At 41.1% G+C, this 72,089-nt stretch overlaps 2 protein-coding genes across 5 annotated transcripts; both read left to right on the top strand.

Moving 5' to 3' along the window:
- Positions 1 to 44,321: 44,321 nt before the first annotated feature.
- Positions 44,322 to 47,277, top strand: LOC148021723 (protein NDL1-like). Of its 4 annotated transcripts, none has more exons than XM_087697242.1 (12): positions 44,322 to 44,683; positions 44,862 to 44,944; positions 45,099 to 45,198; positions 45,308 to 45,405; positions 45,504 to 45,592; positions 45,690 to 45,750; positions 45,837 to 45,923; positions 46,012 to 46,089; positions 46,176 to 46,226; positions 46,350 to 46,405; positions 46,496 to 46,631; positions 46,776 to 47,277. In XM_087697242.1, exons 2-12 carry the CDS (start codon positions 44,885 to 44,887, stop codon positions 47,016 to 47,018), a joined length of 1,059 nt encoding a protein of 352 aa, XP_087553368.1. In that variant the 5' UTR covers positions 44,322 to 44,683; positions 44,862 to 44,884; the 3' UTR covers positions 47,019 to 47,277. The 4 variants fall into 4 exon arrangements, with proteins under 4 accessions (XP_087553368.1, XP_087553366.1, XP_087553367.1 ...); XM_087697240.1 differs by having other exon boundaries at positions 44,322 to 44,757; XM_087697241.1 differs by having other exon boundaries at positions 44,322 to 44,766.
- A 6,597-nt stretch (positions 47,278 to 53,874) lies between these two features.
- On the top strand, positions 53,875 to 69,331 carry LOC148021722 (uncharacterized). Its single transcript, XM_087696750.1, has 6 exons — positions 53,875 to 54,888; positions 55,056 to 58,873; positions 58,946 to 59,042; positions 59,806 to 59,866; positions 59,951 to 60,021; positions 69,128 to 69,331. Exons 1-6 carry the CDS (start codon positions 53,875 to 53,877, stop codon positions 69,329 to 69,331), a joined length of 5,265 nt encoding a protein of 1,754 aa, XP_087552876.1.
- The last annotated feature ends 2,758 nt before the right edge of the window (positions 69,332 to 72,089 follow it).

Genomic DNA, 72,089 nt, shown 5'->3' with positions numbered 1-72,089 from the left:
ATGCACCATTGATCCTATGAGTGTAGTGAGCTTACCTTGATGCCGATACGAGTTGCCTCCTCTCTCGCACACCCCGATAGCTCCACGATCCTAGATGCTAGCTCAAGCATCCTCAAGCCTCCTCCATCTCCAAGCTCCATCCTCCATAGTCGGAGTGCGAGAAAAGAGAAGAGAAGAGAAGAAGATAAGAGGAGATGGTGAAAAGCTTCACCCTCTTAATCCCTCACTCTCACACACTCACTCTCTCACACTCTCACACTCCCTCTCTCAAGAGCACACACAAGCAAGAAGATGAGGAGAAGAGAAGAAGAAGAGAGCTTTGTTAGCCACACACCAAAGAATGAGCTTCCATTCACTTTTTGAACTTTATATATACAAACCCTAAAAACCCCATGGGTGCCCATCCCTTTTTTACATGACCGGTCATTATGGCTAGGTCCTTTTTCCATTTCCCTCTTCTAGCCTTATGCCTCTAGCCTACACCCGTCTAATATTTTACAATTGGCACAGGAGGGAGCCTGGCGCTCTTTTACAAGAGTTTTCCAAGTTTTTTGAGGCGCCTTTCATTTAAAATTGTGCTTTTTTCCCCGGCTTAGCTTTGGAGGTCGCCTGCGTGTCTTTGCTCTTTTTCCATGTTTTTTTTTTGCTTTTTCCTTCCCTTTTCCGCCATCTCGACTTGGGGTTAACATTACCCCCCTCCTAGACGGGTGCCAGTCCCATGGCACTTCTGTGTTGTTATAGGTTGGCAAGCAATTGACCAAGTGGTGTAAAGGTGAGGGCCACTTGGAGACTCAGGTGCTTGTGGAAGCTGTGAAATGATTTTTTTCGGAGAAGCCAAATGGATATTGCGTGGTTAACAGGGGCCTCAAAAGTTAGTGGTTTGTTGCTTTTTGTGATGCCTGAAAGGAGAAGGTGCAGCGTTGTTCTTAAGGGGAGTGCCTACCTCATTGTGTTAGTGCATTATGCTCATGCTAGTGGAATGGGGAGGTGGGTCTAGCCGCAGGCAAGCTTGGGTGATGTCCCACACTTGAGGACCCCATTTGTGCCAAGGGAGGTGCGGTGCAAGTGGCTTAGGGTGACAGGTCTAACCAGTGTTACCTCCCTAGGTATGTCCTGCCCTTGATGTGCCCTAAGCGTGAAGTGGGGGAGCACAAGGGCTAGGGGGTTAAGAGTGGAGCCAGCCGACCGAAGCCACTAGGCACGCCTAACTTGAGAACCCCTAGGTGCAGTGATCGTGCTTTATGTGGTGGTAAGTGCTTTTGCAAGTGGGCTATGTTGTCCAGTCTCAGTGGAGAGTGTTTTTCATGCTTTTCCTTTCATGCTGTTCTTTTCTTCGCTTTTACTTTTCTTTTCTTTTTGAAGTTACATTAGTGGAATGATAGCCAGGGCCTAATTCTCTTCATCTGAATGAGGAGGGGAAGGGGGTCGGATGGATTTGCTCAAAAATTGGTAGCTTTGCATGTATCCTTTCATATTCATGCAGACGTGGAGAGAGGTGGTTGAGAGGAAAGGGTGATTGCATCTAGTAAACTGGCTGTCATTCATGTCTTCTAGGAGGGCTAGGCAAAAATAGGGGAGGAGACTAGTCCTCATCATTAGACGAGCCATGGCACAGCTGTCAATGGCGTTAGGGTCAAAGAAGAGGAGAGGCAGGCTGCGCTCTTGTGGAGTCGGGTCCTGCTTAAGTAATAGCTTAAGTAATCTAAGGTAGTTACATGTTGTTACAAAAGCTGGATCGGGGCATGAAGAGAAATCTCCAAGGAAGTGCGTCATAGAGTCATCTAGGCTTTCTCAGTTAAAGAGAAGGGCATGTTTGAAGGATACTACATTGGAGTTATAGATAATGGGAAAGTCGTAATGCCCGTGGAGGGTGGCATCAAAATCCACACCTACCCTTCGAGGGTATGCCATGTATGTGGGGTTGTTCCTCTCGAAGGGCAGCGTGTTACAAAACGCCATCCAGGCGAGCATACTACTGTCGCATACTCGCCTCCTCCACAGGGGTTGGCTTTTATAGCCCTGTACTGTATGTGGAACTTCAAAAACTTTATTTTGCCAATAGTCGACCTCTTCAGTTCCCCAAGAGGTGGGGGTCTTCTCTCTCTCTTCTAACCACTTTTTCCCTAGTCAGCCACCAATCGTGATCACCTCCTCCATCACCTTAAGCGGCAAGACCCTCCACAGGCTATTGGACAGGAGAAAGCTAAAGGTGAATGGATCCTTTTCTTTTTCTTGTCTCTCACAAACCACTAGCTCTACGTGGAATCCAAGTGGGATGTCATTAGGGCAAGGTGGGAGGGGTGTGGACGGCTGCACGGTTGGCTTGGCCCTTAACTACTTCCTGGCTTCTTCGACTAACTTCTTGCGTCTTTCTTTAAGTGCGGCTTGTCTCTCCGCAGATGGGTCCTCTTGTTGTTGCTCTTGAGACTGCGGCGAGGGGGGTTGTGGGATCACATCCTCTCTGAATCTACCCATGTCAAATTCAAGTTCTGCTTCCTCCCCCTGCCGGTCTCCTTGTTGTGCTCCCTCTTCAAATCCTATGGCATCTATTTCCGGAGGGGTTAGGCCGGCCAGCAGTAGGTATTTCCTTTGCTCTTCCAGGCTCTATCTAACCTCCGCAGGTTGGGGTGGCATCTGCAGTCCTGCACGCAGGGCTCTGCATGCAATGTTAAGCTTCTTTTGTGCCACCTCCAACAATTCTCCCTCCTCTGGGCAGGTGGTGTCCATGATTGTGTTGAGGAAGGCCTTTTGTAGGGCACCGAAGGCCACCTGGGCGGCTTCTGCCTTGTTCTCTGTGATGATCTTCTCTTTTTCCACCACAGCAAGGCATCGTGCCAATGTCTTCACCCTTCTTTCATTCTGTGTGGCCCACTCCTCTGCTCTCTTGTTCATCTCTTCTAGGCTCTCTCCTTGCCTTAGAGCCAGGGTCGTGAGCCTTTGTTCTTGGTCTTCCCATTCTCTAACCAATTTCTCATGTTCTTCCTTTTTGGAGTTCAGCTGATCGGTTAGGGACTCGATCAGGAGCTTGTGTTCTCTCTGCATTTTCACAAGTTCCTGTGTTTCATTGTCTAGTAGCTGCCTCCAATGCTCTTCCCTATCATCCTTAGCCTTCACTTCTTGCTTGAGATCCGAGATCTTCCTTTGCTGCATGGCTATCATTCTAGTTTTGTCGAGTTGGAAGGCAGCTACTACTGACTCCTTTTCAGCCACCAACTCAGCCACAACTATCTTTCGTTCCTCCTTAGCTTTCTCTAATTGGGAGAGTAGCTCGCCGACGTACTCATCGTAGTTAGCTGATGGCGTCATCGTTGTGTGGATTGGTGATGTCGAGGCTTCCACCCTCTGTCGTTTAGGGTCTTGCCTTGATTCTGCATCAGTGGTGGCTGGTCTCTTTTGCCCCGTGGCCGTAGTTTCAGTGCTTTGTCCCTGGGCCATTTCTTTCTTGATGAAGATTGCATCCATGCCACGAAATTCGAAACATTGGCGCTGGTTAGGATGCTGGGGGTGATGGTGGTTGGTTCGGTGGGAGGCGCCATGAGGGGAGGAATTGGGTAAATTGGGGCTTTGCCCTTGCCATCAATGACAGCGGGCGGCATGATTTTCGGCACCTGTGTGCTAGAACCAGGCCCTTCTTCTCTTTGCGGGCTTAGATTCCCCAATTCATCTGCCCTGTTTTGTTGTTCGATAGACCGGTGTGTAGCCTCAGCCAGGTCTTCTTCCTCCTTTCTTCTTAGTTCCTCTTCTTCCTTAATGGCTTTTCTTTGCCTTTCCGCTTCTGTTTTTTGGCGTTCTTTCTCCTTTTTGTCTTTTTCTTCCTTTTTCTTCTTTTTTCTCTCCTCAGCCTCCTGTTTTGACGCCTTCTTTGCCTTCTGTAATTCCTCCTTTTCCTTTTCTTCTTCATGTTTATTCTTCTTCCTCCTCTCCTTGGCCTCCTTAAGGGATTCTTTTTTGGCCCTTTCCAAGTCCTCTTTCTCCTTCTTGCGGCCTTCGTCATCCTTTTTCTTCATTTGGGTTGCTTTCTTCTTGGGTTTCTTGGTCGTCTTCTTGCTTTTCTGTTCTTCCCCTTCTTCCTCGGTCTCGATTCTGTCAGTGGACCCTTTTTTGTCCTGGTGAGGGGGCGACCTATCCGGCATTTCTCCTTCTCCTTCTTCTGCATTCTGTGTCTCCTTTACTGCCTCCTGGATGAGTGCAGTCAATATGCTTCCGTAGCCAATAAATGAGGTCTTGGACAAGGTCTTCTTTCTTTTTGTGGCCTTGGAAGCTAGAGACTCTCCACCTGTTGGCGTACTTCCCAAAGCCAGTGCTTTTGCTGCCTAGTCGATGGTTTTGCAGACATATCCATTCCAGTCGACTTCATCTAAGGTGTGGGTTGCTACATTCTCCAGCACAGGCATGCTGATTCAATGCATTAAGGCGTTGTAACGCTGTTGGATGGAGAAGAGCGCGTGCACTAGCTTTGCTTGTAGCCTGGCTTCAGCATCAGGGATGTCGTGGATGCTGATACCATCATTGGTTAGCACCTCCTCTCTTTCATTTTAGCATGGTGTAGACATCACTTTTCTGTTTTTTCTCTATCTTCGGTTCCAATCCCAACGCCTTCTCCACCAAGGCTGGGTTCAAGTACACCTATACATGTTTAGTGTTTTCTCCCCTTCCCACCGTCACGGTGCCGCACTCCTGGTCGGGGTCATATGTCCTGAGAAACTCCACACACTTCGTGTGGTCAGGCTCTTCCACAAATTTCTCCAGGTACTTGGTGAGGTTGCACTGTCGACGACTCTCTTAGCTACTTCCTCCTTCGACACTACTTTTTCGATGTTCCGGATGGTCCAAAATTTCATTTGATTGTAGATGCGGTTTTCTAGGGATATGCCATACTACGCTGTTTCCTCCTCCGTGAATGGGAGTCGGTGTGGGCACAGTCTTGTTGCGACATTTTATGTTCCTGTCATAAATCGTAATTTTCATTAGTGCTTTCCACATAGTAATTTGTTGATTGCTGAAAAAGAAAAACTCTATGCTTTTTGAATGAATTCATTAAGACCCAATGTAGATTTTCCTTTTCAGACTTTGACTTTTTGCCCTTTACTTCAAAGTTTCCATGCCCTTTTTCCTATCCCATCCATTTTTCATAATATATGTTTATGTGTTTTACTAATTTTGATTTGATTGGTTTGATTTGATTCACCTTACCCCCTCTCTTTCCAGCTTGAGAAGAATCCTTCCTAGGATTTAGGGTCAGAAGGGCAAGGGCGTTTGGCATGGTGGTGTAGGAGTTACTTGTGAAGGAGCCAATCATAGAACTGGGGGTTGTATTCTAAGTAAGCTTTGCGGTCCAGATCAAAGGGTCGAATCCCCACTTGCGTGATGTATGTGAGAACATCGGTTAGGAAGTCACTAGAGTTGACATGGCTAGCAATGTGTAACTCTTCCTCAGTCAACAAGTGATCGAGGTAGGGGTGTCCTTTGAGGTGTTCTTCCATGGGTTGGCCCCGAAGAGTGGTTAACACTCTATACGAGGTTGGCGCGACATATGTGGGGTCTTATTCTGATGTTTTGATAGCGCGGCACTGCTTAGCGTTGGTCATTATGCGGCACCCTTCAACTTCCCATTGCAGCCTAAGAGTGTACCAATTCCTCAAGAACGGGGAGTCAGTATCAGTGAGCTTTGATAACGCTATGATTTCTTGATCAGTGATAGCAGAAGTGGTTTGCTGATCGTATGACGTGATGAGGCGTTGTTTGATGGCTTGCTCCTTGGAGATCTCGCTGTTGAGCAATTCAGCAAAAGGAGCAAGAAGCTTTTGCAAATGCAAATTCAAAGGTCTCCCAAGAGCACAGCATCGTTTTAACTTCAGTTGCAAAGGGTTCCTCCAATAGTCCTAAGTCTAAGCGGTCGTAGCTTAGTGCTAGCGACATGAAGGTGGTATCTAGTCGTTTAATGCATTCCACCACATCATCCCCAGTGTCCTCAACAAGGTCGGTGGCCAGCGCTAAAAAGAATTTGCATTCATAGGAGGGCGTAAGGCCGATGGCCAGGTGGTCGAGGTTTGCTAGAACTACAGCCTGTGACAACGAAGAGTTGCAGTTGGGAGTGTTCTTGAGTCTACGGTTGGGTTGCTTGGATTATGGGTGGATTAGGAGCAGCCACGACGGACAGACTGCTACATTCAGGTTGGATTTGGGGAGTCAGATTGACTTGGTCGGGTAATGACTCTTGTTGACAGAGTCTGTTGTTTAGGCCGATAGGCTTGTGTGACTCTCTTGGGTTTAGGCGTGGATGAGTCGAATGGCTATGGTTTTGGAGAGCACTACAGCTTATAGTTTGGAGGGTTTATGGGACTTGGGTTGATCAAGCTTGAGGGCAGTAGGCCTTAGGGATCCACAGCCAGGTGTTGCCCACGTAGTAGCCTTATGCATGCAAAGAGGGCTTTAGGGACCCATCTTTGCTTGATCATGCGGCGCTTTCTGTGACTGCATCTTGGCCTCCTAGGTTTAGAGTTTTTGGTTTTATGAGGATAGGAGTGTCGACTCCTAGGCGGCAGTTGCGGTTGCTTAGCTTGCCATTGAAATCTAGGTTGTTGGGCCTTAGGTTTTTCTATTGTGGGCTGTGATTCATGAAATCTGGGAGGTGGCGGCCGCGCACTACCCCCCTCCTTGGACTTGGTTACGGATATTTCTACCGGTGGCGTTGCGGACAGTGATGAGGTCGCGCAGCCCTTGCTGCAAGCTGTGACAATGTGAACGTTGCCTATTGCGAGGTGGATGCGTCGGGACTCATAATCAACATTGCAGTGAGTCTGCTTTTTGAAAGTTCAGCGACTCCATGCTTACGTTTTTAGCATTTGGCAACACATAAAGAATCATTGGGACAGTCTCAGACTCAATAGAAACAGCGGCTCTGCACTTGCCGGGAAATGCGTAGGAATGGCCCCATATGGGCTTAATTTTGCATTAGTGGATTGAAGTGGTGGTGTACCAAGTTGAGTCCAATGATCGTGAGTTAAGACATTGAAGTCTGCTCCCTCGTCGATCAAAGCGTTGAAAGCACATGTTTGTTTTGCAGTGACTGTGATATGGAGGTATACGAGCTCTACGGCTTCCTCATCCTCATCATTAATCTCAGTGATTGTGGCCACTCGTATCTTGATAGGTGGTTCTAACATCGGGGGCTCGTGCAAAGGATGGGTGGGAGGGTAGTACTTCTTGACACGACTACCCTTGAAGAAGCATATGCCCTCACTGTCTAAGGTCTTGAGCTCAACATTGCATGTGCGGCTCATCGCACGAACTTTGAAATGTCCAAGGCCTCTAAATTTCATTTTCTGCTTATGTCCCTTAACTGAGTAGAGAAGCACTAAGTCACCCTATTCAAAGTCGCACTGCTTCACATGCTTGTCAAACCAACTCTTTCGTCGAGCCTTCTCACATATAAGCGCATGGGTGGCTAGAAGGCGAGTCTCTGAAGGTGTTCGAGTTCGACCAGGCGTTGCGTCCATGCCTCCTTCCCTTCCCATCGTTCTTGAAGTGCTACTCTCAGGCTAGGAATGAAGAATTCTAATGGTAGAACCGCTTCAGTTCCATAGGTCAGCCTGAAGGGGGTTTGACCAACAGCCGTTTTATAAGCTATGCGGTAAGCCCTCAAAGCTACCACCATCAGCTTGTTGTCCCAGTCTACGTGAGGCTGAGACCACCTTGGTCAGGACATTGACAAGAATCTTATTCGTGGATTCTTCCTGACCGTTTCCCTGAGGGTAGTATGGTGAGGATTTGCAATGGATGATGAGAAAGGTAGATAGGAGATACGCTATCACTTCATTGATGAAGTGCGTGTCTTGGTCACTGACCAGTTCGATGGGGCAGTCGAATCGTGAGATCACTTGCTCCCATAAGAACTTGGCAATCATCCTAGCATCGTTTTTTTGTGTCGCTCTTGCCTCTGCCCATTTCGTGAGGTAGTCCGTGGCCACAATGATGTACTTGGCCCATGAATACTGTACCACAGGACTGATGGATCCTATGAAGTCAATTCCCCATTTTTCGAAAGGTTGTCGTGCAATAACTGGGGTCAACTCCATTTGATCCTTGTGAATCGGGACTTTTGTCCATTGGTACTCATCACAATGCTTGACAAATCGCGCTGCATCGCGGAAAAGCGTGGGCCACCACAGTTGAGATTGCAAGACCTTTCGTGCTGTCGTATCTTCGCTAAAGTGCCCTCCAGCAATGTTGTTGTGCGCCTCTGAGAGCACATCGTGCATCTCATGTTCACATACACATCTGCACAGCAATCCGTCTTGCCCCAGCCTATAGAGTTGGCTTGCGATCAGCTGATAGGGCTGGATCTTAAGGATTAATCGCCTAAGTCGGGCTTTTTCTATCGATCTATCAGGCAATCTGTGTTCAAGCACTTGGACTATGTCATCCACCCAATATGGCGTTAGATCAGCCTTGAATAAATCTCTCTCGCTAGTGCACAGGTTAAATAGATGGGCATCGGGTAATTCGTCAACAATGCCTTGTCCAATGGCTTCTCCCGTGGGAATGCGTGACATATGGTCAGCCATGTAGTGATGTTTTCCTTTTCATACAACCACAGAGAAGTCGAAGGAGCCATCGAGCTATGCATCCTGTAGCGCAAGGTTTGTTTACTAGACAGAGCAGGGCTTGATGGTCCACAAAAATTGTAAAAGGTGTGGCCAATAGATAGTGCCGAAATTTCTTCACAGCAAAAACCATGGCTAATCCTTCTCTTTCTATCGTCGAGTAGTTCATTTCCATCTCAGTGAGTTGTCTGCTAGCAAAGCTCACTGGATAGTCTAAGTTGTGCTCACCAGGTTGGCACAACACTGCCCCCACAGCAAACTTAGAAGCATCGATATGCACGTGGAAAGTAATGGTCCAATCTGGGGTTCGTAGAATTGGTGATGTGGTTAGAGCCTTTTTCAACTCTTCATATACTCGTTGGCATGCCTCGGTCCATATCAGCAGCTTGTACAAAGGTCTGGCGATCAATGCATAGTTCAGTACAAACCGCCGATAGTACCCCGTATGGCCTAGGAAGCATTGAACTCCCTTGTAGTTGATTGGGGGTGGAAGGTCAACAACAACCCTGACTTTCGAGAAGTCAATGGCAATGTCATTCTTCAACACCACGTGCCCTAAGATGCATCCATGCTTTACCCAAAACTGGCACTTTAAGGGGTTCAAGGAGAGTCGATATAAGCAACACCGCTCAAAGACTGTGCAGAGTTTGTCTAAGTGTTCGATCCAGGTCGAATGGACACAGAGGTCGTCGACAAAGACTTCCAACTCCTTGCAAAGCATGTCTTTAAAGATGGTGCACATGAGGCATTGGAAGGTGGCAAGGGCATTAGTCAACCCGAAGGGCATGACTATGTAAGCAAAGACGCCCCATTCAGTGGCGAAGGCAGTCTTGTGCCTGTCCATAGGATGCACTTACACCTGGTTGTACCCTAAGAAGCCGTCTAGAAAACTGTAGACTTCCTTGCATGCCACTCTCTCAAGCATGTGCTCGGTGTACGGCAATGGATAGTTGTCCCTCTTAGTAGCAGCATTCACCTTCTTGTAATTGATGCACACTCGGATTTTTCCATTCTTCTTCATCACGATGACTATATACCCAGTCTATGTGTTCAATTTCGTAAATGAATCCCGCTCTCATCAGCTTATCAATCTCCTCTTTGACAGCATGAGCATGTTTTGGATTCACAGGGTACGGTCGCTGCTTTGACCGGCATTGCGACTGGCGTCATGGGTATGTTGTGAGTCACGACACTCGGATCTACCCCCTGAAGCTCTTCTAAGGACCAGGCGAGCACATCTATGTACTCTCGCAAGAGAGCGACAAGACTCGTTTCTTCTTCCTCAGTCAAGTCATCGGCAATGAAGACTGATCGGGGTGTTTCCCCTTTCTGGGCTAGGTTCACCTCCTTGACCTTGGTTGGTCCCTCGATTGGTTTGCTCCTTTGCCCTTGACGCTTGGCACCTAACAGAACTACCACCCTATCCCCTTTTTTGAATTTCGTAAATCGTTTAGTGAGGTCCTGCAGTTTTCGTTGTTCTTCCGTTCATGTATCCCTGGGTTGTTTTGCCTTTTTCTACCTTAATCGTATGCGCCTCAGGTGAACGGGTAGGTCCCCCTTGGTGCATCTGGCCGTGGGTGGCCTAGGGATTTCTAGATCACTATCCGAACTAACCTCCGACTCAGAGTCGAACTCCCCATCCTTGCTAGAAGAGGTGGTCTCCCCTGGTGGGCGCAGTTCGGATGACGACTCTGTCCTAAGCACTGATGTGGTTCCTGGCTGGGCTAGGCCTGCTTGTTCAAGGTCTATGGCTCCTACGTGTTCCAACCAGGCACGATCACATTCCATGCGCATGACTCCTGGCTCTATCCTGAAGATACTCTTTTCCTGCATCTTAGAGTTTGCTCGTATTTGCTCTATTTCTTGTCCTTTAGTGTCGTATTCCACAGTATCTACCTCACCCTCACTTTCTTCCACTGGCAGTCTTCGTATTCGTTGTTAGAATCCTCTTCGTCAGACTGCTTGTCATCTCCTAGGACTTGGTATATCTCTTGTCGTTGGTCGGGAACTAGGGCCCAGTTATACATGAGGTTTAAGTCATGCACTCTGGTCCATTGCCACTTGGATTCATCTAAGAGATCCTGGAGTGGTTTGAAGTTTGCAGCTGGATTGCCAGCTAGCTTATCCTTTAAGTATTCCAATATCTCCTAGAGTTCCCTTTTGTTGGTTGGGACTTGGAAGTTGACAGGCTTAGGTTTCCCATAAAGGGTTCCTGCCATCATGCAGACTGGTACAGAGGGTGTGTCGTTAGACTTGCCAATTGTTTTGATGGCTTGTTCATATGCCTCATGATCTGAGAATGGCAGGTCGATTGTAGCAAGGACATGCATCCAATCCCACTCATCCTCTGGGCATGGGATATACTTGGTCAAGGGCCCATAGGACTTCTTAACCTGGGTGTTACCCTTGAGCATAGTAGAGATGGCATCTAAGTTGACTGGTGAGGTCTTCCAAGTGTCCATCTCTATTCTCACGGCATCCTTTCTATTGCCAAGGAAGATCAAGTTGTTACCCCAATCTTCGATGACTCTAGTGTTGCACATCTAGGGTCGGCCTAATAGGATATCGTAGTCCACTCCCTCCATGACTATAAAGTCCACAGAGAATTGGACACCTGCGATCTTCACTGGCCAATTCTTAAGCACCCTGAATGGCTTGACTCTCATACCGTTTGCTAATGTGACATTAAACCTAGCAGTTTCAACAGGCGGGTTTCCCCAAGTCTGAAGCACTGCGTGGCTAAGCACACTAACCCCAGCTCCCATGTCCACGATTGCCTTTCTCGTTGTATCGCCTAGGGCTAGAACCGATAAGACCGCATACATCTCGAAACCTTCCTAGAAGGCATTGACATGTAAGGATTTAGGCATAGAGTGCAGCGTAAAACTCAGTATTTGCATCTCTGCATCATGGTCATGAGGGTCTGTCGTGACCTGCTCTCGTGACCCTTGAACCCACTGCTTAAGATCTTGCCATAGGGTTGGATGCTGCCCAGGCAGATCTCCCAGGCTAAGTGTTACAAGGGTAGTCACCAACGTGGTGAGGAGATCGTTAGGTGCTCATCTTTCTCCTAACCTGGATTGTCCTAGCCAATGGCCGTGACTGATCTGCCGCCCTGTAGCATCAAGGCTTGGCCTTAGCGGCACTGCTTGTGGTGCAATTGCTTCTCCCGACCTTGGTTGAGGAGGTGACATTGGCGTGCTTATGCTAGAGAGATCATCGATCTCGTCCTCTATGATGGGCTCAATGTCTTTTAGATGCTCTTGAGCCTTCTTCACCCATTCCTTCACTTTTTCTATGGCCTCTAACTGTCGCTTCGGATGCGGGTATTCCCCTACCTTAGCACTTCCGTTTTCGGCCGTCTTAGGGGCTGAAGTCTCTGCCTCTGCATGAGAGACCTTCTTTCCAGCAAGCAGAGTTGTAGCACTCTCCATTTTTAGTGCGATTTTAGCTTCCGACCTCTTCTTCTTCTGCCTGCGACTTTTCTTCCCTATCAAAGTTGCGTTAAGGTTGCTAGGTCCTGGCAATGATATGCCGGCCTGCTTTGTCTGAGCACGGATCATGACCCGCAATGGGATAGGTGTAGCCTCCCATCGAGGTTCTCGACACCAAACAGCCCCAATGGGACAGATGGTACGTTGGCTGAGCTAGAAGACGGCTTTTGCTTTGGGCAATCGACGAAGAGATGAGTGATTCCGCACTCAGCACACCTTTGGTCAGCCTTATCTTTGTTTTGCTGCTTCCTTTCAGGGCAGTGTGATGAGACATGACCTGGGTGACCACAAGTCCAATAGGTGATTGGATCCTGTGTCTGCCCTACTAGGCCTCTACCTCGTCCTCTTCCTAACGCCATCACTGGCACGGGGCGATAATCCATGAGGACAGTGTTGCCCTCATCATCATGCGAGAGGTAAGGGCATATGTAAGTTTCTTCCTCATTTGGTTCTTCCACGTAGTGGACTGGAGCATCGCTCGGTGGATGGGTCACGTAAGGACCAGGTGGTCTGGGTATGCCAGTAGGGTTTATGTCCATCCTAGGAACAACTGGCTTAATGTCATTAGGCACAGGAAGGGCCAATGGGCTCCCCTTCCAAAGAATGGCTACAGCCTATTCGCTAGGTAAGACTGGCCGTAGGGTTGCGAGTACGAAAGTCTTCTTGGTAATCTACAATGTGCGACATCATGACCGAACCTACCGCAATTAGCACAAGGTCTTGATCTAGGGTCTTGACACTCGGCTAGCAAGTGGTTTGCACCACAGTACACGCATTGGACGTGTGGGCGCGTTGGTCATCTCAACATGTCTTGCAACTTGGCTAACTCCATCTTTACATCAGCCAAGTCTTGGTTCCGTCTCAGTGGCCTTCCCCTTATCTTGGGATGATGGGACTGATCGCTCACTAGAGGCCGACGCTCTCTCTGAGCTTCGTGAGTTGGTCTCTTCTAGGTTCGATCTCCTGGAGCTCTGCTCTTTTAGCTGATCATCGACTCTGATGGCTTCCTCAAACACTCTAGCTAGCACATCTCGCTGTAAGCTCGAATTGCCTGCCAAAGCCTTATATAACTCCTCGTCTTGAATTTTGCTAATGAATACAGTCGAAATTGCTCTTTCAGTCGGTCGCTTGCCCATAGGGATTCTCTTGAAGAGACTCCTCACATGGGTTACGTAGTCGCGAATGTCCTCCTTCTCTTTCTGTTTGACGTTCATCAAGCATACTAGTAGATTATCGGAGTATCCAGGCTCGGCAAATCTCTTAATGAAGAGATCCTTGAGGCCACTGAATTTGGCTCGTTCTGCGGCATCTAGGCTTGTATACCAAGTCCTTCCCTTGTCACCTAAGCAGAGCCCAAACGCTTGAGAGCATTGAGTAAGGTCATTGAGGCCGTTGGCTTCACAGACTTGCTCGAACTGCTCTACAAAGCTGTATGGATCTGGTATTTGTCAAGTTGCTTGGCAACAATAGGGATTTTAGACTAGCTCTTTGAGCCTTGGTTCGCTCCTAATCCTGCAAGCAACGATGTCGCTAGTGTCGCGGCACTTTGCTCTGCTACTGTGTTATCTAGCAGTCGCTTCATGAGATGATCACTCAACATCAAGTCTCCTTCTAGGGCTCTCTCGTGATCTGTTCGGTTTCTACCTGCTAAGTTCAGCACTCACTGTACCTCACGCAACTCCGTGCTTTGCCTTTGGCTCCTAGCATGCTAGTCCCTATTGTATTCGACTATGCTTTGCAAAGCCTTGTGGGCTAGTTTTCTCTCTTTCTCTAGGTCTGCGATGATAACGTTTGCCGTCCTACCCCGCGGTGCTCGTACCGAGCGTGTGCATCGTAGCTGTTGACCAGCTAAATAGCCTCCGGGAAGACGTTCAAGTCGAGTTCCTCAATTAGACCTATGGTTTGAGCCTCCTTCTACCATAGTCCTATTGTCGTGCTCCACCAAGCTATCGATCAGGTTGAGTAGATTTGTCAAATCCACGTCGTTGATGCCACTTGCTTGGTCCTACTTCGCGCATTGATGGTTTGTCTACGTCTTGGGTCCTCTCCTACTGATGGGTTCCTTGAGTGGTTTATCTGAGTGAGTTCCTTTAGTTATTGAATACAATCCTCAATTTATGGTCACTCAGTGTGGATGTCACTTCTCGTGCACTTGTGCTCAATCAGGCTTTCAATTTCCTTAAGTGCATTCAAGTGCGGAGATTCAAGGTGAGTGTAGCAAACAATCTCGAAGCATCTTATGCACTCTCACTTTGCTTCGGGCCTGGTAGGCTTGTTGGTTAATTTTCTAGCTGCCTTGACAGGGTTCAGGGTTTTTCTAATATGTTGCCTCGCTTGTTTTTGGCCAATCAGGTTTTAACTGCTCAGCGCTTTGCGTCTAGGTCTCTGGGTCTCGCTACTGCTACTTCAAGCTGCTAAGCGACTACTCCCTATGATTTCGTCTATTCCGTGTGCCAGAATCAAGTTCTGAGCGTCAGAAGGACTTTCAACAGTTTGTGCTACTGAGCTCTAGCCGGGTCAGGTCAAATTTCTGAGAATTTAATAAAAATTTACACTCGGCCCAGCTAGTCCGAATTGCAGGGTCTAAGTGAGTCACTCGGTCACAGGCCGAGGGCCGAATTCGTGACTCGGACGGGCCGAGGCGCAGACTCGGACAAAGTCGCTCGGACAGGTTGGCTCGGACGGGCCAAATGGTCAATTCGGACAAGGTCACTCGGACGGGCCGAGGGCCGAATCCTATGGCTCGGACATTTTGGCTCGGACGGCCGAGGGTCGAATTAGTCGATGGTCCGAATGGTTGACTCAGGGGCCGAGGGCTGATTAGGGTTTTGGGCTGAGTGGGCCAAATAAAAGAGGGTCGAGGGCCGATTCTGGGACTCGGCCCTGAAGCGACCGCTTGGACGGGCCAGACGCGGTAGGACGATGACAACGAGAGGTCGATTTTGCTCGATTCTTGCGATTTAATAAATCATAGCAAGCATAAACCTCCAGATCCTATCTAGGGGGATAGGGGAAGGGATTCATATACCTGAATAGAGCGGTAGGCTTGTCGATGGTGCGACCGGATCGAATCGTGCAATGGCTCTCTCTCTCTCTCTCTCTCTCTCTCTCTCTCTCTCTCTCTCTCTCTCTGAAATGGTCACAAATGAGCTCTCCCTTGGCCTCTTGGCTCTTATACCCCTTCCCGGGTATGGTGTTGATGCCCCCAATCACTCACTTGCCGATCTTAGGCATCACAAGCGAACTTTTTACCATTTTTTGCACGATTTTTGCACTGTTTTGCCCTATTTTGCAACAGTAAATCCTACCCTTCTCCGGTGCGATTTCCGAATCCTAACCTACGCTAAATGCAACAAGAATCAAAAGCAAAAAATTGAAATAATTTCTCCATGTTTCCCAATCATCAAACAAACAAAATATCCCAAAATACTTACTTGTTTTGAATATCAAAAACACCCAAACTTCCTACCTATCTTAAGCTCCGTTTCGGGGATGAATCCCTTACTTCGATGCTCGATATGAGGCGCACAAGTGCTCAAGCTTGAATCCGTTGGTCCTGGCACAACAGAACCAAAATGTAGTGGGAACTCACACTCAACCGCCAAGACCCATGGACCGCTTATTGCTATCTCTTACCTAGCTGATGCGTCGTCGATCCTATGAGTGTAGTGAGCTCACCTTGATGCCAATACGAGTTGCCTCCTCTCTCGCACACCCCGCTAGCTCCATGATCCTAGATGTGAGCTCAAGCATCCTCAAGCCTCCTCCATCTCCAAGCTCCATCCTCCATATCCGCGTGTGCAAGAAAAGAGAAGAGAAGAGAAGAAGAGAAGAGGAGATGGTGAAGAGCTTCACCCTCTTGATCCCTCACTCTCACACACTCACTCTCTCACACTCTCTCTCTCAAGAGCACACACAAGCAAGAAGATGAGCAGAAGAGAAGAAGAAGAGAGCTCTTGTTAGCCACACACCAAAGAATGAGCTTCCATTCACTTTTTGAACTTTATATATACAAACCCTAAAAACCCCATGGGCGCCCATCCCTTTTTTACATGACCGGCCATTGTGGCAAGGTCCTTTTTCCATTTCCCTCTTCTAGCCTTATGCCTCTAGCCTACACCCGTCTAATATTTTACAATTGGCACAGGAGGGAGCCTGGCGCTCTTTTACAAGAGTTTTCCAAGTTTTTTGAGGCGCCTTTCATTTAAAAGTGTGCTTTTTGTCCCGGCTTAGCTTTGGAGGTTGCATGTGTGTCTTTGCTCTTTTTCCATGTTTTTTTCTGCTTTTTTCTTCCTTTTTCCGCCATCTCGACTTGGGGTTAACAATGTGTGACCAGCCTGTCCTTATTCAATAATCACTAAGGAATAAAGAATAAAGTAACAATGATAGGGAGCTGCTGCTTGCAACGTACACATATGCATTCATAGTGTGTAAAGTAAATACAAGCTAGTGTAGGCACAAGCGCCTTTACCCCCAATAATCCCCTTCTTAAAGGTGATTGTACCTCTAGTGAGGAGAGGACAAGAAAAAGTAACAAAGTACAATAGGATAAGAATTAGACATAATCTCATCCTATGCCCATCTTCTTCCTAAGGAAGGCGAAATGTTCCATTGAAAGACTTTTAGTGAGCAAATTTGACAATTGAATTTGACAAGCTCGATAAACTTGTCCTCTACCACCTCCCTCATGACGTGATAATATACCTCAATATGCTTTGTCTTTGCATGGAAGACTGGATTCTTAGCCAACTAAATAGCACTCATAGAATCTGAATGTAGTATAGGAGTAATAACAATACTAGATAGCCTAAGCATAGGATCTCCTTGCAAGCCTCAGTGGTGGTTGCTACCTATTTTGCCTCAATAGTAAATAAGATTGTGAATTTATATACCCTGGACATCCAAGAAATAGCACCTCCAAAAGTGAATTTATACCTAGAGGTTGACTTTCTACTATCTACATGTCCCACATAATCGAAGTTAATGTAACCCATGATTGTAGTATCTTGACCACCATAGCAAATGCTTATACCTATAGTACCTTTGAAGTTTCTCATGATACCCTTTACAACATCCCAATATCATCGACCAAGTGTAGCCATATAGCATGCCACAACTCCCACTACAAATGCTATTTCTAGACGAGTGGCTATCATAGCATACATCAAATTGCCCAATATGGACACATAAGGAATCTTGGCCATCTCAACCTTTTGCTCATCTAACTAGGGACAATCTACCAGATTGATTTTCACATGGGAAGGTAAAGGACATCTAATAGGCTTAACATCCTACATATGAAAGTGCTCAAGGATCTTTTGTATGTAGTCCTTCTATGACAAGTAAAGGAGCCCCTTAGAGTGATCGCGTGTGATGCACATGCCAAGAATATGTGAGGCATGTCCCATGTCTTCACCTCAAAGCTCTTCTTGAGCTAACTTTTCAAGGCATCCAGCTCATCATGAGCTCTCCCAACAATGAACATATCATCCACATAAAGTACCAAGATAATAAGGCTACCATCACGAGCCTTCTTCACGTAGAGAGACTAATCCATATCACCACATGTATAACCTTGTGAATGCACAAATCCATATCGCTACATGTATAATCTTGTGAATGCATGAAAGAATCAAACTTGTGAATGCATGAAAGCATCAAACTTGTGATCATTTTCTAGGTGCCTACTTAAGGCCATAAAGACTCTTTCTCAACTTGCACACTAGGTATTCTCTACCTTTTTCCTCAAAGCCCTTAGGTTGATGTATATAAATCTCATCATGTGGGTCCCCATGTAAGAAAGTCATCCTTACATCCATCTAATAAAGGTCCAAATTTAACTGAGCAACTAAAACTAGTACCAAGCATATATGCCAACTTGGCCAAGGGGTACTCTTTAACTTGTACACCCACTTGCATGGCAAAGCACACTTTCCACTAGGTAAAGGAACCAAATCCTACATATGATTTTTCTACAACAAGTCATACTTTGACTGCATGGCCCTCTTTTAAGAGTGACTATCACCTCTATAGATGGCTTCATCATAGGTAAGAGGCTCACTAGCATCTATCACTATGACATAGTTCATGGAAGTTGCAATCGATCAGGCTGATGTCTATTTCTAGTAGATTGTCACAAAATAGGCTATGGGGCATGTACATCCTATTTAACATCATGATCATGGGCCACTAGAACATTAGTTGTAAGTTGTCTAGCTGGCTATATGGTAACACGAGACTCCTCCTTTGCATACCTCAACTACTTGTTTAGGCTACTTATGCATCTTCTCCTCATGGAAAACAACATCATGGCTATAGATAATCTTCCTAGCTTGCAAATCCCATAGGCTATAGCCCATCTCACCTGTATCCCCATAACCAAGAAATATGCATTTCACTGATTTAGAATCCAACTTATTGCATTTGTCCTTGGGAACATGGCAAAAAGCCTCACATCCGAAGACACCCAAATGAGCATATGATGGAGATTTTCCAAACCATACCTACTCTGCAATTTAACAACCAATAACAATGCATGGGGATTTGTTTATGAAGTGTACAATAGTAGTAACTATTGTAGCCCAAAAATACTGTGATAAGCCTACCTAGCTAAGCATACTATACACACTCTCTTGAATTGTCCTATTCATGCACTCTACAATACCATTCTACAGTGGGATGTAAGGGGTTGTTAATTGATGCTTAATACCCCACTCTTTGCAAAACTGCTTAAATGCTTTAAAGATGTATTCATTGCCATTATCTGATTTTAGGCATTTTAGCCAAACTGGTCCTCAACAAGAGCAAACCAATGCTAAAAGGTAGCCAAATACATTTGATTTATGCTTTATGGGATATGCCCAAATATTATGTAAATAATCATTCATGAAAGTCACAAAGTACTTTGCATCACCTAGTGATTGATAGGTCATAGGACCACATACATAAGAATGAACAAGAGCCATAGGCTCACCATATGTATAATACCAAACTTCTTATGAGAACTGTGTGTCTGCCTACCATAAAGACAATGATCGCATGAATCAAAACATTTGTAGTCAAGGGGTGAAAGATGTTGTAAACGAGAAAGTATTTTCATTCCTTTTAAGGACATGTGCCCAAGGCAATGATGCCATAAAGATTCATGTGATATATTAGCCACCATAGCCAAAAATTGTCAAATAGACCCAAATATAAGCAAGGGATAGAGGCTGTCAACCTTAGCACCTCAAGCAAAGACAAGATTCCCACAAGTAGTCTTCCATACAGAATCACCAAAAGATACATAATAGCCTGCATCATCCAAGTGTCTACTAGTAGGCTTTTTTTCAAAGCCGGAACATGGCATACATCATGCAAAACAAAAGTGTTGCTTGAAGCAAACATCACTAATACCAATAATATCCAATACCAAGTTATTTTCTAGTCTCATAGAAAATGGCATGCTGAGATAGGAATGAAACCAAGTCATATCCATGGTAACATGAAAATAAATCTCCAAATCAAGCAACCAACATTAAGAAGAAGTGGATGAGGCATTAGCCAAAATTGACTAGTATCAAGAGAAGAAGCTGCCAAGATGTAATCAGCCTTAAACTCAAGTTCCAAGGCATTTATCTTCTCAATTTTCACATTTAACTTACTAAAAATGATGTTATGATCATCAAACTTATCTTGCACTTTTCCCTTGCCTTTCTGTTTGCACATTTCATCATCCATTTTATGGCACTATGACCTAATATAATCCTGATTTCCACAATAATGACATCTAAGAGAGGGCTTACGACCCCCACGGGACTTATTGTGAGACTACTCGCGAGATTGAGACCTCTATGGGTCTCTACCATTGCGATCATTACCGCTCTTACCATCATGTCTATCCCTAACAGTCAATGCATGAGAAGTACATACTGCATCCACATTCTTTCCGTTTATCTCCTCTATGAGTAAGGCCCCCTCAACATCCTAGAGTTGCAAACCATTCTTAGGCATATTAGCACACATGGCAATACATAAAGTGTCCCATGACTCAAAAAGTATCACAAGCAAAAACAAGGGAGGAATATTATCCTTAAACTCAATGCCTTATGAAGTCAATTGGCCAAAAATCAAATGAAACTCATTCAAAGCATGGACACACTAGTCCCTTCCTTGATGTGAAGATCCATGAGTTGTTTTAGCTGTGAAGCAAGACTTTGCTTATCATAAAGATATCTTCTCCCATAACTACCAAGCATTATCCTTAAGTGCCACAACATTGAAATAAACCTATCTTGACAATGACAATATAACAGTGGATTTACATAGCTTATCCAACTCATCCCAAGTATCCTAATCAATGCCTTTGGCTTTACACTCTTGGTTTTCAAAGGCCTAACCTGCTTTTTGTGAACCAGTACCTGCCATATCTGCATCTTTTAATAGGTGAAGTTTGTGCCATCAAGCTTTTCAATATTAGAAATAACACTATCATTCAAAGAACTAGTCACAATAATAGTATACCAATATAAAATTTGAGAGAATCGGATGTTGCAAATGACTATAAAATAGCCCCAAAAACTTAGCCAAAACAAAGGCAAAACACGAGGGAGTACCAAAGTATAGAGCTGTTCATCAACTACAAGTAATAGACTCCCAAAGGACAATGTCTGGTCTCTAAAATAATGTTGAAAATTTTAATTACAACAATGCTAAAATCAATATATATGTATATGTCAATCCAACTATGGGAAAATAGCCAAAAGAGTGAGGTCCCACTGCCAAGGATATTTGAATAGCAATCGAGATACAAAGAATGCAACTAATAGTTGACTAAGCATAGACCATCGGTACAAAACACTGTCACAAACTCAAATTGTCAGTAAGTCATACATCCCATAAGCATATACATAACTAACAAACTACTGACAAATATAAATACCAATGTCCAAAGTATACGGAATCAAATCAGCACATACTCTAAACTTATGTCCATTAATTTAAATATGTATTTTGTAGAATCACCCTCACCCATGTGCACATTAAATTAACATGACGCCAGAAAGGGACAGGCATCCCTATCAACTTCTCTTACAAGGAATCCACCTAGTGTATGAGCCTCGGAAAATAAATATAGTTTTACGAAATCCATCACAAAACCTCACGAAATCCACCGTGGAATTTTTAAAAACTCACGGAATCCACCGTGATCTCATAGAATCCAATGTGGAATATGCCTCCTGGCATTAGTGATTTCATGATTCAACTGCCCCATCAAACTGGTTAGTGACCAAGGCACGCATTTCATTAATGAAGTGATTGCTCACCTCCTATCTACCTTTCTAATCATCCATCAAAAGTCTTTACCTTCTTATCCTCAGGCGAATGGCGAGGCTGAGTCCACTAATAAAATCTTAGTGAATGTCTTGACCACTGGTTCGCGGCACAGCGACTATGATAACAAATTGATGGCAGCCTTGTGGGCCTACCACAGAGCCTATAAAATGCATGTAGGATAGACTCCCTTTAGGTTGACCTATGGGACTAAAGCAATTCTATCCATAGAGTTCTTCGTTCCTAGCCTGAGAATCGCTCTTCAAGAGAGATGGGATGGAAAGGAAGCATGGACACAATACCTAATATGCCTATCAGAAACTCGACTTCTAGCCACCCATGCACTGATATGTGAGAAGACAAGATGCAAAAGCTAGTTTGACAAGCATGTCAAGCAGCGAGATTTCGAACAGGGAGACTTAGTACTCTTGTACTCAGTCAAGGGTCATAAACAGAAGATGAATTTTAGAGGGCTAGGGCCTTTCAGAGTCTGCGCCATCAATAGAATCGGTAATGTGTGGAACTCAAAACCCTAGAGGGAGAGGGCATAGGCTTCTTCAATGGCAGCCGCATCAAGAAGTTCTACCCTCCCACACACCCATTACATGAGCCTCCAATGCTAGAGTCCCTTATCAATGTACGAGTGGCCATAATTACAAAGATTGAAGATGAGGATGAGGAAACAGTAGAACTAGCTTACCTAAGCATAATGGTCGCTGCCAAGCACACAACCACCATCAATGCACTGATCGATGAGGGAGCTGACTTTAATGTCCTAACTCACGAGCATTGGACCCAAATTGGCAAACTGCAATTACAACCCACTAATGCCAAACTTAGCCCATTTGGGGGTCGATCATATGCACTCTTGGGAAAGTGCAAAGTAGCAATGTCTATCGAGTCTGAGAGCATACCAATGATCTTTTATGTATTGCCAAACACTAAAGATGCAGGCACGGAATCACTATTAGGACACATGTTTAAAAAGAAAGCTCATTGCAATGTCAACTACTACGAGTCCCATTGTATTCACCTCACTATAGGCAACATACATATAGTCACTGCTTTCAGCAAGGGCTGCACGACTCCTTCAAAGTCTGCAAAGCCACCAGTAGAGAAACCCAATGTCAAGTCTAAGGAGAGGAATTGTGACCCATCACAACCCGCCAAACCTCAAGACAAGCAAATCAGTGAAGCCAAAGCTGAGGCCTATAAATCAAAGCTTCAATGGATACCTAAACATCAAGGCCTTCCACCTAGAAGCAAACTCCCACCACCCCGCAAGGCTAAGAACCTGCACTCAAAACCTAGAAGGCTGAGATGAAACTATCGACATTGACGAATGGTCAAGCCGCGATGGGTCTCCAAGACTTTGTTGCAAGCTCAAGGCTATTATGAGGGTAATAAATGGATATGGGTACCTAAAGCCAAGATGACCAAGGGTACTACTCAAACATTGCCCTCAAGCTTGACTACCCAAAGCATCAGGACAAATCAGGCACACATGCCACAAGAGGCTCAGGCTGCGAAACCCATAGAACATCAAAAGCCTAGGCAAGTAGAGCCTAAATTGAGCTATCAACAAAAACTATAGCCTGCTACTCACAAGCTGCCTCAACCAAATCCCACTTATGCCCTTAAGGCCTCAGAAGCATCTGTATAGTGACACCCACAGCTCCAACCAAGCCCGTCAAGCAAAAGGCCAAGCCACAACCTCAAGAGCAACCCAAGCTGCACCAATTGCCTACTAAACTATCTAGTTCTCCATTGGTCAAAACCCCAACCACCACTGATCGGCCTTAGACCCTCTTATGAGCGGAGATCTATTCTAACCTTGGCCATAGACTTAGTAGAGAATATGGGGGATGACTTGGTTGCTTACTTTAGATGCTTGGATGCTACCTTTATGAACTTCCTAAAAGCTACGATAAGCTAGATTTAGGTCTTTTAGATGAGCTATAGCGATGAAAGTGTGTACACTCCCTTGTTCTTGGGAAGAATCGGAATTAGTATTTGTTAAGGCTTCTGAAGCAGTTGAGGAGCTAATTGCCAAAGAGATCTCCAGAGAACACGCACAAAAGAAATGCATCATTACGTCCTATAGCAAGAGCACTGTCCTTGCCACCACAGTCCGAGAAATCGAGGACTTAAAATAGCTCATTGATACTGACTCCTCTTTCTTGAGGAAATGGTATGCCCTTTGACTTCAATGGGAGCTAAAGGGCTACCAAATCATGACTAGTATTGAGCAACGTTGTGCCATCACAACCTTAGAGTATAAGCATAACATACCATCCGAGCATCAAAATAGCATCTCTGAAGCATCAAAAATGCATTATGAAATTTATTGTTTAGTATCCAAACCAAAATTGTTTTGTTCTATGTGAAACAAATATTAAAAAACTACACAAAATCAACTCTATGAGTACTTAGATCTATAGCTCTCATTGCTCTTTATTTCTAGCTATAGAATGCTTGAATTTGATACCATTTGCAAAAGTTATGGGCAAAATAGTAGCTATCCATGACTTTTGCAGCATACTCTGTATCCACTCACAATGGATAGAATGGCTACTCCTAAGCTCAATAAGTACTCAACAAGGCTCAGTTAAGCCTTGGAAAACTCCTCAACAAGTAGAGAGAAAGCTCAACAAGCCGAAAGAAGGGAAGACCCAATGTATAGCTCGAGAGAAAGAAACAATGGCTGCCATGAAACCTTGAGATAAAGCATTGAATCCAAGTCGAATGAAAGCTAAAACCCGAGAATTAAAGGTAGAGACCGAATGGAAGCACACACAAGCAGAAGCAATAGCTATGGCGAATAGAGCAAGAGAGCAAGAGAGAGAGAGGCACTCTCTCCATATGTGGAAACTCCAATTGTCACAATTTGTGACCGACCTTCCCTTATTCAATAGTCACTAAGAGAATAAAGTAACAATGTGTTGGGGTAAAAGGCCCTTCAGCCTGCCCGTATACAGTGACTGCGTAAATTTTTTATTCATATATATATATATATATATGAAAGTGCAATAAGGTTGTCATAACATTGTTGACAACACCTACATTGTGTGTGCTCTTCTCTCCCACGTCTCCTGCATCCCTTTCAACTAGTATTAGAGCAGGCCCTTCACGAGCACTTCCTCGGCATCTACACGAGGTATGAGAGCTTGCTTCTCATTCAGTTCTTAGCCATTCTTTGACATGAATAACATGGTTTCATGAAGAGGCAGCCATAGCTTCCATCATTGAAGCTTATTCTCTTCACCTCTTGCTTGGACTTGTCCTAGGCTTGTGTAGGCCTATTGTAGGCCTTCATTGAGCTCTTGCTTATCCCCTACCCACCCTGATTTGGCCCCTCAAATACAGCAGCATGCTCACGTTTTATTTGCACATGCTTGCAAAAATGGCTCAAAAATCACTCTTTTTGTCATATCTCGGGCATTCGGAACCTGATTCAGGCAAGGTAAGAGTCTAAGTTGGAGTTTTGGCACGCTCCACACTCATTGGTGATGTCGAATTTGACAAATTCTGATGATAGAATATTATGCAACATATTTCAGGTATGAGACAGCATGTATTTGTATGCCTATGGCAGCTTTTGTGATGCTTCTACTTATGTCTATTGATACCGGATCACTTGTGAATATTATGGCTATTATGTGAGACGCATTTGGAGCTGATTTAGCTTAGCCATTGACTTTTTGAATAGTCCCAGATTTGTCCAAAACAGGGCAGCCACCTGTTACTTCAATTTTATGCTTACAGGTCTTGGCATTTGATGCCCGATTATGCCCAGTTGGTGCCTATACATACGGGAATGTATGCCAATGGTTTGCCTATGGATTTGAGCTTGGATTGAGCACTGATTTGCTTAGTTTACAAAGGTTATATGTTGCTAGAAACTTCAAGGCTGAAGCTATTTATGCTACAGTTGGGTTATGCCTATTGGTCCTCACGGGGTGCTCTTGGCTACTCAGTATGATGTCATGATGTATTTGGACTATGCCACATGTCTTGTTTATGCTCCGGAATGCTTTTGAGCTGAGATTAGAGCTCAATTTGGGTTCGGCATTTCATCTATGACATGGTTTATGCCTAGGCTACCCAGTACGGGTTATGATGTCTTGGTGAATGCTTTATGCTTTGGCTGTGGATGGCAGTTGTTTGAGCTCGTCTCGACATTCATTTGAGTATTCCCTTGAGCAGTTGGACATTGACTTGGCTTTTTCCGTTACGACTTGGCCTTTTATATTACGAACTTGGATGTTATATGGGATTTGATGCTTTGATTATGGATCTTGGCTATTACTTGGATGCACTTACAGGTATTGAGCAGTGAATTGCTCCCTTGTTTTGGCAGTTGCCTATTGAGTTGTGATTGTTCATTTGCATTTGATATGCGGGATACTTACTGATCAGTGGACTTAGATAGTACTTGGGATTTGCAGTTATGGTTGTCCTAGCATCTATGCTATTTGGGCTGCTATTGCCCGTGTATGTCAGGGAGCAGCTGATCTTTATGGCCACCTGTGTATGCACATGGTCTGCTGCTATGTATTTTACAGAGCCTCTTACCTGGATGCTTTTACGCAGACATTTGGGCTTTTATTGGAGCTTGATTCTTGCAGGTTTATTTGCCACCTATCATTCTTGGCTGGACATGTATGTCAGTACATGGTATGAGACACTGCAAAGTTATATATACTCCTATGTTTCGGGGATGCTTATGCATTTATAGCTCCGAGGCATGCTTATGATTTTATGGCCGTGAGCTACAGTGGTTGGATATGTCATGCTTTTGTCTACTAGGCTTGTCCATATGGGAGCTTTTGCATCCGTGGTTGATGCCTTTGTGTTCTCCCCTTCTGGTTTGGATGAGTCCCTTTTGCAGTATGCTATGACGACTTCCAGCTCTTCTAGTCATGCAGACAGACCTCTTGATGAGCATGTTCTCTCTTATGAGAGTTCCCTTTATTCTTTGAGCTCCTTGGATGTATTGGACAGCCCTACTCATGCTATTATAGAGCAGTTGTCCTCTTCTATAGGTTTTACAGGTTCTATTTCCTTTCATTGTGGAAAGACAAGGCATGTGAAGCATAAATGCTTCAAGTGGATTAGAGAGCAGAAAAGATTGCGCCGCACTAAACATGAGAGCAAAGTCAGTGATACAGTAGGTGATACCATTGTTGATAGTGGTATGATGCATGTAGTTACCCATGATGATGTAGCTGAGCCTAGACTCCTGGCATCGTGTTACCCTGTAGATTACTTGCTCAGTGATACAGCCTATACCTTTGATTGGATTTTAGACATTATGGCATCTTGTCATGTTACTCCGTATAGAGCTTGGTTATCTTCTTATAGGGAGGTTGACGGATGTATTTCTTTGGGCCTTGAGTAGGATTGTCATGTTATTGGTACAAGGGATATACACTTGGCTTTGCCAAATGGGTCTTCTGTTAAGCTCTGTGATGCCTTGCATATACCTACGCTCAATAAGAGCCTGATCTCTGTCAGTCAGTTGCATGGTGCAAGATATTATGTCTCTATTGGGGATACTTCATGGAAAATCCGTCATGGTTGCTTGGTATTGGCCAGAGGTGCTAGATATGGTAGTGATTATGTAGTGCGTGTTTCTCATGTGGGAGATTCTATGGTTGCAGTTACGCAAATACCACATGCATTGTTATGGCATTGTCGCCTAGGCTATGTACGACACACTGAGATGGATGCTTTATGTGATATGGGCTTATTGCATGCTCTTCCCCATGCTACTTGCCCTCATTGTACTCATGGTCCGTGCAGAACCTCTTTGGCTTATGGTGATCGTGTGAGGCATGCTCCTCTAGATCTAGTCCATGTTGTAGTATATGGACCTATGCCTTCCCAGTCACTTGGTGGAGCATCATATTTTGTGACCTTCATGGATCATGCTACCCACCGTGTTTGGGCATACCCTTTGGTATGGATTGAGGATGTTGTTACTATGCTTGACAGGCTTATGGATTCTGCTGGTAGCAGGCCTAGATGCTTGCAGATGGATTATGAGAGTCATGCTATCTCTCCCAGCTTACGGATCTCTTGTCAACAATATGGCATTGATTTCTTATGCCCACAGTATTATGGGATTGCTCATGGCATGTGCCTCACTAAATTTACAAGCAAAGGTTGCTTCTATGCTTACCATAGCTAGGTTGTCTTATGGCTTTTGGGCTGAGGCCCTTATGGATTTTGGGCTGAGGCCCTTATGGATTTTGGGCTGAGGCCCTTATGATGGCAGTCTACTTGGTTAATCGGATGTTGTCTTTCTCTTTGGATGTTATTACTCCGCATGAGGCATTGTGAGGTGTCTGCTAGTCCCAATCCACAGCACACCTTTTAGTAGTCCATCAGTAGGTTTTCCCATAAATGATGTCCCCCGGTGCTCCCTTGGAACATCACAGGGTTGTCACTTAGGCCCTACCGAGTCTACTTCGCAATGGGAGAGTTCTGGCCGAACCCACTAGGATCGACCTAAAGTCTTGGGTTCCTAAAATCGGATGGGTCTCCTAGCAGCCAGCTAGCGTCAGTAATTTCGAGTTCCGCTTTTTAGAGGATTACTCAATCTGAAGCGGACTTGCCATTGCACTTGGTTCAAAGAGAATGGGAGACGGAGGGGAGTGCGGTACGTCAACCCTCCTGCCCATAAAGCAAAATCCCATCCCGGCCCTCTAAAACAATGCAAGTCGATTCTACCTAATGACTACTTGGTCAATTTATCGTCTTTCTATTTCTATATTCGATGTAGAAAAGCTCCCAGCTAACTGGGACCACCCTACCATTGGACGGACCCGTTGGGGGTTACGCCCACCCGCTTTCCTCTAATGATGGGTCATCTTTAGTTTTTTAATTACCTACAACACATTTATTGGAACATATACAACCAACTTCCTTAATTAGTCCATTAAGTCACACGTTCCTTCATATAATTTATCTCACTAACACGCATACAATTCGAACAGTAAAGCAAACTTCTTTATTATATTGGAAGTTTATTACAAATTCCATCATTCCGTCCCAGTGGAAGATACACAGAATTCCATAAGGACATTCTGTCCACCAAGATTCCACCCTCACAACTAGTATTTAGGGTTCCAAGATCCCATCCTGGGTCACGAAGGGGCTCGTCAGATTCTTGGAACAATGTAGGATTTACAGCCAGGGCCCCCTCTGGCACCTACAATTCCTACTGCCCGAGATTGTCCCTACTAACAGACCTTTCGCCTACAGAGCCGGTCCAAGCCTCTCGTAGCGATAATCATGACCCCCTTGGAGTAGGGTCTCGCCGCTAGCTTAGGGGTAGCCTAGCGCGATCCTTCCTTTTATTCTGTTTGACAATAATTTCAATCAAAAATCTAGATTCTAACAAACACAAACAGTCCTTTCAAATATGTATCAAATAATGCAATGACAATCATCCCATCATGTAAATCACAGCTTCACATAGCCAAGGTAGACCTTATCCTAAGGTAACCTTACATTCTAATGAGGATTCTTCTCCCCATAAAGAAGTGTTGAGTACACCTCTTATAACATGTTAAGCAAGGCATGAGTTTTCCATTTGGATTCACTTATCCAACATAAGCAAAATCCCTTAAGGAAATATATTGTGTCAATAACTCAAGGAGATGATCTATAGTATTCCTAAATAGACAATCAGTTTCTATAACCATCACTAATCAATTCTTAACCTCGTCGCATTTGATCATAACTATATTGAATGCGCATAAAGACATATGTACAATAACCTTTGGCAATTAATTCTATCCTGATTCTATGCCTTAGTATCTCAACTATTCTAGCTACAAATCATAGTGATTAATCGTTTTATGCTTGTATTAATATGTCTTTCTAGATGAGTTATCAGTTTAATGTGTAAGTGAAGAATATGGAAGCTAATATCTTATGTAATTATCTTATATTGAAAATTGATAATCTAGTAATGAATAACCTGGTTTGGTAGCATGACGACATTAGGAACTTCATCTTTACTCGCGCTCGCATTAGCCACACCCGATGTTCCATTTGTAGTGGCAACTCCCGCAACCTCGGGCACTCCTGTATCATTGGCAATACCCGTTGCTTGACCGGTTGCGTTGATCTCCATGGTTTTTTCACTTCGTCGCTTTGGAGCCATCGTCCACGAGTGGTTTGAGAGATAGGGAATGTGGGATAGATTTTAGATGAGAGAGGGTAAGAGAATATGGCTTAGTTAAAGATCGAGACAAGGGATTTGAGCTAACTCTCTCTCTCTCTCTCTCTCTCTCTCTCTCTCTCTCTAGCTTCTCGCAGCCTCTTGAAGGAGTATTCTTATTTCTCTCTTCTTCTCTCTCTAGCCTCTCGAGGTCTCCGTATGTCCCTTATGCCTCTCCCATGCCTCATATTTATAGTGAATTGGAGAAGAGGGCTTGTGGTTGAGAAGTGGAGCTCTTTGTGGAGGGGGATCTTGGAAAGATCAGTGATCTGATGCCCACATCATAAATCTGATCGTTCCATTGGCTCTGAAAGGGGGTAAAACCCCAAGACGCTTGTTTAGAAAGCTCTCAATTCACTCCTTCTTCTTTTCTCTATTCGAAGTGCTGTCTACTGCCTGTAAACTGCAATCACGGCGCTCGCGATTTCGCCAGTCACTTTTCTTTATTTTCCTTTTTATAAAATCTTCAAACTAACTAACACATCACTTGTTTTTTTTCTTTTAAATGACATCTAGTTCTAGAAATCTCCATATCTCTCTTTTTTTTAAATTAAGATAATCTCTAAAATATCTAAAATGCTCTAGTCTTGTCCAAAAGTCTAATATTTTTAGACCATCCAAACTATACACATTATCCTAGTGATTAATATAACTCATAAGTTTCGTTCACGTTGTAATTTACGTAAAGGGTGGCCACGGTCCTTGCTGATTCGAAAAAAATATCAAATTTATGACTCTTGATTTTTCTAAATAAATATTTTAAATTAAATAAAAATTATTAATAATTAATGTTAGTTAGTTTTTACCTTAGTTAGTCTTTAGTTAGTAATCTTACTAACTTATTAATTAACTAACTAACTTTTGAACTAACCAACTAACTTTTATTGTGTGGAAATATTATAAGTATGGAGTGGCATGAGACCCTCCTATGATCACTTGAGGATGTTTAGCTGCCAAGCATCTGGTATGCCACATGAGCATATGTCACGTAGATGCATACTCCTTGGTTATGGAGATGGTGACTTTATGGCTTACAGGTTTTGGCTTTATGAGATGCAAACACCTCTCAGGCCTCTTGATGCGTGTTCAGTGCGCTTTATGGCTGATTCTACAGTCGTATGTCAATCGTTCGCTTTGCTAAGGCCGCATACTGTCTTGAGACCCCATCTGACTTGTGTTCGGGATGTTGGCCCTCTTTCAGTGTGATTGACTCTGGAGAGTTTGGATGCTCTCTGTTGTCTTGTATGCGCCACGCTGATGCTATGTGCTACTCTGATGATGATGATGTATAGCCTTGCACTCATGAGTTGTGCTGGATTGCTCCGTTGTATGGAGCTGCGGGATCACTTGCCTACTGGATGTCTTGGACTTAGAGATTCCCGACACTTATTGCATAGCTCGCTTTCCGATTGGGCGTTGGGTGAGATGTCATGATTCCTCACCCTATCTCTTTTCTTTTGTTTTGTTTTTTCACTCCCTGGCCCATTGGCCTTTTAGTGGGAGGTTGCTGGGGTAAAAGGCCCTTGGGCCTGCCCATGTACAATGACCGCCCATATTCTTTATTCATATATATATGAAAGTGCAATAAGGTTGTCATAACATTGTTGACAGCACCTACATTGTGTGTGCTCTTCTCTCCCGCGTCTCCTACATCCCTTTCACAATGATGGGCACTCGCCACTTGTAATGTACAAGTGTGCAGTCATAGTGTGTGAAGTAAATATAGGGCGGCATAGGTAGAGGTGCCTTTACCCTCAACAAAGGGGTGATCAACCACTTTAGTAACAAGGGCTATAGCTTCCTATCCAAGAAACATTGCCTAGAGAGATGGACAATATCTTGGGTTGTTGTCGTGCTAGAGAGTACGGCACACTTTAGCCTTTGAAAGTGGGGAGAGAGAGGATGTCCATCTAGTGCACAAGTGGTAATTCATGGCCCCCTGAGTGCTAAGGAGCTTAAGTCCACCAGTTAAGAGATCCTCCTACTCTGTGGCCGCGTGTCCACCTGCACTGTGATTTTAGTGCTGATGAGCTCTACAAATGTATCGATTGCACCTATTAGTTGGCCCTCCAAGTGGGATATCATTTGGATGAAAGATAATTTTTATCCTTGAGGCTTTTGCTGAATCATATCAGAATGAAGATACAATCTCTAATAGTAGTTGATCAAAATCATACCATAGTACCAACATTGTACAAATGTGCTCTTAGATGAGCATGCATGGACATGGTGAATCAAAGTAACCTCCATTCAAGAGAGGTTGTGCAAATGTATTCATTACTCACAATTCTCTAAAGTGTCTTTATCTCAACATCTAATATTAGCTACTCGATTTTTGAAGTTAATGACCCCACTTAAAGTGTCTCTATCTAGCATGGGTTTACACTTTAAATTTAGTGAACATCTTACCATGTAGATCATTTAAGGTTCCCACTATAACCTTTCATTTTGTGCAATGTAAAACATCTCTATTGAGTGATTGTTCTAATCCAACTATTGTTTAAACATATGGATGAATCGCAATTGTTGGAAAATGCTAAGCAATGTTGGCGAGAATTGATAGTTCTATCCCCATAAGGTCAGTGTTGGCAAGAATTGTTGGAACATATGGATGAATCAAAACAGTTGAAAAATGCTAAGCAATGTTGGCAAGAATTGATAGTTCTATCCCCATAAGGTGTGTGTGTGTGTGTGTGTGTGTGTGTGTGTGCATGTGTGCGTGTGTGCGTGTGTGCGTGTGTGCGTGCGTGTGTGCGTGCGTGCGTGTGCGTGCGTGCGTGCGTGTGTGTGTGTGTGATACCTTTCCATGCTTAATTACTTTCTTATGATTTGCTACATTTTATTTGTTACAATAAAAGTATTGTATTTAGCAACTCACTTAAGGACTTTCATCAAAATGCATATGTGTGTATAATACTTTTTCAAGGCTAAAAACTATGGACATTATCTATTAATTTTGTTTGTGTGAATACGTTTCCTTTTTAGATCAATTCTTTTGTAATTCATGAATGTAAAAAGAGGATGTCTCTAAACTTAAATGTACGGGTGAGGAGAGTCCACAACTAACAATTTACTTTTGATATCATTGATATTAATGTAACAATGTGCAAATATGTTTCACAAGTTAAGTAGTTGGTGATTTATCGTAGATCAAACTTCAATGTATACCTTCTAGGTGCATGCAATTAGTGATATAATAAAGCCATTAGCTACTTTAAGGCATAACAATTAAAAGGATCACGCAAAACACCCCCAATTCATCAAATTTTAGATAAACATATTCACTTAATAGTGTGGCTTAGTATAATCAAGTTTATTAACACTTACACATGAGCGATACACTTTTAATGCTTTGTGTTCATATCATTTTATAGTTTATCCTTGGAAGTATTATTTGGGAGTATGATTTACTTTAAGATATGCAATTATGTTTATTATATAGCACACAATCAAATCCATATTTTATTTGACTAGATATTTTGAAAATGATAAACATTGAGATTGGATATGCTACATTACTCTTCTTTTACTATGTAAACATATGCATATGCATGTGATACATGTGTAAACATCGAAAAAACCCATAACCATATCTACACATGAGCACCACTCATGCCCACACATATACACGCATGCACACACAAAAAACCATACCCACACATGTACATGAGATATTGCAGATAGCAAAGTGCATTGCTATGTCACACAAAGCATGGCACCTTTATTGTTTGTGAATGAAGGGGAAGTGGTCGTGCACTACACGATTGTTGCTTCGCTTTGCTCACAAACACAAATGCAAACCGTGCAACATGCAGTTAGCAGGCTTGGTCGACAGGGCCAACTAGTATCTTTTATTTGTGGACCATTTCAAGTTAAATGAAGTGGTGTGCATGCGCACATGCATGTGTGCACATGTCTATGTGGTTTTGTATGCATAAGTGAAAGAAAAAAAAGCAAAGTGAGAGAGTTGAAACAAAGAAGGAAAAGATTGGGGTGAGAGCAAGGCAAGCAAATGATAATCCCACTTTCCTTGTAAAGTTGTGTTTGCAAAGTGGCCTAACACTAGTATGTAGTTAGATGATTGTGTCTTAAGAATGTAAATTTAGGTCTAAATTATACATATAGATTACTGAGATCTTATTCCATTCATGCCAAGAGTATTGACTAAAAGCATGCATTAATCCAAAATGACTCTTCTCTCCATGAACATCTTGAGTAAGAGTAGTCATATAATCAAAGAAAAAATAGGGTACTTTTTTGTATGTCTCATGCTTTCCTCTCTTTAACCTTCTTGCACATATTAGAAACATAGCCTCCACTTTTTCTAATGTTCCTTTTCTGCTCATGGAGATTATGGAAAATCTACTTCATATGACTGTACTTTTGCTAATATTTCATTTTCACTCACAGAGAAAATGAAACATATGCTTCCAATTTTGACACTACCATATATCATCTCGCTCTTTCTTAATAAGTATTGAAGTTTATTCAATCATTTACTTTACCCATTTCATTCAAGGTATTTGTGTTTTATTACCACCTAATTTACTACATTTGGAAACATATATCTTAGAATGGAGAAATAAATAACTTTGTTGGTCTTGTATCAATTTGCAAATTAAATAAGGAACAAATTTGTTGGTATAGTAAAGAATCCAAACTTTGAGCCCACTTTTGGAACTCAAAAGTTTCAATTATTAGTTCTATTATTGGTAGTTGCCCTATGTAAATTGTAAACTAAAGGAGGACATTGACAACCTTGATGAGGTAGGGAAGGTGTTAGTAACTATTTTGTTGAATTACATGTTGCATATGCCAATCAAGGTTATTAAGGGATGTAGTAAGTCTTATCTATGGGAGGTGTGCTTATGAGAGAGAGAGAGAGAGAGAGCAATATTAATAGCACATGGTAAGTATGTTTATTTCAGAAAGCACTAGAATTGTACTTGTTTAATCAAGGTTACTAAACTAACATTATATGTGCATACTTGTTTCAAATTGATATGGAAAGGGAAACTAATTAACTTTTCACAATGGTTCTTGTAATGATAGTTGGCTTGGCTACATATTTAGAGAGTATCAAACGCATATGCTTTTTGGAAAAATATGATGGCATAAAAAGGGTAAATTTACGATGAGTTGTGTCAACATGTGTCGTTTAAATGATCTGCCTCCATAATAGCCTATCTAAAAAGAAAGAAAGGCTTCTTGAAAATAACAACTTGCAATTTAAGTAGGAAAAAAAGTCAAGGAATTGCATGATTGAGAGGCAATTATTAGAGCCAAACTTGAAGTGAGGAACAAATAGAAATTATTTCAAAGATCAATTAATGCTAGGCATAGTCTACATGCAATAGGTGAAAGTACTTCAATGACAAAGTACATCTAGATTTGCAACATGTATAGGGGCAAAGGAGCTTGCAAAAGTTTGTTGTAGATAATGGTTGCTTTCTACCCCTTAATAAGAGTTCATCTGGATCATGAAAATTTCTACCATTTGCAAAAGTTTTTGGTAGATAAAGGTCATTTTGTTCCACTTGAGGTTAGTAAGAGTCATTAAAGTCGTAACAAACTCAAAACTTATCTTCTTTGATTTCTTTTTTCTTTGATTGGTAAAATCTTTTGTGTGCGCTTATGCATGCATTTATGCATACAAACACTTCTAGTGCTTGCACATGTAGTTGTTCTAAAGAAAAGCATGTTAGCATTCTTGGTACGGAGGGAAAAGTAAATAAATACCTTCCTTCATACTTGGTTGGTTGATCTCAAACAACATTAATCCTTTTGACATTCTTCACACATTGAAAAGCATATCCTCCCTTTTTAATTCAATAGCAAGCTAACAAGGCAACAATTACAACAAGGCTTTAGCCCAACGTTCACTAAAAAGCAAGATTTAAATAAGTGAATTGCTAAAGTTGCAAAAGACTTTGTGAATTTTGAAAGGAAGGTTTTTGAATTCTAAAACATTAAGGTAGCCTAAGTATAATGTGATAAAAAAACCTAAAATTTTTAAGAAAATACCTAAAACCCATCTAACTTAAAGGTTTTCTAGATGAACCCCCAAAAATGTTTTCTATGTGCATTGCTTAGGCATAGAATGGAAATCTTAATCCTTGGAAGGACATGCCTCTTGGCAAGGATTGAAGTTGCATGCAAATCCATTAAAACTACTTTCTCATGCACTTTATAACAAGATATCCTAATGACCACTAGCTATTTACGTGGACTCACAGTGACAATATTAACACTTGAGTGAGCATCTCACCTCGTTTGGGAGTGTAAGGAGGCCAAAGCATTTAGAAGGTGGATAAGGAAATGGATAAAGGATGCTAGACGAGATAACAATGAGGATGCTTTGTCTTTGGTGATATGGGACTCCTACATGAGGAATCTATCAAAATCTACAATCTCGTTGATCTTGTTGTACAAAGATTCATTTGGACAATGAAGAATTGCGAAAATGTTTAGTCAATTGCTTAGAGACAAAGGTTTATTGTGGAGACCGTGTGTGTGTGTGTGTGTGTGTGTGTGTGTGTGTGTGTGTGTGTGTGTAGAGAGAGAGAGAGAACTTATTGGAGGAGGCAAGGCTAAAGCATCAATTCACATAACTATAGCTAAAAAGTCAACCAATAGCTCAAAACCTATCCCCCCCCCCCCGGCCCCTCCCCTCAAGTGGCCGGCGCCAAATCTTATTTTGTTAGAAATGGTGTTACCTTTGTCCAAGTTTTTGAGGCTATCCCTATAACATCCCTAATTATCTAAATGTTGGATAAATAAAAGTCCACTTTATAGACAACATTTCTTTGCACTTTTATTAGTGCTTTGAATCGAGAGAAATCAAAGTTATGTCTACGAATAACATTGTTTCCCCATATTGATAATGAGTAAAAACTTTGAATCAATAAATTTAAGTGACAAATCTAAGATGTTTTTAATTAACTCCGACTTCAACTTTTTGAGATGCATATGAAGGGATTGTGTATATGTCTGCATTGCTTGTCAATGTGTAGGCATGCATGATTGGCTAACTATTTGGATCATTTCTAATCATGGCACCTAATGGAGTGAGAAATAAGTGATAATAAGAATGGAAGATGGCAAGGCTTGTCTAGTAGGTTGATAAGGATTGTGTGCGTACAATCGAGGAGTTTTTACAAACTTATGAATTTGTTTGCGGGTAGTAGGAATCAAAATGGGCCAACGTCCCTGTTTGAGATTTGAGATACTCTTACATGACATATTTCTCTCCCTCCCTCCCTCCCTCCCTCCCCCTCTCTCTCTCTCTCTCTCTCTCTCTCTCTCTCTCTCTCTCTCTCTCAATGTGCCATGCTAACTTACAAATCATGTTGCGTTTCTTACAAGCACCACCATATTGCCTCAAGGGTTAAAGGATGGTCTTGATCGATGTGGGGGGTACCATACATTCCGTGCATTGAAAGGATATATACAAGATTAGCATGGAACACTCATGACGAGGTACATTTGAAAAGGCGGAAAAAGGGTGAATGGAGTTACGGAGTGATTTTGCGATGGTAGGCGGGGGTTTGTCGTTGGGCAAAGAAACTTTTGCTAAAAAGCGGGTATTCCATTATATGTCCATAATATAATGTGGTCCAAAGGGAAAGGTCACAAACAAGGAAGGTAGGAGGGTCACAAGATTTCACAATATTATTGAGAGAGAGAGAGAGAGAGAGAGAGAGACAGAGAGAGAGGGGGGGGGGGGGGGCGTGAAACTTGAAAGGCAATCGACTCTCCCTCCCAACTACCAAAGTCTGATGATGCCTAAACGACCGTCAAAAAGAGTGCAAAATAAAATTCGAAAATAATAATTTGTTTTCGCGTCCGAAATAAAAATCCACACAATATATATACATATATATATATATATCAGGATTAAAGAATACGAAACAGAGAAACGGTCTTGTTATGTTCGGTCCCTCCCTTTGCGTAGCGGCGGGGGGACCGCATCCGTTTGCCTCTCCCTGTTTGTGTGTGCGCGTGTGACGCTGTCCGCAGTTTTTTCTTTTCATAAATATGTTTTTACAGAAGGCCGGCCGCAGGGTTATTTTCTTTATTAAAAGTTTTAACCTTTTTGCGATTGATTTTCCAGCGCGGCGGTTGTAAATTGCATTTTTAATGGAAATTGGCTGTTTTTTAGTTGCGAAGGGGGGAACCAAAAGACTTTGAGTGTGTCCAGCGTGGCCGTGCCACATAGGCTGCCAACGTGGCCCGCGGGCCGGCCCGAGGCTCCACACGTGGCGGTGCCGACGGTCGGTAGGCGGTCATGCCCCTTGGGGCGCTGAGCTGGCAGTTGCGCCCACCACCGGCCATCGTGCATACGAGTACGACGGCCTTGTACAGCTCTCTACTGCCGTGGCATGACTCAGTCGCGACTCGCAGGTATCCTTGTGATCAAAATTTTTAAGGCACAAAAACAAAATATAAAGAATTCCAGTGTCGTTTACGAGCTGGCATTACATGTCACTACTCCTTTGGCTGTGCCAGTTTGTCTCATCACACCTGTGGCCTTGTACGTATGGTACACATGGATTTACCTGTTCAAATAAGGGTCGGGTCATGCGTGATGTAGGTGGCAATGGCCCAACTATTCAATAAGGGTCAGGTCATGCGTGAGGTAGGTGGCAATGGCCCAACTATTCAATAAGGGTCAGGTCATGCATGAGATTGGTGGCAATGGCCATCGAACGCCACTCTTAAGGTAGCACCACACTCGCCTAAGACTAGAGTTTGTGGATGTCTTGCAAGTAAAATGAACATGGTATGACGTATTCTTTTTCATCCTTATCATATGAAAATAGGACTACATTTACCTTGAAAGTATAGTTAAGAGTTAAAATGATTGAGGTGAGTCGACTAAGCTGAGGTTAGGTGTGCATGGCCATGGCGCTTTACTTGGACTCCAAAAAAAATAAAAACCTAATGAGGTTCGTGGAGTATATCTAAAACTATTGATACTTCATGTACTTGAGGGAGTTATTATGACATGGCTCCAAATTATAAGTTACAATCTTCTTTCTCGTAAAGAGATCTCTATCTCTCCCTCCCTCCCTCCCTCGCTCTCTCTCTCTCTCTCTCCTCTCTCTCTCTCTCTCTCTCTCTCTCTCTCTCTCTCTCTCTCTCTCTCTCTCTCTCTCTCTCTCTCTCTCTCTCTCTCTCTCTCTCTCTCTCTCTCTCTCTCTCTCTCTCTCTCTCTCTCTCTCTCACACATCGGCATTAACTATTAGCGTAGGGTCCACTTAAATCAACACTTGCATGGGGAGGGTCCACTTAAATCACCTACATGGGGAGGGGCCATAAGACTAGGTGTGGCATGTCCCTCACTGAGTATACTAGACATTGTGACAACATTGAACGAAGAGTGAAGGTAGCGTGGTATGTTTTTTTGCCTACTTACTAAAATTGTGCCTATCTTAACTTGTTGGACTCTCAAAATTTGTAAATTGTTTAGGTGTGGACCAAGATAATAAAAAGTAAGCAAGTCAATAAGAGAGAATGAGAGAATGATCAAGAGGAGATGGAAAAAAGAACATAGTATGCCTATCTAACCAAAACCATAATGCTGGGCATTTCCCCCACCAAAGACACATCACATTTCACCTCCCTCCCAAGGTGACCATATTGAGTCGACATGACATGGTAGCCACCACCACCCTTGTGAACACTTCCTAAGAGAACATGTCCAAAGCAAACATGTTACCAAGCTATGGAATAATGAATTATATCATTATGTGTTGGAAATTTGTTATATATTATTATGCAAGTGTTTCTTTTTCCACCCTTGCTTTGAGAGCTCCATTATTTTGGAGGCTAATTCTTCATAAGAGAACACTAAGTAAGCATGAGGATGCAGTGTAAGAATGAGAAGGAGAAAGCTAATCAACCCTTGGATTTAGTCTTCAATTGAACCATTGGCAAGAGGGCACTCAATCAAACACAATATTGAGTACCAAAAAATAAGTACAAAGTAGATTGATTAATTAAGGAGCAAATACAAACATCATAATCAAATCCATGACTCCTGTTATGATACTAATCAAAATAATTCATCATGAATTTCCCCTACAAATGATCAATATTTCACCCCCTAGCTTTCATTAATATCATATTAACTTTCTATTATATATTTCCTAGGTTCCTATGTGGCCCTTCATCTTCTCTTTTTACCTTCCTAATCAACAATTTATGCATGTACCTCACTATGATGAAATCATCAATAGTGTTTGGGAAAACATGGTCTCCTACATAACCCATTTTTAATTCTCCCATTGGTGCTGTGTGCTCTTCCAATTATGTATAAGAGTAAAATTGAACACTCTTGCTATTAAATGACAAAAATTGACAATTAATGAATATTCTATTAGAAGTCATTCAAATGCTTGATTCTTAGTTACCCACCTATGCTCAAAGGTATCAATGTTTAAAAGCCCCCAAACAAGGAAAGGCCATGACAGGGATTGGACATTGATAGAGTTCCCAATTTAGATGCTGAAAGGGATCTAACCTTATAGACCATATGGATGTGGGATGACCAAAGTGACCTTGACCATTGCATAAAGTGGAAAATAGTTAATGAAAGTAGTAGAGTATACATCCAAGCCACCTTGGATCAAGTGGCAAGTTACTAAGTGCACCTTGTTCATGGGGTCCATAGTTGGCTTCAATTAGAGCAGAAGCCCTAACCAAGAGTAGGAACCCTCAACCTAGCATTGTAGACAACATTCTTTGGGGAATCCCAAATGTTAATATCAATGGCCACTTGTTCAATTTGCATGGGTGGTAAGTCTAGTTGAACCACCCATGTGCATCTATGATTGGTTGATCTCCAACATTATATATGGATAAGCAATGCTATCCTACAACATGACCACAACTATTTAGTACTCGTATCTTCTAATACAATTAGTCCTTCATCCAACATATATCTAGTTCATTATCAAAACTTGTAAGAGCACACAAGTGGACAGAGCCCTTACTATTAATTGTAGCAATCTTTCCTATTTTTTCTCGTACCTATGTGCACTATTCTCTTCCACATGCCATGTCTTCTTTTGTACTTAAAATCTTTGGTGCTTGTCCTAGGATCTTCTAATATGAAAAGGCTCTTGTGTCCTTAATAGAAAGAAAGGTTAATCAAACAACACATAGAAGTCCTAAAGAAGAGCAAGCAATGCTATTAGATAATACATGTAAGTACCAAAGAAGAGTAAGTAATGGATAGAGGTACTGAGATAAATCACTAACCAAAGAATAAGCTAGCTTTATTGTCATTATACTGCAGTGCTCATTTCCAAAGGAAAGCATACAAATGATTTGACACAAGCAAATCAATCATTTACTATTGATTCTCTTACCTTATCATTGATATAGGGATATCTTTCCACATCTATGTTCTTACTGGTGAAGTGCATGCTACCATAGCATGTCACATTGTCTCCTTAGATTACCTTAATGGCATCCTCCCATAGCATGCCACCTCATCTCCTCAAATCACCTTAATGGATACCATTCTAGGATATAGTTAAGATTAAGGTTCGTGTGTAATGTGTCACGTAATCAAACAACACGCATCATGATTGATAAACACATTTCCTTTCCAACATAAAAATTCTTTGAGGTATCAAGGTGGTGTTTTGAGCCATTAACCTCTTTGCAAACAGCCAATTGGAGGGTGGAAGTGTATGGTTGCTACTTCTATGATAAGATGTATTTGATAGTTAATTGAATGACAAACGACAATGTTCCATGCATACTAGTGAAGCTCTTATTCAACATGAACACTTCTGAAGCTTGGATTCAACATGCACACTTATGAAGCTTAGATTCAATTTTGTTTTGTCGTCCATGTGAGAAGGGTCTACTTTAAAGGGTCAATTTAGGTTGACATGGACAATTTGAGGAAAGTACTTTTTTCTTAAAACTGGATTAGGGATGTTTCAATGGTTCAACTTTACAAGTAGAGTAAAGGTGTAAGTGTATTATTTGCATCATGCTATGTGGAAGGCCTAATGTGTGATTCAACATTTTCCAAACCTCACACTCTAGGTAAACTCAATCATGAATTATGCCTTGGTACCAAGTAACTAACTCTAAGTAAATTCATTCCTAGCACATGACTTGATAATTCATTACGATGGATAAGCTCTAGAAATTAGTCCTCGATGGTGGTGTAATGAGAGATTTTAACTCGTATAATCAACTTACATTCATTTAAACAATCTCTAGAGAACTCATTCTTGGTGATACCCCACAACACATATGATAAACAGTCTATGAAAAACCCTACAACAACCCACTTTTTTGCAAAAGCCATATCTTGTTGGAGAAATGCATTTTGGAGAAACGGCCTACTTTCCCTCATTGTTTTGACATGATCTACAACTTTGCACAATAAAGTTTTTCTAAATCCTGGATGGATTTTGAGATATTCAACACAGACCTGTGCAAACTAGCTATTTACTACAGTGGAAAGCACTGAACTAGGGTAAGATGGAAGCACACATCTCTTAAGTGTAAGCACAACTTGTTGATTTGTTACAATTTAAGTGATACTAGTAGAACTCATAAAGCAAGCAAAAACAAGCTTCTCAACTTTATGTGTGATTTGTGACAATAGGATGAAACAAGAGGAGCGGGCATGAGCATGCTCTATAGTAGTTCCCAAGAGAAAATGACGAGAAAGCAACTTCATTGGATGTTAGTCGGCACATGGAAACTTTATATATAGTATTATTTTAGGCTCTATACAATATGTAGTGACATTCTTGGGTAGACATTGTTAGGGCATTTATTGAGGAGATTGACTTTCCCATGGTAATACTCAGAATCGAAGGTAATGGTAGCACATTAGGAATTTGATGCAATCATTGAAAACTCCACACTCTTTTGGCTCCTTGAATGAAGGTGTTGCATCCATCTGCAATAGTGAAACTTGAAATGGTTTGCACAAAGACAAGCTCAACGGGAGGAGAGAGAAGGTTCCATAAGCAATAAACTCAAACTTTTGATAAGAAACAAAGACAAGCTCAAGAACAGGCCAACACGCTCACAAAATGGATGCAATGTTTATACTATTTAGCATACAATCTAGGATGGAATAAAGTAATTAGTTGCTGCAAACCTCTTTTTCAGAAATGAACATATAATGAAAGACTTTGCAACATAAAGGTTAAATTTCAGTGCAATAAAAGATCTATGCAATTATTTCCCTTTCTTATATTATAATATATCTATATTATTATTTCTTAAAATGGAAAAAGTGTATAGAGGATCAAGGAAAGATAGAACAATTGTGACATGTAGCAGTGAATGCCACATGGAGCTTCACTTGTGCAAGTTTACCAAGTAGATTGCATTCTTGACGTGCTGAAGTTAGCCATACATTGTTAGTCCATGCTCTGATGTCTCTGTCAACTTATAGAATCTTATTTGGTTGAATATGTGTAGATATGACCTTATAATGCGTTGCTGTAGGTTAAAAAAGATTGCATGAAAGGATTTCATTTACTAAATGAATATAGTCTATATCTTGCAATAGTTGTGAAGTATGTCAATGGGACATTAGTACTTGCTATACTTGTTCGAAGTATAACAAGTAGATTGGGCTACATGTGGTGCCTTTTTGTATGCTCTTAGAGGACTTTCTCATTGTGAGTTTGCATTGGGAAAAAAAACACCTTATCTTGCCCAATCCCATAGAGAGCTTTGTAAGCAGAAAAAAGGAGACGTTTTTCACTTTAAAGCCTTCATGTGGGAAGTTTGGAGTAGGTACACACAAAAATAGGGGAAGATCTTCCTTTTTAGAAACTTTGTGCCAAACTCACGTGTCTCAAATATTGTGAATGCTTGCTCCTAGTCGAATTCTATCTTGTAACCTTGTGTATCTTATGGTTGCATGTAGGATGGCATACAAGTGCATGTTAATGCAAGTAGACCTAGTTGCATGAGAAAGTGTTGAGCCCTAATGTTTTTCATATGGGAGTGAAAGTCCTCTTAATCTTTGTTGAAAGTATAGCATACTAATCCACCGCTTTCATGTCATTGGAAGGAGCTAGTCCATACCATCTCTTAGTGAAAAGGAGACGACGACATCATCAACTCGTAGGTCATTGTATTGCAATTGGTATTATACTGTAAGTGTGGGAAGGTAGTTGGTTGATTGAGGTGATGATATGTTTGTGAGTGGTTTTCGAGAACCCTCCATGGGAACCCCCCTCTTACTGACTACAGGAGTCTAGTTAAGTAGTGGAGTGTGGCTATGTGTGACGAGGCTCTTAAAGTTGAGAAAAGTTTCAATTGTTTTCTTGTTTTGTTGATTGTTGATGCTGGCATAACCTAAGCAGTATGCTATATGGGGGGAAGGGGCGCTAGCGGAGGTGCGGAGGGTAGCAGGGTACAAAAAAGAAAAGGGTTGTCGGTGAGGGTGGCAGGCCATGTGGCTGAGGTGGCAGGACACGTAGGACGGGGGCATTGAATGGGGGGATGCCTGAGAGGGTCGCCAGCTTGACGCCACAATGGCCAAATGTGGAGGTGGGCCCTGGGGACCTCCAGAACTAGAGGGGGGGCAAGACAGGCAGCCGGCCGCTAGATTTGGCGGGGCTTTTTCTATTTGGCTTCCATTGAATGCCTTCCACCATCTCCCTTTCTCTCTCTCTCTTTCTGGCTCTCTCTTCTTCGTGTCTCTCTCTCTCTCTCTCTCTCTCCTGTGAGACATTGAAACGCCATTGCAAAGAAGGCACAGCAGCCAGCCTCTCCTTCCCTTTTCCCTAGACCTTGCTTGCCCCCGGGCTTCCTTTCTTGTCAGCCACTCACAGGAATAACACCTCCTCCACCCGGCCACCATCAATGCTCCCATCAATCCTTCCCTTTACTCCTCCTGCCGCTGTAATCGCCCCCTCCTTCGACTCCTCCTGCCCCAGCCTCCTCCGCCATTGCTCCCACACCAGCCGCGCGACCTCTCCCCCGAGCGGATTTATGGAACCTGTCCCCACCCCCAGGCGTACCACGGTGCCTTGAAGGTGACCGCTGGCTCGTCCAATCCATGATTATGCTCGCCGCCCTTTCCCTGAAACGCTCGCTTCCTCCCGCCATTGTACTGGAGGTCCCTTCTCGCAGTGTTTGCCTGCGTATTGCTGCGATGCTGCCGTGGCGTCTCATGTCTTTTACTCTTTTCTGATTATTCTCCCCGTTTCGCAGCGTTTCCTCTTCCCTCCAGCACAATGTGTGAACCGCATGCTGCGATCTCTGTCGACATTGATACAATACCATGGGGCGGAGAGGTACATTCTACCGTTTCTGCTAGATTGGCTCTCCATTATCATGTGGTGTTAGACTTTCAAATTGTTTCTCTGGATAATGTCTCTACAAGGGCCATTTATTACCAGTAGTTAGTTTGCACAACCTCTATCTAATGGCAGTTTTCCTCGTTGGCAGGAGCACATTGTGAAGACAAGCTTCGGTCCAATTTCTGTTTTTGTCTGTGGAGATCAACGCAAGCCGGCGCTCGTAACTTATCCAGACATCGCTTTAAATTGTAAACACAATTCTCGCCAAGCCTAGATTTCTCCTATTTGAAATGCTTCACCGTTCCATGGTGTGCTATTTATTGACCGTGGATTATCTTGCGTTCGTTCACATTTCAGATATGTCGTGCTTTCAAGGGCTGTTCTTTTACCCTGAGGCAGCATCTCTGCTGTTTCATCATTTCTGTATTTATCACATTGACGCTCCTGGACACGAGGTAGCAAACCGCTGTTTCCATGCAGTGTTCCGAATGTTGCAAATTAATGCAGTATGCGACAATGTTTCTCAATGTATCGTCGCTTGAATTGTACATAGTTGGGAGCAGCAGCCTTATCATCTGAAGAGCCAGCATTGAGCGCGGAGGATCTGGCGGATCAAATTGATGAAATACTGGATTATTTCGGGTATGTCTTGATGCATTTAATTGATCATACTCGCCTTTGGTTGCGTTATTGCATGCCAAGAAGAGTCTAATGGTACCTCAAAATGGTGTCAAGACAGTTTGCGAGAAGTGATCTGCATGGGGGTTTTGGCAGGAGCATATATTCTAACTTTATATGCTGTAAGTATGTGTAATCGCGCTGTCACATGGTAATGGGAAGGAATTTGTGACGGAGACAATACTCAATTGCGCTATTTCTATTGCAGACTAAATACAGAGATCGTGTTCTTGGGTTGATGCTTATTTCTCCACTGTGTCAAGCCCCAAGCTGGTCCGAATGGTTTTACAATAAGGTAGAAACCACTAGTGATCCAGTTTTGCTTGGAATTCAGCACAATGTCTATGCCCTTTTCTGATGACACGCCACGCCTGTTCGTGCAGTTAATGGTGAATCTCATGTACTTCTATGGGATGTGCAATGTGGTTAAAGAAACACTTATTCGACGTTACTTCAGTCAGGTAAAATAGCTACGTCTTCAATTAGATGTTTCCGAAATTTTACGTGAAGCTTCATAATCGTAAGCTTGACCTAGCGAGTTGTACAGGACTTGCGTGCCGTGGCATCTGAGTCGGACATCGTGCGAGCCTGCCGTAAGGTGGGTATATGTCTAACTTACGGGTTTACTTGGTAGTTGCCTACTTAATAAGCTTTTGAAATCTCTCGCAATTACAGCGTATGGTATGAACCACACGTTTACGATTTGCTCTCTATTGTTCAGTTATTGGATGAAAGGCAAAGCCGCAACGTCATGCGGTTTCTGCAAGCAATCCATGGGTGAGTCGGGGCGATTCCTTTGTAAAAGTATACGTGCTATCGGAGAGACCCTAGGGTTGAATGTCACGATGTTAACAAACGAATGTGCAGGAGAAAAGATCTCACGGAGAGCATAAGAAAGTTGAGATGTCGAACTCTGGTCTTTGTGGGCGATCAATCTCCTTTCCATCATGAAGCGATTCACATTAGCAAAGAGATGGATAGGCGTTACTGTGCCTTAGTGGAGGTACTCCTTGTGCTTTAATTTGCAGACCTATTAACGGAGATATTTCGCGCTACACGAAGACTTATTTAATGTATTTCACTGTCACCTACATTTCTCTCATCAGTCATCATCATTTGGGAATAATTCTACTCGGGTTGTTTGCAGGTCCAAGCCTGTGGGTCTCTGGTCACGGAGGAGCAGCCTCATGCGATGGTGATCCCAATGGAATACTTCCTCATGGGGTATGGCTTCTATAGGCCGCTTCAATACTCCTGTTACAGCTTATCATCATCACCAACGAGCCCTTTGAGCTCTCCTTGTATCTCCCCTGAGCTCCTATCCCCTGAAAGCCTGGGCTTGAAGCTGAAGCCTATCAGGACTCGTGTGGCCAGTGTCGAAGAATTTTAAGGGCAAGCACCTGTTCATTTCATAGTCTTCAAAAAGCTCCTGTCCAATATCCCTTTCTTCCATTTCCAATCACAAGTTTTCCCGCAATGTGACATGATGGAAGAACTTTAACCAAGACATAGAGGTGTAAAGGATTGCGATGTACATTGAGATTACCGGGCGAAAGATTAAACCATGCCCATACATCAGAAACAACAGAAAAGCAGAATAACGGTGGGTTATAGAACATGTTAATGCCAATGGTATTGTCTTTTGGTTTTGTAACGAGTCAAATGCAGTGGTTCTGAATCCTGATAAAGGAGAAGATGCACATTCTGTAATCCTTTTCTTTATCTGTGTCTAGTTTACAATTATAGTGCGCTTTTCTTTACTGTGAGAAGTTGGCAGATCAGGAATCAGGATTCAGGAGTAGGGCCAGATCCCAACGCAGGTGAACACGCGGATGCATCATGCATTATGCGGTGTTTCAAGCAGCTCGAGCTGGATGGAAGAGCCTGCAGACAGAACTGGAGTAAAGTCTATGGAGAGGTAGTTATTTCCTCACGCAAATAGAGCTGCAGTAAAAGTCTATGGAGAAGGTAGTTATTTCCTCACGAGATAATTTTGCCTGGAGAGGAGCATTCAAAGTGAAGGCTTCATAATTTTAATGAAGTTCATTTCTACGGAGCAGGTAGTTATCTCCTGACGAGATAGTATTACTGGAGTGATTCCGAGTGAAGCCTTCGAGGAGAAGACCTCGAAATTTAATGTAGTTAGTTTCTTAGTGACGCTCGATGGCAGATCCCATTGGGGACATGTCGTCTGTTGTCTGTCACGATAATTTTACCGAAGCAAAGCATTCAGGGGTGATGGAGCTCGCTAGGGAGCCGTCTTGGTTCGGTTAATACGAATAAAACCCACATTTCATAAGCCGGAAAGTCAGCCGAAAGTGAATGTATTGCTTCGCGTGGAATGCATGAAATGGATCAAGGCAGTTGCATTGCAATTATGCATTCACGACATTACTGGCCGCTGAGGTGCTATGCCGGAACACAACCGGCTGGAAAACGTTTGACAATACGTGCAGTGACTAGAATACGCATGTCGGTCATTGTGGGTGTGTGATATATACGCCAGATTAGTTCGATGTCAATTAATGAAGCTTTGTGTTTGATTAATTGGGGGCCGTCGCCTAATGGAAGGAGCTCGAACCTACAAGGGCATTCGTTACCCCACTGGAAAAACAAAATGTCCCTACTAGTATTCTTTCGTGAAAAAACATTTTTGGCTCAAATTTTTGTTGGGATTTTTGAATCGAATTACATGTATTTGCTATTCTTAAAACTAAGAAATTTTAAGAGTTTTACAGATTTAAAACCTTCTTTCAATTTTGAAGGTTTTTTAAAATTTGTTTGCAATTCACTTTTAAACATTAAGAATTGATTTTTAATGAACATTGGTCCCTACCAAATAGGATTTTCAAAGGCACTATGTGAAATAAAGGTTCATCTAGAGCATGTAGTTTAGTGAACATTGGTCCCTACCAAATAGGATTTTCAAAGGCACTATGTGAAATAAAGGTTCACCTAGAGCATGTAGTATTTGCTCTATTGTCAATGTCTTTAATGAGAGGGGTTTAATTAGTTTGTGCAAGAATTGATAGATGTCCAAATTTCTACGCATCAAATCTTGTTGCCAACAAACAGTACATCATTGCAAAAGTTAGTTCCATAGTGAAAAGATATTACAAGAACTATCAATTTGAAAGTGATGTATGATTGTGCACTCAACTTCTAAAGCACTACAGGCACACAAGCATTGAACAGTTACTCTTCCAATTTTTTGTACAAAGTTGGCTTTGATTCGAGTTGTATGAGATCTTTGTGCAACTCATCTATATGATAGCATAATGCTAGAATTACGTTACTAATCAGGTAGATCGATAATTTGTGATTAACCATACCATGCCAAAACTTGCAATCAACATTGATGAGATTCACCTTCAAAAATAAATTTATGTTGGTTTTGATTCAAATTGTAAGAGAACTTTGGGCAACTCATTTATATGATAATGTAATACTAGAATTACGTTACTAACCATATAGATCAATAATTGGTGATCAACCATGCCAAGCCAAAACTTGCAACCAACATTGATGAGATTAACCTTCAAAAATAAATCTATGTATTGTAGTTTATGGCAAATCAAGCTACTCCTTATTAGAAGCCATTGGAGATTTGTGATCCCATCTTGGAGTTAACAATGTAAATCCCTTGCCACAACCGTTTGTCTAAGCTCATGCCTTTAAAATCATGAGATGTTTGTGAAAATCAATGTCAATGCCTTTAAAAGCATGAGATGTTTGTGAAAATCAAAGTCATGTCATGTCCAAAATGAATATTCTATCAAAAAGTTACTAACACGAAGTGCCCTTTATTTTATATATGGATACGTGCTTGGGAGGAGCAACTTTTTGTCAAAATCCTTACTATATGTTAAGGGGAGGTCGGGGGTTGCTACCCGACCCCCCTTCCCTTTCGGCGGGGGTGCCACGCGTTGGCACCTCTGTCGCCTGCAACTCGCCCGCACCCTCGCTCGCCCGTTGCCCTCGCCTTGGCTTGCGTGGCCCACGTGGATCCTCGCCTCTGCCTGCGTTGAAGCCTCCTCGGCCTGCGTGGCGCCCGCCGCCTCCTCCTGCGAATCGGCTCCTCGAGCTCCTGCAGGCTGCGAGCATCGTCTGCCTCGACCACCTCGACTCAATGCCTTGACCTCCTTGACTTGCGTGGTGAAGCCTCTACCTCCTCGACTTGCGTGGCGAACGAATCGCACCCAGCCAACTCTATATAAAGAGCTGCTACGACTCCTCTGAGTATCTTTTGCTATTGTGCGCGTGCGACTCCTCCGAGTATCCATAATCCACGTCTGCCACCACTGTTGGGAGCGACTGCTGCAACTTCAGCGAGCGACTTCAGCAAGCGATTGCTTCTGCAGAGGTACCTCATTATCCTTTGCCTATTCATCATCATTTGAGTGCCACTACCAATTTTTTGCATGCCTCAAACACAATGATTCCAACACACACACACACACACACACACACACACACACACTCTCTCTCTCTCTCTCTCTCTCTCTCTCTCTCTCTCTCTCTTTGTGGCTCCATCCCCTTAAAAAATTCTATTGTGGAGTAGGGGTCTCTCCCTCTCTCTGCCGAAAACAAAGAAAACACACACACACACACACACACACACGTAGGTATACATCCTCACCTTCCCTTTCAATCACACACACACACACACACACACACACGTAGGTATACATACTCACCTTCCCTTTCAATGTGCCTTAAAAAAATATTTTATGTGTAGAGGCATCGTTTGAGTGCCGCATAAGATTGGAGTTAGGTTAGCTAGATCCATACATTAAAAAAATATTCTAGGTTTGGAGTCATTGTTTGAGTGCCACATAGGGTAGGAGTTAGGTTAGGTAGATTCGTAGATTAGTTACATCCATACTCAGCTCAACCTCCATATTTGAGTGCCACATAGGGTAGGAGTTAGGTTAGGTAGATTCGTATATTAGTTACATCCATACTCATCTCAACCTCCATATTTGAGTGCCACATAGGGTAGGAGTTAGGTTAGGTAGATTCGTACATTATAATGTAATAGAGGTATGGAGTCATCATTTGAGTGCCATATATTAAAAGAACGTAAAAAAATATTTTATGTGTAGAGGCATTGTTTGAGTGCCGCATAAGATTGGAGTTAGGTTAGCTAGATCCATATATTAAAAAAATATTCCAGGTTTGGAGTCATTGTTTGAGTGCCACATAGGGTAGGAGTTAGGTTAGGTAGATTCGTAGATTAGTTACATCCATACTCAGCTCAACCTCCATAGCACACACACACACACACACACACACACACACACACACACACACACACACACGTAGGTATACATACTCACCTTCCCTTTCAATGTGCCTTAAAAAAATATTTTATGTGTAGAGGCATTGTTTGAGTGCCGCATAAGATTGGAGTTAGGTTAGCTAGATCCATACATTAAAAAAATATTCTAGGTTTGGAGTCATTGTTTGAGTGCCACATAGGGTAGGAGTTAGGTTAGGTAGATTCGTAGATTAGTTACATCCATACTCAGCTCAACCTCCATATTTGAGTGCCACATAGGGTAGGAGTTAGGTTAGGTAGATTCTTACATTATAATGTAATAGAGGTATGGAGTCATCATTTGAGTGCCATATATTAAAAGAACGTAAATAAATATTTTATGTGTAGAGGCATTGTTTGAGTGCCGCATAAGATTGGAGTTAGGTTAGCTAGATCCATACATTAAAAAAATATTCTAGGTTTGGAGTCATTGTTTGAGTGCCACATAGGGTAGGAGTTAGGTTAGGTAGATTCGTAGATTAGTTACATCCATACTCAGCTCAACCTCCATATTTGAGTGCCACATAGGGTAGGAGTTAGGTTAGGTAGATTCGTAGATTAGTTACATCCATACTCAGCTCAACCTCCATATTTGAGTGCCACATAGGGTAGGAGTTAGGTTAGGTAGATTCGTAGATTAGTTACATCCATACTCAGCTCAACCTCCATAGCACACACACACACACACACACACACACACACACACACACACACACACACACACGTAGGTATACATACTCACCTTCCCTTTCAATGTGCCTAGAGAAAACTTAGCTTACACCAATTTTTTGCATGCCTCAAACACAATGATTCCAACACACACACACACCTTTTTTTTGTTTTTTGAAGATGGTCTTTGTTTTCAGCAGAGAGAGGGAGAGACCCCTACTCCACAATAGAATTTTTTAAGGGGGAGCCACAAAGAGAGAGAGAGAGAGAGAGAGAGAGAGAGAGAGAGAGAGAGAGAGAGAGAGAGAGAGAGAGAGAGTAGCTTGAGTGCAGCTTACCTGATCACTTTTTCTCCTTGCACCAACCTATCACTCACCTCAACCTCCTTGGTGAGTCCTTTTGTGTAATGGTAGCCATTTCTATAACTTTCTTAAATAGGTCAAAGTTCAAAATAGCAAATGCATCTTTCAAAACTAAAGATTCGTGCTACATTAAAGTGTTTTGATATGAAAGTGTGTTAATATTATTTTTTAATGTGTTTATGCGTGTTATTAATTAATGTATTATGTTTGTCATTACATTGTTAAGGTGTATTACTTGTTTTAAGTGTTTGATTAATTAATGTGTGTATGTGTTTTAGTATAAAAAATGTGTGATAACATTGTTATGTTTGTGTTAATAGTATGTATTCATATGTATATATGTGCTCATAATATTTTAATTAATATTTTGTTCATTTAAGTTGTAATCAATGCTTGAATACTTTAATCAACCTCCTTGGTGAGTCCTTTTGTGTAATGGTAGCAAATGCATCTTTGATAGCTAAACATTTGTGCTACATTAAAGTTGAATGGAATGTATAATAGGCATTTTAGCCCATGTGCAAGACCCAAACCCCCATGTGAAAAATGCTTGCATGGTTTCAAATTCTCTATGTTATCTTTACATCATAAGGATGATATTAGTGGTTCATATTGATCAAGTGCTATGACTTTTTTTTTTCCAAATAATAGACATTTTAGCCTAACCTAACTGGATTGTTTTCCTCTCCCTCTCTCTGCGTTTATTAATTAATGTGTTATGTGTGTCATTACATTGTTAAGGTGTATTACATGTTTTAAGTATTTGATTAATTAATGTGTACATGTGTTTTAGTATAAAAAATGTGTGATAACATTATTATGTTTGTGTTGATGTGTGTGTGTGTGTGTGTGTGTGTGTGTGTGATCTCTTAATACTTTGTGTAACCATGGCAGTATGGAGCATGCTGAAACATCTGATGCAAGAAACAATGTCCATGTACCAGACATTGTTTTGTGTACTCCCAATGCACGAATGAATGTGCGTAAAGCCAAAGACATGGCTAGGAGGAAGTCAGTACAGCGTGCCCTCAAACGTGTCAAAGGACACAACACTTCCGTTGTATCCCTAAAGATCCTGCATCGGTTAGATGCAATTGAGAAGCAAATCAAGAGTTTAAACAAATGTCAAAGAGCTTCAAACTCCTTCTGTCAAAAGTTTGGTGATCGCCTTCAAAGAATCGAAAAAATCCTAGCAGAAAAATATGAAGGAGGCTTGGCTGATGGGATAATGTTGCAAGACGAGATAGATGAAATAAAGGGATATATAGGAGAAATCTATGAGTTGGTTCGCAAGCACTGGCCAGGGTGTTCTTTGGAAGACCATGCAGAAAAGTTGCGAGACCTTGCTAAGAGCAATAATAGTATAGAGGATGGAGTGTGTGAATTACTGGCTCAAAGGAATGCAAGCGTGCTTGCACCTGAGAGCATTTGCCTCAATGTGCATGTCACTTCTCTAAAAGTTTGCCTCAATAGGTTCTCTGCAATGTTGAACCTATTGAATCGTCGCATGAGTTCATCATCCAATGCATAGTGCTCTTAGCATATCAGGCGATTTCAATAACTTTTTGTCGGATCCTCCGATAGATATGTCATTCTATTGTTGGGTTGGAAAATTTTCATGTCATTTGGACTTTTGTATGCCCCATGATAATGACATAATATGCTCTTTCAATTTATATTCTTGCACATGTAAGATTATATTGTTGCTTATGTGATGTTATAATCTTCAAATTTTATATTGAAATAGTATTTAGAACAAATTTATCTTGAAGAAAAATCTTTGCTAAAGTCTTCCCTAAAAGATATGAAGAAATTTTAGTACGCAAGGGACATAAAAGTATGCAATTACTAATATCAAAGTACATTTTTCTTTTTATATCAGGTTTTTCTCGGCAATGGTACTTCCAACACATTCTGTGCCTAGAGATCGTGTATTGCGTGCACGTAGAGAAATGCTCAAAATTACTAGACATAAACGTAGGCACGTTGCAAGAGTTAGGACTGAATTACATGTTCGTGACCATGCAAGATATATGTATGAACAACATCATGCAAATGGAAACTATATGGATGTCGGCAACCCAAATCAGCTATATCAAACCAATCAATTTCGCGCTGCATCTTGCTCTGTTGCTCATGATTTGGTATCCTTTGAGGTTCAGATGTCTACCGCAACTCGACAATACAATCCTAATGGTGGCTTGAGTGTGCGTAGGCAAATGCTTAATGTCACGAGAGCTGAACGTATGCACATGGCAATAGTTAGAACAGAATTGCAACAACTGCATCATGCTACCATAGATAGAGATAGATACAATAGCATCCAAGCTTCAAGTGACCAAATGCCAGTTGCACCATTATTGCCGTTGAAAGTTCAACCACCTCCTATTCGTCAAGGAGACAATGCAACTATCCAGAATACAGATGTTGAGATGTTGGATAACCATGAATTGCTACCCTTCGGAGTGGGGGTACGTAGCACAAGTCCACAAAGAAATGGAAACACAAATAATCCAAATGGTGGATTAAGAAATTGTAGGCAAATGCTTGATGCTACTAGAGCTGAACGTAGACACATGGCAAGAGCAAGAACGCAATTACAACAATTGCGTTGCACTACAACAAATACAATTGATATAAATGCTCAAATGCCTGGTGCACCATTACTGTCCTTAGATGTTCAATTGCCTCGCCTTATTCAAGAAGAGAATGAAGCTATCCATAATGCTGATGCAAGTACTGAGATGCTACATGACCAATATAATATTCAAGCTCCTATGTTTCTACCTCAAAATGGTGGATTTTGTTCAATTCTCCATGACATGCCACCTAATTTGGATATTCATCCATCAGTAACAATTTTGCTCTTCCAAAAACCAGATTTGCATGCAATTGGTACCCTTTGCAAGGTTTGTTACCATTGCATGGCTAAGTTGTGGCACGATGAAACTAAAACAATGCGTACAACTTCGATTGGAAAGCATTGCTGTAGAGAAGGGAAAGTAATTTTGCCACCTCTACAACAACCACCACAACCTCTGTGTAATTTGCTTGATGGCACACATCCACAAAGCAGAGAGTTCAAAAAAAAAAACGTGCTTATAATAGCGCATTGACTTTTGTTTCAATGGGTGCAAAAATTGATGAGCTTTTGCCTCAAAATGGAAATGGTTATACTTTTCGAGTTCATGGATCAATATATCACCGGATGGGTTCCCTATTGCCAAGTGAGGATGGACAACAAATGCCAAAGTTTGCACAACTTTATATTTATGACACCGATCATGAGTTATTGAATCGTATGGGGGTTTTACCTAGGCTTTTGCCAGACTTACTACAAGAGCTTCAACAAATGATGCATGATCACAATGCATACGCACAGGCCTTTATAGTAGTTGCTGCAAGCTTGCAACGCAATCCATCAGTAGAAATAAGAATGTCCATTTTTCAGAATCGATCCACGTCTAGACGATATTCAGTTCCCATTGCAAGTGAGGTTGCTGCGATCATGCCTGGACAAGGTGATGATGATACACTTGATCATCGTAGCATTCAAGTTCGCACACGACAAGGCCATTTGATTTATATTTCTAACTTACACAAGGCATATATGCCACTATTATATGTTCTTCTTTTTCCAAATGGAGAGGATGGATGGCATACTAAAGTTCCATATGCATTTATTGATGCTCATATTAATGCCAATAATCTTGCAAATAAAGATTGTGTCACTCAAATGCAATATTACGCTTTTCGACTTCAGATTCGAGATGATACTAATGGATGTCTTTTAAGGGGTGGTCGCTTGCTACAACAATACATTGTCGATGCTTATTGTAGCATTGAACAATGTAGATTGGCTTGGTGTCGTCATAATCAAGCAACATTGCGAGTTGAAATGTATAGGGGATTGGCTGATATGGTCAATGGTTCAGATGCAGTTGATACTAATATCGCTGGGATTGGTGTGGGCAGGAGAATAGTATTGCCATCTAGCTTTACAGGTGGACCAAGATTCATGTACCAATTATATCAAGATGCTATGACAATTGTACGTAGCAAAGGTAAACCTGATTTATTTATCACCATGACATGCAATCCTAAGTGGTCTAAAATTACAGATGCTTTGTTGCCTGGTCAAACTGCACATGATCGACCAGATTTAACTGCTAGAGTTTTTCATTTGAAACATAAGGACATGATGCAGTCAATAGTGAAAAAAGAGTTGTTTGGTAAAGTTGCTGGATATGTGTTCGTCATAGAATTCCAAAAGAGAGGCTTGCCTCATTCACATACGCTCTTGATATTAGAACCCCGCTTTAAGCCACTAGAAGCACATCATTATGATAGACTGGTGTGCGCTGAGCTTCCTGATAAGGAAAGGTTTTCGGATTTGTATCGAATTATTACTAAATGTAATATACATGGTCCGTGTGGTGAGTTCAATCCAAAAAGTGCTTGCATGGTGGACGGAAAGTGTATAAAGGATTATCCAAAAAAGTTTATACATACAACTACAGTTGATAAATGTGGTTATCCTTTATACAGACGTCGAGAGGATGGAAAAACTCATAATGCTAATGGTAACCTCTTAGATAACCGATGGATAGTGCCTTATAATCCTTATTTGAGTTCCAAGTATAGTGCTCACATAAATGTTGAGGTTTGCTCGACAATTGCAGCTGTCAAATATTTGTATAAATATGTATATAAGGGCCATGATCGAGCAACCATTCGGTTTACAAGTACGCGTGGTTCCGGATCCAATGATATTGCCGCAGAAAATATTGATGCACAAAATATTGATAAGATTGAGAGGTACTTAGATGCACGATATATTTCAGCTTCTAAAGCATGTTGGCGAATATTTGAATTCAAACTTCATGATGAGAAACCCGATATTCAACGATTGCAAATACATTTACCTGTAGAGAATACTATTTCCTTTCGTGACTCTGATAACATACGTGATGTGGTGCAAAATGAAAATGCTCAAAAAACAACTCTCACAGAATGGTTTACATGCAATTGTTTGCACCCTGATGCTAACACAGTTCTCTATCAAGACTTTCCGATGTTTTGGGTTTGGAATGCACGCAAAAAAATGTGGACAAAGAGAAAGCAAGGAAACACATGTGGTCGAATATACTTTGTTTCACCTACGTGTGGAGAAAAATACTATTTGCGGTTACTACTCACTGTATGCAAGGGGTGCACATCCTTTGAGGCATTGCATACGGTTGATAATGTGGTATATTCAACTTTTAAGGAGGCTTGCATTGCAAAAGGAATGTTGGAAACAGATGATGAATGGCAAATGTGTTTGCGTGAAGCTGCATTGATGCAAACCGGTGCTCAATTAAGAATTTTGTTTGCATCCATCTTGGTATTTTGTTCGCCTGCCCAACCTGGGGCTCTATGGGAAGAGTTCTTAGGTCCGCTGACAGAGGATATAAAACATCGACTCTCCTTGCAAAATAGGCAAAATGTCGATATGCAAGATGAGGCCAATAATCATGCATTGATGCATATTCAAAAATTTTTAGATCAACATGGTCGCAATTTGACAGAGTATCATGGATTGCCTGAGGTGACAATGCAAGAGTATACAAATCCTTTGATCCTTGATGAACAACTATATGATAAAGTAGAACAAGAGAATACATTCTTAACAATGCAAGCTTTGTTGAATGATGGACAAAGAAATTGTTTTATGGCAATAATGAATGCTATTGATAGTGGTTTGGGTAAACCATTTTTCTTAGATGGCCCAGGCGGTTCCGGAAAAACATTCCTATGCAAATGTTTGCTTGCAAAGCTTCGTAGTCAAGGTCGCATTGCAATAGCTACAACATCCTCTGGTGTTGCTGCATTGCTTTTGCCACATGGTCGTACTGCCCATTCAAAGTTCAAAATTCCATTACAGGCAGATAATAATTCTACATGCAATATACCCGTTCAAAGTCATCTTGCAGCACTGTTAAAAGAGGCAAGTCTTATTTTGTGGGATGAAGCTCCTATGTTGCATCGTAATACCTTTGAGGCACTGGACAGAACTTTAAAGGATATAATGCAGTGTGATATGCCATTTGGTGGTAAAGTTATTCTACTAGGTGGAGATTTTAGGCAAATATTGCCTGTTGTACCAAAGGGTACCCGTGAGGATATTGTCGGTGCTGCTATATGTTGTTCCAATTTGTGGCAATATTTCAATGTTTTGAAACTTACACAGAATATGCGGGTCGCATTAGACGAGGGTCATTTTGTTGCATGGTTGCAAGACATTGGAGATGGAAAAGATTTGACACATACTAATAATATATTGCAAATTCCACCTGCATTGTTGTTAAAGGGAGGATCTATGCAAGACTTGATCAATTTTGTCTATTGTGAAATGAATTGTGTAATTGATTACAAAACATTCTTTAGTGGACGTGCCATTCTTGCACCTCGAAACAATGATGTGGAAATGATAAACAATCATGCATTGCAGCTGATGCTGGGAGAGGTTAAACAATACTACAGTGCTGATTCTCTGGATAGAACCGAGGAGAACTCATTCCTCTATTCTGTGGAATATCTAAATTCCCTTGACCTCGGTGGAGGTATTTCTCCTCATATCTTGCTGCTCAAAGTAAATGCTCCAATAATATTGCTCAGGAACTTGAATCCTTCTAAAGGTTTATGCAATGGTACTAGGCTGGTATGCAAGGCTTTCGATAACAAGGTCATTGATGCAGAGATAATTACGGGGACCAATATTGGTGACAGAGTTTTTATCCCGAGGATAACTTTCATCCCAACTACACTGGAACTTCCTTTCTCAATGAAACGCTTGCAATTCCCAGTCCGATTGGCATTTGCAATGACAATCAACAAATCTCAAGGCCAAACGTTATCATGTTTGGGAATATATCTAAAAACCCCAGTCTTTACTCATGGTCAACTCTATGTTGCTTTCTCCAGAGTAAAGTCTCCGGATAGATTGAAAGTCTTGATTAATGAGAAAGAGGACATGATAAATGGTACAATCAATATTGTATATAATGAAGTTTTACAGAAAGTATTGTAACCTCTGTTTTTTCAAAAGTGTAATGTTTGTTCTCTCATATTATATTTGCATAATGTTTTTATTTTAATACAATCAAAGCCTTTTTTTCTTCTTTGTTCGCATATCTATAAAATCTAGTGTTGTACTTTCTTATGCTCTTTTTCAGTAGTGAGTTCTTCGTGGATGAAAAGCAAGTTTGACTTATTTTCTTTGGTTTAATACTTTAATGTTTTAATCATATCTCTCATGTATGGATAGATATTCATGATTTTATGTGAAGTTAGACGTATGTTTGTTTTACTATATGAGAACATTGTGTTTAAATTATTTCTACCATAAAAGTTATTTGATCTTTCTACTATATTATATTTGCATTAAATTTTTGATGCAATATCATCAAAGTTTACTTATTATTTTTTAATCATATATTTTTATGTTTTCTAATTTTTATTGATAGATGGCCCAAACAGTATTTGAATATTATCGTGCCTCTCCTTATTAAATGAGACTTCAAGAAGCATTGCGAACTGTTGCTACGGATGCTATTATCCTGAGAACTTTGGCTAGGGTAATCGAAAGATTACCCAATGATGGATTTACTAATGGAAACACTCCTTTATATATAGAAATTCTATATTTTGGATGGATCCAATGCTATTATGTTAGACAAACAGATGTTGAGCACTTCATATCTCGGTCCCATACTAGACACATACCGAATGACTGGAGTAAATGGGAGTTTAAAGATTTATCATGTTTTGTAACTTTGCATCAGTTTCATCCAAATTCCGCCGACTGCTCTACTAATGTGAGAGCTAATCATATCACGTCCCCAGGTAATACTTACCATTTTTATTAATTAATGTTTTGCTTTATAAATTTAATATTGTTATTTTCAAAGTTTTTTTTTTCGTTTTTAGATGTTGCAGCACAATCTGGGGCGGGGCGTGTCACAGCTTCGCCCACACATGTTCACCGTGCTAAATCCACGGTTGATAATTCATCTAAGAAGAGAAAGCTTTCTTTTCAATAGTTGATTTTCTACAATACAACTATCTTTTTGAAAACATTTTATACTTTCTTTTCCATTTACCTGTTGTCATAGTTGGAATTCTTTCAGTGATATTTAAAAATCACTTTTGCTTCAGTTATGTTTTTCAATTATTATGGTTGAGATAATCGATGTTATTGTGTTGAATTATTACATTTTTAATGAAGTTTAAAATTTGCAAGACTACTTGATTCATTTCTAAGTGGAAGAATGTGTGAACAAATTAAAACATTTGTGCTTCACATCCCGGCGCGAAGCGCTGGACTGAGTCTAGGCGCGGAGCGCCTAGTGATTATTTCACAAGAAGTTGACAAATTTGAATCTCCCTTGTTTTAAACATGCGGAGGCACATGGCAAGATTTTTTGTTTTTGCAACAACTGGCCTCATGGTGTTGGTGGCATAGGTGAAAATGAAGTAGTGAACTCACAAGGGTTACTATATAAATGTATGACCCCCAAAGTAGCCTATAGCTTGGGCTTTTTGAGCTATTTCTAAATTGGCTTTGTTGCTAGCTTGATAATCTATCAAATTGCCCTCTTTTTTAGCTACCTTCATTTATCTTACTAATGCCACTTGGTCATGCTTTACATTTCCTAGTGTGACCTTATCCATGATTTGCATTTTGGTTCCCTTGAAACACTTTAGCTGAGCACCAAACCTTTTGAACTATTCAACACCATGGAGCTTAGATATGAATGGAGCTACAAACATGCCACAAGCATTCGTATTTAAGCATTTAGATCTTATCTTCAAACCTTTTGAAGTCTTAAAAAGCATGGATTGCAAGATGACTAGTGACGATGAACAAGGAATCCTTTAAGTATCAAAAAGCATGGAAAACATCTCATGACACAACATTAAGGTATTAAAAATTTTGAATTGATTGCATTGAAAAATTTTGAAGGCACAAGTTGTGTTGTCAAGTAGAAAGGCATTGTATATCATATGGCTTCAGACAATTTCATTTCATCTTTGTGAAAGAAAGTAAATAAATGAACCCATGGGCCAAATGGTCCAAGTCTAAAACATATAAAAATATGTAGTACACTCGCTGGTAGGAAACATAGACTTGGTGCTTGCTTTCTTGGTTCTAAAATCCTTTGCATAAGCATGTAGGGAACTTTGAATGTGATATAAGCTTTCTCATTGTCATAATGATATGCTTTGGCTTATGACTATCCTTCAAAATCATAATCACATCCACTTGTATTGAACACATTTTGAGATGTGAATGATGCTCCATTTCATTTGATTTTACACCCATCTCCATGGATGCATGAGTTAGATAAACTAGTCTCTTGTTCAAGGATGAATTGACACATCGTGGTACAATTTATTTGCCATATTTGTTATGGGATTATATTTATTGATTTTTATTATTGTGGATTGGATTTTGTCTATTTGTTGTATAATTCGTAACTTATTGTATGAGCATGTGTGCAATATTGGTTACATTAGGTGTGGTAGATGGAAGGATACTGATGTGTGTTGCGTTACGGTGAGTAGATAATTAGATGGAGTTAAGCATGATTATTGTTTTGGGGTGTGTTTTAATGCATGAAATTTATGCATTTCATAGTGAAAAATATTTTCAGAGGTTTTCTTTTGTATAAGCATATTAGTGCACTAACTTTGCATGCGAACATGCGTAATAGATTTATTTTGATGCATTTATTAGAGAAAAAATATTATTTTTGTAAACCTATTGGAATAGTGTATTTTGATATATTTGCAAGAAAGAAAGGCATGCGAGGTGAAGAATAATAAGAGCTCAAAAAGGATACTTTCAATGTATTTTAAGCACAAAAGCTTAATAATTGTATATTATAAATACATGCATGGGGGAGGTGATCACCCATGCATGGAAGGAGATACCCATTATGTCGTGTAAGTTTTGAATTTTTTTTCTCATATAATTTGTTCTCTTTTTATTTTTTGTGCAATTATTGGCTATTGTATGGTAAAGGTAAGCAATATTGGTATTACAGTGTGCTAATTGGTTTGTATGTCAATATTAAGAAGGAAATAATATATTTGTCTTGAAGATTTCATCATCAACCACATCAAGTATCATTGAATAACTAATGGACGAATGCTTTATACATAGGTTTTTGCATAAAATTTGGGATTTTCAAGGATGATTTAATTTCCATGGTTTAAAGGTTGAAAAAGACTTCACAAATGTTTAACTCAAAAGCCACTTTCTTTTTTATCTAAAGATCATGAGATTTGCATCAAAATCATCCTTGTAAGTGGTTTTCTCCCATACAAGTGGTTTTTCTCCATAAAAAGAGAGAAATATAGATGATGACTATTGATCAGCCAGCACTGCCCAGCTTGGCCTAATATCACTTGCTCACTATCGTAACTCCTCCTCCATGCCCTTCTAAGATAGCTATTGCCATTCTTGTCATTCTCTAAAGTCCCCACTATTAGCTTTTTCAAAGCTTAAAGTTTTAAAACTTCAATGCTTGAAAGCTTAAAAGTCTTTATTTTTTTTCATTCATGGGTGGTCTACTTTTTCAAGGGGGGAGGAGAGGCCATCATATAGACCCATTCACAGTGATACTCTTCTTTTGAGTTGGCTTTTAAAATACAGTTCTTGTGTCTTTGACATCAATCTCTACCCACTATATACCTTTTTTCTTGCACATGCGTGACTCAAAATTAAATAATGTTTACATATAGAGTAATATCTTCATTATCTAGAATAAATTCTTGCTCACACCCAGGGAATTTTATTTTGTGGGTTATTTTTAGGATTTATTCACATGCAACGGGTTTTATTTAAGGTTATTTCTTGTACATTGAGTTGCTTTTATTGTGTCTGGTCCTTCCAACATTGATGAGGTTAATATGGAGAATATGGAATCATCTCTTTTAGAAAATTCCTTGCAACAAAAAATCCGTCCTCTTCAACATAGTTTGAACACTGTCACATAGGAGTTTCATGTGCGGATGTCAACAAAATTCTACGACTCAAGTCGAACATGATTGTATTGCTTAGATTTTGAACGGTGTATTTGACACCCAACAAATTAAGGGCCAAAAAATAAGCAGTAAGTCTTTTCAGTTTTCTAAGTTTAATGGTAAAGAGGATGGAAAAAGTATTTTTGCTTGGGTTGAGCTAGTTTGATGATTACTTTGACAAAGAAGCTTTTCTCGAGAAGGCTAAAATCAAGTGCACAACCAATTATTTGATCAATAAAGCTTTGCTTTGATGGAATATATTATGCTATAGCATTGACCAATCAATGATATGGGCCAACTTTCAAAAAAAAGTTAAAGAATATTTTCTTTTGCCTTTGTTCTATCTTTAAGCGAGACATAATTGGTCAAACTTATCTTGGAAAAAATGTGATAATATTTCTAACTAAATCGAAAGATTTTGGCAAAGGCTTTTGTTGTTATGCATGCTTGAGGAAGTTCCTATGAGCATGTTGCAATGCAAATATGAAGATGGTTTACAATCTAGCATCCATACTAAGCTAAACTCTCTCAAATCTATGTCTCTTCAATCATGAAGCTATCTCTTATGCCCATGTTGTTGAGAAATAATTCCAATCTATTGACTATATCCTTCGCGGTCCACAATGTAATACACCTCATTCATTCAACAACCACAACCATAAGAGACCTTTTGTGCCTTGTTGCCCTAATTCTTTTTCATCTAATAAGTCTTCTAATTATGAACCATGAGCATACTTGAGAAAGTTTCTAAGAGCGCATTGTAATGCAAATACAAAGATGGATTACAATCTGGCATCCAAGTTAAGCTAACCTCTCTCAAACCTACCTCTCTCCATGAAGCTATTTCTTATGCCCATGTTGTTGAGAAAGAATTCTGATCTATTACAAATGCTCCACGGTTAGCAATCCAATACACCTCATTCATTTAACAACAACTGCAACCCTAAGAGATCTTCTATACCTTATTGTTCTAAATCTTAATACTCAAAATAAAAAGACCAAATTTAGTTGTCATCATTGTGGAAAATTTGGACAATATGAGAGTTGATTGGCAATTTCCATTACCATCTAGCAATAATCAAAGCACAACTTAATTACACAACATTGAAAGGAAACTTGAATATGCACTTGATTGGACTACCAATTCCTTACAACAAGAAGCAATGACTAAAGAAAAATTAGATATCCCTATTTCTCTACATGTTTTATTAAAGATGAAAGGCTTTGTGCATGATATAGATGTGACTATTTTGTATGACTATGGTAGTTCTCATGATTTTATTTTTTAAAAAATGGTTAGGAGGTTGCAACTAAAAATTAGCTATTAATTGTACAAGGTTAAATTTGCATTTCAAGGCATGAGATACAATGGAACACAAAAAATCAAGGGATTAGAAATTTCTATGGATAAATATAAAGAAAAATGCGACTTCTTGGTTTCACATCTTTAATCATTAGACATTATCTTTGGTATGTCTTTTAGATATCGATTTAATCCTAACATTGATTATCATACTCATGTAATACCATTTGAATTCCAAGGACAAATAATTTCTCTAACTAGTGACCCTAAAATTGAATTGTTTCCACTGATTAGTCATACACAATCTAAGCAAGTACTTAGGAAGCAACACAATGCATATATGATTTTTGTGGGATTGAAGTTGAAAAGCCTAAGTCTTTTGGATTGTCATTTTCACAAAAAAAAGTTTTTAGACTTATATAAAATTCTTTTGCAGATGATTACGCACCTAAGTTGCCAACATTATGAGGAGAATTAGATCACAAAATTGAATTGTTTCTTAGTGTTACTTCTTGCATAGAGCTCCATATAGGCATAATCCTTTGTATCGAAAAGATTTTTTTAAAAAAGTGACTAAATTATTGGATTAAGGTTTAATTCTTTGTATTTCTTCACCTTTTGGTGCACTTGTTTTGTAGATTGAAAATAAAAATAAAATGTACATGATGTGTATTGACTATAAACCTTAAACAAAATTATTGTTAAAAATCAATATCTGATTCCTAGAGTTGATGATTGCTTGATAAACTTGAAGGACTAATATTTTTAACAAGATAGATATTAAATAAAGATATAATAAAATTTACATGGATTCAATAGATCTATTTAAGACTCCATTTATGATGCAGTTTGATCATTATAAATTTATTGTTACATCTTTTGGTCTTACTAATGCACTAGCTATGTTTTCTTGAATGATGGAAGTAATTTTTCTAGATTACCAAGTTTTTGTAATTATTTTCTTTGATGATATGCTTGTGCTTAGTAAATCAAAAGAGAAACATAAGAAAAATCTTCATATTGTGTTTGGTTTACTAGATAAATATCACTTTTATGCTAATCCCGATAAAAGTTTATTATTTCAACATCAAATTGAATATTTGGGACACATAGTTTCTATTAAAGGTATCACTATTGATCCTAAAAAAATTTAGATGATAAAAGAATAGCCTAATCCTAAGAGTGTGCGTAAAGTCCAATCTTTCCTAGGATTAGTCGAGTTTAATTGAAAATTTACTAGATCTTTTTTTTTTGATTGCTATGCTTTTGATCATGTTGTTGTGCAAGTTTTTTATTTTTCATTGATGTCCTAATCAACAAAAATCTTTTGGTACTTTGAAATATCTTTTGACCCATGCACCTATTCTTCAATTGCCCCTGATTTCTTCCAATTGCTTCCACCCATTCTTTCTTGTTGCCCCATTGATGCTAGTAGTTCAAGTATAGGTGCTATCTTAATGCATAATGATTATCCTATTGCTTATGAAAGTTGCAAATTAAAATCCTCTGAATAAAACTATAGTACCTATGAAAAAAAATTATTATCTATAATTCATGCTTTGGATATTTGGAAACACTATCTTATGGGTTCTAAATTCTTATTAAAGTTGACCAATAGGCCATACAACATTTGTTGAACCAATCATTAATTTCTAATTGACATATTAAATGGGCTTCGTTTATCCAAATATTTCATTCTATGATCCAATACCAAAAGTAGGTCATGTTAATGTTGTTATAGATGCATTAACTTGTAGGACACTATTGCATCACATTACTTGCTTGGATTTGATAGAATCAAAAGTGTGTATTCAAATCATTTCTCTACTATTGAAATTCAAACTTTTGATGTCATGATTCCTACCTATGTTTCAGATCTTGATTTCTCCTTTATTTGGCAAAGATTTCAAAATACTAACACCACTATCTTTGATAATCATTCTTAGTGAATAGATTTCCATATTATCAAAGAAAGCTATGTACTACGGTACCTTTTAGAATTGTCGCTATGATTGAAATGTGTCAGTCAACATATATGGGACATAGATGTATCCAATCCACGATAGTTGTGTGCAAAGAATATTTTTATTGACCTACCATGAAGCATGACATAGTAAAATTTGTATATAAATGTATTTTGTCACAATGAATTAAGTGTCACCATGGAAAAATGTATGGTTTACTTATGCCTTTATTAGTTCCTAATGGCCCTGTTGGGGGTAAAGGTGCTTGTGCCTAGCTGCCCATGCATTATCTGCACACTATAGTTGGTGGGGCCCATCATTGTCACTTAATTCTTTATTCTTTCAGTGACATTTGAATAAAGGGAAAGCCGGTCACACATTGTGACCATTGGAGTTCCCACATCTTGAGTCTCTCTCTCTTGCTCTCTTGTTGCATCTGCCACCATAGCTTATAGCTCTCTTGCTTCCACTTGGGCTTCTCCCTTCAACAGAGTCTTCTTCTCCGTGAGCTCGAGCTCAATCCGGCATTACTTGAGGCATTACTTGAGCTCTCATTTGAGTTATCCACAGCACGGTTTCACCATTAGCAACCATAGCTCCACCTCTTGAGGTTCATATTGAGCTCTCATTGCTCTAGGACTTCTCAGGACTATTGGGACTATCTTAGGGCATTCTTGAGCCTACATTGAGCTTATTTCAAGGAGTATTCAGTTCAATATTCAGGGTTGGAAATACAAACACGTTTTTTCAGCTAGGGCCATTTTCAAGCACTTGTGCTTGCTCAACCACCTCCCTGGGATGATTGGACAAAGACTTTGGCATTGTTTACTCCTCTTGACATTGACCATTAACATTGAGCATTGGTTTTGAGTCATTGAGTTTTAGCTATTAACTATGCAAACAGGGCAGCATGCTGTCATAAAACAAGGACATCCATATCTTCAATGTTTGGAGCTCATATATGCTTCCCGAGATGCCCATATACATATCTTTTGTTATCAGATACTTAGGGGATCATAAATCATTGGTTTGAGATGCTATTGAATTGATTTGAGCACTCTTTTAGCTCAGTTTTCTCATAGATATCACTATTGTCATAACAATGTTGAATGTTATTTATCTGGGAAATGTCATTCTCTTGGCTTATGTGATGCTCCCAAAATGTTGGAAACTTGGGGAATGTTTTGCCAATATATTGAAATGATTTTGGAATGATTTCAACCCATATTTTCCTCAGTTTTACTATCATTTTTGCTGTTGTAATAAGCAGGGCGGCTGAAGGTTATTATATTAGTGAAAGCATATGCCTCTTGGCTACTTGGGATGATACATTGATGTCTGTGGTTGCTGCCACATGCTTGGCCATGCTCCCGGAATGCTTTTGGGCTTTGATTGAGCTCCCTTTTGCTTAGTTTTGATTGTCATTTTACTATTGTATATACAGTGGACATCAAGCACAGGGACAGTCTATGCCTAATGCTCTTTCATGCTATGCGGGCATTCTATTGGATGTATTAGTGTATGACATTGAAGCTCTATTCTTGGTTATGCTATTGAATACATTTGAGCTTATGACATTTGACATTGGTTGTCAGTTACTTCGTTGGATGCTTCAGAGGTCTATGACCTACGAGCTTGAAGCTTTTATTGAGTCTTATGCTCCGGGCTATGTACTTGATGTATCTTGGATGCTTGGATGCCACTTACATGAGGATTTGAGCTTTGTTTGCTTGCCTAGCATCTGAATTTTGATCTAGTGGGAGCCACTTACTTCACACTTGGATGTTACATTGAGCTTTGGATTTTATTTGCAGAGTTGAGCTTGATCTACTTCAACTTTTGCTTGTGTGCTGCAGACTGTTGCATTATTTATGAGAGCAATCCCCTCCATTTGATGCTATTTTGGTCATAGTTATTGGAGAGCTCATTATTTGGTCCATACCTCTCGTTTTCAGCTTATTTTGGTAGTGGCTTTACGGCTGTTTGTAGGTATTACAATAGCCTGTTTGGTCTTATGATGCCTCTTTTTCTTGCACTATGGCTAGATATTCAAATGACAGTGCCATCTTCAACATTGAAAAGTTGGATTATGGCAACAATTATGGCTATCGGAAGCCCCAAATTTGATAGGTCTTGGTGCAAAATCTCAAATTAGACTGATTAGATGCAAGAGCATTAAGCGTAAAGGTCAAGATCAAGATGTATGGGATAACTTAGATAAACTTTGCAAGTCCATGATCATCTTATCCCTCAACAAGCAAGTTTATTATAATGTTGTCATAGAAAATCTGTAATTTCTATGATAAGCAGAGCCTTGCTTCTCAGATATATTGGCTAAAGCAACTTATGGACCTTCGTATGAAGGAAGGTACCAGTGTTTCTTAGCATTTGAGTGAGTTTCATACTATCATTAGCTAGCTATCCTCGTAGAGTATTGACTTTAAGGACAATCTTCCACCTTTCTTCTTGTTGGTCATAGTGCCTAAGTCTTGGGATACATTTTGTACTGCTATGTGTGCAAATATGCCCGAGAATGGGCTGAAATTGTCTAATGTAGAGGGTGCACTCCTGGACAGAGGAGATCAATAAGAAGAATGTGGACGCTTCTCACACTTCTCATGCTTTGATTGTTCGGGGTCACCATGATGGCAAGAGTGGGAATGACTGCCATGGTAGAGACTTGCAGAAGTCTCATTCTAAGTCCTGTGAACAGTCTCGTGGACATAAGTCAGATTTTGACATGCCATTTTTGTGGGAAACAGGACATATTAGGCCACAATGCCATAAAATGCACACTGACAAAAGCAGAAGGAAAAGGATAAAGGAAAAGTGCAAGACAAGTCTGATGGTCACAGCATTGTCCTTGCTAAGTCTAGTGTTAAGATCAAAGAGATCGATGTAGTGCAGCAACCTGACTCTGATGATGATTACATACTTGCAGCTTCTTCTTTGGATGAGTCACAGCTCATAGCTTTGCTAATTCATCGCCTGGTTTTACTCAATGTTGGTTGATGGATTTAGAGGCTTCCTTTCATGTGATTCCTCATAGAGAGTGGTTCCACTCCTATCACAGTATGACTGGATCTATCTGTTGGGGAACGACTTAGCAATGCAGATAGTTGGTATTGGTGATATCCAACTGTAGTTTGGTTTAGAGTAGTATATTTACTTTTCATAATGTTCAACATGTACTAACTCTCATCACGAAGAGTCTTATCTCTATTGGCACACATGATGATGAGGGTCACTTTATTTCCTTTGGGGATTTTTTTGGAAGATCACCCATGGAAACCTTGTTTTGGCATGTGGTGCCAAGTTTGGCACTTCATATCCCTTGTTTGCCAAGTCTGTGGCTACAGTTCCACATGTATCTCTTTGGCATCGTCACCTTGGGCACATGTTCTTAAAGGGAATGAAAATGTTTACTCATTTGCAGTATCTTTTTCCTCTTGTGACTATAAGTGTCTTGAGTCATGCGATCATTGTTTGTATGGTAGGTAGACACATAGTACACATGAGAAGTCTTGCACTCTTTTGCGCATGGGTGATCCCTTGGCTCTTGTTTATTTTGATGTCTGTGGACCTATGCCGTGTTAGTCGTCAGGAGGTGCAAAGTACTTGTCACATTCATTGATGATTACTCACATAAGGTCTAGGCATATTCCATAAATCTAAAATTTGATGTTTTGGCTACCTTTCAATGTTGGCTTGCATTGGTTGAGAACCACTCTGGGTATAGGCTGAAATGCCTACGGTCAAATAATGGGGGTGAGTATGTATCTAAAACCTTTGAGTAATTTTGCAATGAGAGGGGTATTAAGTGTCAGTTGACCACCCTGTACACCCCACCCTAGAATGGCATGGCTAAGCACATGAACAAGATAATACAAGAAAGGGTATGTAGTATGTTTAGCTAGGTAGGCTTACCACAACAGCTTTGGGCTGAGGCAGTGACTACTACTACCGTACACTTGATCAATTGATCTCCTTGCAAAACTATTAACTTTTAGGTTGCAGATGAGGTGTGGTTCGGAAAACCTTCCTCGTATTCTCATTTGCATGTCTTTGGTTGTAAGGCTTTCTACCATGCCATGTACCCAAAAAGAAGTACACAAACCTAGATCCTAAGTCAATGAAATGCATCTTTATTGGTTATGGGAATGCAGGTGAGATGGGCTATCGCCTATGGGATCTACAAGCTCGGAAAGTCATCCATAGCCATGATGTAGTTTCCATGAGGAAAAGATGCATATGTGGGAGCTTTCGCTCAACCGCCAAGATCCACGGACCGCTTATTGTTCAAGCGTTCCAAGCCGAGCACTAATGGCTACCTCTCACATAGCCGACGCGCCATCCATATCTATGGGTATAGTGAGCTTACCTCCATGCCAATCGAGTTACCTCCTCTCCCACGCACTCCGGTAGCTCCACGATCCAAGTGCAAGCTTCAAGCAAGCTCCATCCTCAAGCTCCACGCTCCAAGCTCCATTGCCGCGAGCAAGACAAGAGAAGAGAAGGGAAGAGAAGAAGAGAGGAGAAGATGGAGAGCTTCTCCTCCTTGGTCCCTCACCCTCACACACTCACTCCCTCACACTCTCACACACTCTCTCTCAAGCACAAGCTCAAGCAAGCAAGAACAAGAAGAAGAAGAAGAAGAGGAGGAGAGCCACTTTTTGCCACACACAAGAATGAGCTTCTCATTCACTTTTCAACTTTATATACAAAACCCTAAATCCCTTTTGGGCAGTCATCCCCTTTTTCCCTTTTTTGCATGGTCGGCCGTAGCCTAGTCCCCTTTTTCCCATTGTCCTTCTATCTTCCTAGCTTCCTTTCTACCGCCCGTCTACATTTACAAATTGCACGGGTGAGAGCCCGACGCTCCTTGAATTAAACCATGATGCGCTTGCGCTCTTTTACAAAAGTTTTGACTTGCGCTTTTCCTTGTGCACCTTTCTCCCTTATTTAGGACTCTTCTCCTTGTGCGTCTTTGTCTTCTGTTTCTCTTTGCCTTGGCCTTTGTCTTTGTCTTGTGCTTTAGATTTTCCGGATTTTCCACCTTCGTTCGTTTGAGGGTTAACATTACCCCCCTCCTAGATGAGTGCTAGTCCCATGGCACTCATCATCGTAGTAGGTAGCAAGCGTTTAGCATGTACCGAAGACGTGGGTGGCAAGGATGTTTGTGGTTGCCATGGCGGAGTGTTGATAGTGGTGGGGAGGAAGGTCATTGAGGACACATTGGTGGATTGAGTGGTAGGTGGTAAGGCAATGGGACTTGGTGGTAGGGCTGTTCTTTGGGGGGTTGCACTGATGGAGTACAAGTGGCGGTTTGTTGGGGATTCTGTACATGCTGATTCTTGGCAGGCTTACAGGGTGATAAGGATAGGAATTCAGAGTTGAGTGTGGATGAAGAGCGAACGACACCTTCGTTGGAGTCTTCAATACCTGCAATGAAAAACCTCTCATGTGGTCTCTCCCTAAGGGGTAGTGCTAGTCTTTTTATCGTGCACAAGACATATTTTGATTAGTTTGGGAGACAGGTCGAACTCTAAGTAAGCTGAGAGTATTGTCCTGCACTTGAGGACCCAAACTGTATATATACTTCGGTGGAGATATTATGTGAGTGCTCGTGCGTACTTAGATATTACTTAGTTAGAAGACTGTCGGCCTAGTTCCTTGTATAGCAATGGGTCAGTGAAGCAAGGGGCTAAGTTGATGGAAAAATTTGTCGATGAAGACGGAGAGTACACTTGAAGATTGCTTGAGACATCAT

Source organism: Lygodium microphyllum, chromosome 17 (assembly GCF_053477565.2).
Source record: "Lygodium microphyllum isolate KBCC chromosome 17, Lygodium_microphyllum_v1.1.10, whole genome shotgun sequence".
In the NCBI taxonomy this organism is placed as follows: Eukaryota; Viridiplantae; Streptophyta; class Polypodiopsida; order Schizaeales; family Lygodiaceae; genus Lygodium; species Lygodium microphyllum.
Note: the sequence above shows the minus strand (reverse complement) of the source record. Positions and strands in the feature narration are given on the sequence as shown.

Excerpts from the sequence above, each read along its gene's own strand:
- LOC148021722 (XM_087696750.1), top strand. The coding sequence starts at position 53,875 with ATGGTACTTCCAACACATTCTGTGCCTAGAGATCGTGTATTGCGTGCA. Across the intron at positions 54,889-55,055 it reads CAATTGGTACCCTTTGCAAG|AGAGTTCAAAAAAAAAAACG; the intron begins GTTTGTTACCAT and ends TCCACAAAGCAG. Across the intron at positions 59,043-59,805 it reads ATAATGAAGTTTTACAGAAA|TTTCATCCAAATTCCGCCGA; the intron begins GTATTGTAACCT and ends ACTTTGCATCAG.
- LOC148021723 (XM_087697242.1), top strand. The coding sequence starts at position 44,885 with ATGTGTGAACCGCATGCTGCGATCTCTGTCGACATTGATACAATACCA. Across the intron at positions 44,945-45,098 it reads CAATACCATGGGGCGGAGAG|GAGCACATTGTGAAGACAAG; the intron begins GTACATTCTACC and ends CCTCGTTGGCAG. Across the intron at positions 46,227-46,349 it reads TCGTGCGAGCCTGCCGTAAG|TTATTGGATGAAAGGCAAAG; the intron begins GTGGGTATATGT and ends TCTATTGTTCAG.